The sequence below is a fragment of the Saccostrea cucullata genome, unplaced genomic scaffold (genome assembly GCF_032062105.1).
Source record: "Saccostrea cucullata isolate Sc308-1 unplaced genomic scaffold, CSIRO_AGI_Scuc_v1 ctg2206, whole genome shotgun sequence".
Lineage (NCBI taxonomy): Eukaryota > Metazoa > Mollusca > Bivalvia > Ostreida > Ostreidae > Saccostrea > Saccostrea cuccullata.
The window spans coordinates 53,258-125,346 of NW_026918046.1; the positions used below are offsets into that span (position 1 = coordinate 53,258).

A 72,089-nucleotide genomic window follows, 5' to 3' on the forward strand; every position below is an offset into this window, starting at 1 on the left:
GGAAAGAACAAAAATTTCTGAAGTATGATGAGCTATAAAAAATGAAGCATTCTTGCAAATTTGACGAAATATTATTCGTTATTAACAAAGTACTGGTCATGAAAAGAACATTATATTCGAATGCATAATTATGAAGGATTGACGTTTATGCTGGATCTGCGCATGTAAGCGGGAAAAGTTTCGCGAGAATGATCAGGTGGTGGAATCTCTATCCAGAGTTGTCGTTCTCGCTTCTCTCCCACATACACATCTGTCAACGCTTGTTATATAAGATTCTTGAAAAAAAAATTATAAATGATTAAAAGTTGTATTAAAAATAGTTTTTAATTATATTTCTTATCGGAAAACATTATTCATTAAACTTTATTACCTCTTAAAAGGATTTTTCAATGAAATATTATTTTTTAATTCGCAAAATAGTTCAATAAAATCTTTGAAAATAACTCGGTCTGAGGGATTATAGATTTAAAATAAAGGATGAATAATCATCTTTATCCATAATTACAATATTTAATTATCATTTAAATTTCGAATCATCGCCGTTTTAAATTTGTACAAGAATTTTGTACAACGAGCGTTGACAGAGGTGTTGTGAGCGTAGCGGAAGATAACTCTGGATAGAGAATGCCGTAGAAACTATGTTTAACATGCTTAATGAGTTGGGTTATGGGTTACTACTTAAGATGCTACATGTGTTTTTCGAAAAGGCTAGTTTTTTAAATCGCTCTCGGAAAGACGTGATGCATTTTTCCAAGCATTTTACAGGCTTAATGCATTATGTACACTATTATCTACTAATCCCATGATCATATATACATACAAATGATTAATAGTGATAAAAGTTAGGGTTTTCCCCACTCCATTGTAGAAGTCCGTTTGTTTACAGCTTGTTATATACATGCGTATAAATTCATATTTTTGATAAAGACAATTTGTTAGTTTCTTAGATGTACTTATGATTTAGGTATTGTTTAAATATTATAATTGATGTACTGGGAATTTGTAATTGAAAATTAATTGTTTTATTTGATCTTCAGAAAGAGCACTGCTGCACGTGTTTGTAATTTCTCAAACTTGACATCTCTCTCTCCATCCCACGGTATCGATGCTATTAGCTCATAATTGTTATCAGGTTTATGGTCAGATCTTAGACTGGTGTTTCTTTGAATTTGTTATGCTTACTCAAATTGTTTCCTGTGTTATAAATTAATGTCATTGAGCTTTCCCCAAACTTTACTACTGTCTTTTAACTTGTTTCATTGGTTCATTTATGAAATGTGGGAGGAGTTGTCAAAGATGAGACGTGCCTGAGTTTGTTTGTAATTCACTCTCACTTTAGGAATTTTTGTGTAAAAATGTAAATTTTGATTTTGTACTTTTGGACTTGAATAAATTCTAAACTTTAACCAGGAATTATCATTTCAAAACAATATAATTATTACATGGTGGAGAATCTAAAATTTCATTAGTGACTTTGGACTAAACTTTGGATCTATTGTATTCACTTTTACTAGGTATTAAGACTACATAAACTGACAAAAATGTATAGACCAGAAAATTATTTGTCTCCAGCACCAACAGATTTAAACATGGATGATTGGGAGGAAACACCAATCTTTCGGCCACGTCTGAATCAAACCTATGGGAGATGTAACACACAAATTCCCCTGCCAATTTCGGACAAAGTTTTTATACGCAAGTTTTCGGGATTTGCCAGTGAGAATGGCCAAAACTTTCTATCTGAATTTGAATCCTTTTGTATTTTTCAAAACCTGAGGGATGACAGCCGAAGGATTGCTGCCTTTCATCTACACCTAAAAGGCCCTGCCCTAATTTGGTTTAATTCTTTGGATGATACATCAAAGGGCACATGGACATCTGTCAGACACGCTTTCGTATGTCAGTACGCCAAAACTGATATGCTGGATCCAAATATGGTTGCGGAGAGTGCCATATTTGAAAGTCTTTCTCTCAGTCCCACACAGCCCATTGAGGACTTTCATAGCAAAATTCTAGAAAAAGGGACTAAACTACAAAAACCAGAGAGAGACCTTATAACCAAATTTGTCAATGAACTACCACAACAGTTAGCGTTCTTTGTACGGACCGCATCCGTCACAAATTTTACGGATGCTTTACAACAAGCCAAACTTGGTGAGGCGTATGGATACAGGACGAGCCCCCCTAACACTGTAGCTGCAGTCCGTATCGAGGAGAAGCCTAGCCGTGGTCGAGATGAACAGCTCTTCCAGATGATGAAGTCCATTACTGACAGGCTGGACAGACTGGAGGCTCCGAGTCGCGACCGTCCAAGAGGGATGCAGAATTACAATCAAGACCGCGCGAATGTCCGTACGTGCCACAGTTGTTCGGGTGAAGGACACATTCAACGAGTGTGCAATTGGAACGGTAATGGTGGAAAGAACCCAATGCGAAATGTCAATTATGCCACCAAAAAGGACATATCGCGACCGACTGTCAACAGCACAAGTCTGCATCGCCCAAGAATCGCGCCCCTGATGCAAAAAACGGACAACGCCCGGGATAAATGCGGCATCTGTCTTGGGCTCTGAAAATCAAACGAGAAATGGTGCCGGGAAATGTGACGTTTTTCAGCAAGGAAAACTTATATATTTGCCAGTATATCTGGGTTCCGTCTCGGTCTCTGCATTGCTGGATTCGGGTAGTACAGTCAACATAATTTCTTCAAAATTCTATCAGAGTTTAGGCTCGAAAACAAAAAGTGATCTCATGCCTTCTAAAAATCCTGAAGTGCAATTAGCAAATGGTCAACATGTTAAAATTTTAGGTACTGCTAGAATCCAGATGCAGTTGTCCGACAGGGAATCCCATGTGTTTATTCCAGTATTTGTGATTCAGGAATTGTCTCACCCAATTATTCTTGGCACCCAGTTTTTAATGTCATTAGGAGTTGTGTTAGATTTTCGATCAATGTCTGTATGTATGGATTTTAATTCACAAATTAAGGTAAGGAATGCATCTTATGTTACTTTACCTCCACATTCAAGTATGATTGTCAAAGCAAAGGTGCCAAATCATGTTCATATTGGTTTAACAGGTGTATGTTTACCAAATGATGTTATGATGGATAGAGGTTTGATTGTAGCTAAATCAATTGCTTCTGTAGACATAGGGCATACGGTGCCAGTCAAAATGTTGAATGTTTCAGACAAACATGTAAATATTGGTAGAAACAATGTCATTGCTTATTTTGAGCCATTGCATGATCATGTTATCTCAAAAATGAATGAAAATGATGATTTACATATGTGTGCAAATGTTTCTGTAAATAGTAGTGGTAGGGAAAATGATGTAGGTGGCGAGTCGTTGGAAAATTTCATGACAAATTTTACCCTTAATACTGAATTAGACACTCACGAGATGACAGCATTGCAAAATGCACTATGGGCCAACAAAGACTGTTTTGTTACGAGTGACAATCCCGATATTGGTGTCACTAATGTTGTGCAACATACCATTCATCTAAAGCCAGGCGCAATTTCAAAACACCACAAACCATACAGACTTCCGCCTGAAAAACGGGAAGTGTTGCGGCATCAGTTAGATGAACTGTTACGTCAAGGCATTATTGTACCTGTGGACGAGAAGGAAGACCTGCCAATTACGAGTCCTATTGTGTTGATTTCTAAGCGAAATAAACCCGCCGAAAAACCGGACAACATTACAAAGGAGTACAGCATGACCTCGTATCGTTTTTGTTGTGATTTCCGATATCTTAATTCACAGAGTCAAGATTTCAGATACAACATTCCGAACTTACAAGAACTTACGGAATCCTTTTCTGAGCGAACTCCGCACTACATCAGCAGTATAGATTTGAGTTCAGGATTTTTTCAAATGTGTATATCCCCTGAATCGACAAAATACACTGCATTTAATACTTGTTTCGGAACTTACAAATTCAAGCGCTTGCCCATGGGTTTGAAAACCAGCCCAAACTCCTTTCAAATGTTGATGGACAAAGTTTTTAGCGGCATGACATTCCGTTCAGTTTTGTGTTACATTGATGATGCAATAGTTGCTTCGTCTACATTCGAGGAACATATCAAAGATCTTGAAGAAGTTTTTGCTCGCCTTAGAAATGCAGGACTTAAGATCAATCCCAAAAAGTGTGCATTTGCTCAATCTTCATGCACATTTCTGGGGCATGTGATATCCAAACATGGAATAAGTCCCCCATCTGATAAACTACAAGCTATTGAAACATTACCAGCACCAAAGAATGCTAATGAATTGCGACGTGCTCTTGGACTTTTTAACTGGTTTCGGAAGTTTATACCAAATTATTCCGCAGTGGCTAACCCCCTGAATAAACTCCTCAAATCCAACGCAAGATACATTTGGACGGACGAACAAGAATCAGCGTTTCAGGAATTAAAACGTCTTTTACTACAGAGCCCCGTGCTGGCTTTTCCGCGCTTTGACCTTGAATTTAGACTTGCAGTAGATACGTCTAGCAAAGGAATTGGATACATGTTATACCAAAAACACCCTGATGGAACCCCTCGTGTGGTAAGATTTGGGTCTAAAGGTCTAACAAAGTGGCAGAGTTCATATGGACCAACTAAATTAGAACTACTTGGAATGGTTACCGCTATTCTTGACTGTTCGACATATTTAAGTGGGAAACGTTTTACTGTGGAGTGTGACCATCAGGCCTTAAAACCGCTGTTTCAAAAACAACTTCGTCCACTCTATGCAAATGAGTTGATCGCTCCCTCATTTGCATGGGGTCAATTGACGGTCAGTTGACCGTCAACTGAGCTATAGTATTTTTTCATATGGGTAGCTATATGAACGATGGTTAGCTCTTTTACAACGTTATGATTTCTCAATAGAATATAAACCTGCAGCTCAGATGGTAGTTCCTGATGCATTATCGAGAAATCCTGAATTTCCAACAATTTTGGATGCAAGCCCGGACGAGGACGATCCATTTTTCCCCTATGTAAATGACCCACCAACATCAATCACTTTACCAAATGGACAGTCCCTGAAAACGCTATTAGCGCAAGATCACATGCGTTGCAATTTTGTGAATATTGAAAATGTTTATGACGCTGATACTGAGGACAACATCGATATACCTCGCTATAATGCAAAAATGCCTCTTCTTGCCAATGACACACGTGACTTGCCTAAATTCTCTCGCACGCAAATTGACAAAACAAATTTGGATGAGGAACGGTCTAGACAGACAAACACTCAGCCAACAGAAACCAGTGATTCAATTACTACCCACTGTGAGAAATTTAGTGTTAATGAGCAAAACAAATCTGATAAACACCCTGACCAACATTCTCCTCCTCAAGAGGTCACTTCGGGCCACGCTAGTTGTAGTGAATCAGAATTAGACATACCAGTACAGCCACGTCCAGACATAATTAAAGAAATTGGCGTGACCCACGATTACATCACTCAATCACAAAGAAATGATGCCTCTCTATTGCCACTTATCTTGTATCTCACAAGTGACCAATTACCATCATCCCAGAAGGCAGCCCGTGAAATAATGCTGAAGCATACCGACTTTGCAATATTTGATGGCATTCTATATCATTCAAAGATAATAAAATCCAAGAGATCGAAGACTTTGAATCCATACCAGATGGTATTATCGCAGGATCTCGTATTAAAAGTGCTAGAGGTTTACCATGATTCACCAATGGGCGGACATGGAGGAATTCAAGACACATTGGATAAAATCAAAGAAAACTTTTACTGTCCGAAACTAGCAACACTTGTTTATGATTATGTAAAATCTTGCGATTTCTGTCAAAAACGAAAGATGACGCAAAATACAACAAAGTCAAAGATCACCGCATATCAAATGCCTTCATCACCCTTTGAAGTCTGGGAGATTGATTTATATGGACGTTTACCGCCAACACCGGACGGTGATAGTTACATTTTCACAGCTGTTGATATGTTTTCAAAATATTTGTTTGCAATCCCTATTAGAAACAAAGATGCTTTAACAGTATCTAATGCGCTTTTTCAATTATTTACATTATTTGGTGTGTGTAATACCCTTATTAGTGACCAGGGCAGTGAATTTGTGGCAGAAGTTACCAGAGAACTGTGTAAAAGTCTTCACATCACGCAGGAATTCACGCCCAGTTTTGTACATCATTGTCTCGGAGCATGTGAACGGACACATTCTACCTTAGCCGAGAAATTGACGCCATATATTTCAAACGACAGGAAATCCTGGAAGAAATTCCTACCGGCCGTCGTCTTTGCGATGAACACGTCTGTAAATACAACTTTAGGATTTTCACCATATGAGATTTTATATGGCCAACGACCGAAATTTCCTCTTACAAACGTTATACTGAACTTTGAAACTTTACACAAAGGTATACAATCATATATGAAGGAACACGCTGAAAAACTCGTTGTTATTCGGAGCATTGCAAAAGACAATGCGCAGATGAAAGCAGTCAAAATGAAAGAGTTAGCCAATGCAAATGCAAAAGACATAGACATTGAAGAGGGAGATTACGTATACCTTCAAGCGGACTTATCTGGAGAGGGACAGAAGTTTCAGAATCGATTTAATGGTCCTTATGTTGTTGAACATTTACCGAGTGCGCATATGGTAGTATTAAGAGATCCAACTGTGAACAAAGTTCTGAACCCCGTGCATCGGGATAGGATTAAAATTGCGTATGTACGTGAGCCCACTCCAGAAAATTACTTTACAGTTACAAAGTGTATTACATGCACCCAAGACCTACAAATCCACGGAAACACAAACTGACCAACACCATAACGTAACGCAAAAGTCGGAGATAATTCGACGAAAACCAGCTAGATTCCGTGACAGTGATCATGTGGATCCGAATGACTTACCAACCTTTTCTGTTTCTAGTGACACAGATGGATTCCACAAAATTAAACGGGTATTAGGAAAACGACATTCCAAATATTTAGTACAAATTGTGGGTGAACCAGCCGAAAATGCAATTTGGGTTCCATTGTCGGCTTTAAATGCTAAAGCCAAACGTGCTATCGACACGCGACCACCACCTAACTTATGACGTCTTTATACAATGTATTAAAATGATTATGAACACTTGAAAAAAAAATGTAAAAACAGAAAATCATTGAAAAAAAAATGCATGTTACATTTGTGTATACTGTTGATATATTTTATTTTTTTTGTTTGCATAATATGTTTGTTTGATACTTTTGATCTGTATTAATTTACAGTGTTTCATATGTATGTTTATGTAATTACGGATGTTTTATTCCACAAGTATTACAGCTTATACATATTGTTGAAAACGGTAGAAATTGAGAAGGTAGGAATTACTAGTATGCGATATTTGTGGCATACATCGTGTGATATGAAAATTTTGTGTTGGTTTGATATTGTAATTGCTTTTCTAACCAAGGATGTTTTATTCCGACAGGGTTATACCTTATGCAATTCTACATAGTATTAGTATGCAGTATTTGTGGCATACATCGTGTAACAAAAATTTTGTGTTGGTTTGATATATTAATTGCTTTTTCTAACCAAGGATGTTTTATTCCGTCAGGGTTATACCTTATGCAATTACGTAATTGAATATTGTTTTATCTTTATTTGAAAGTGGTATGATTTATTCTAACCGAGGATGTGTTATTCCATACAGGTTATACTTTGAACAACCATATTCGAGAATTTGTTGTTTACATTTTTTTTTACTATGCATTGCAGCGCAAGTTATGAGTTCTTATGATGCACTCTGATTTGAATATTATGTTTGTATGAATGTGAGAATGTTTGATGGTACCAAGGTATACATGCTTCGAAAACATTTTATTCACTTCTGATTTCATTACTAGAATGTATTTTTCTTCTTGTACATGTATTATATTTTCTTCATTATCATTTTGTATAACATTTCTTTTGTGTGCGTATTTTATGATTGTCTTTATCGTTTAATGTTTAAAATTGTATGCCAATTTTTTTTAGGGGGCGGATGTTATATACATGCGTATAAATTCATATTTTTGATAAAGACAATTTGTTAGTTTCTTAGATGTACTTATGATTTAGGTATTGTTTAAATATTATAATTGATGTACTGGGAATTTGTAATTGAAAATTAATTGTTTTATTTGATCTTCAGAAAGAGCATTGCTGCACGTGTTTGTAATTTCTCAAACTTGACATCTCTCTCTCCATCCCACGGTATCGATGCTATTAGCTCATAATTGTTATCAGGTTTATGTAGACTGGTGTTTCTTTGAATTTGTTATGCTTACTCAAAGTCTTTCCTGTGTTATAAATTAATGTCATTGAGCTTTCCCCAAACTTTACTACTGTCTTTTAACTTGTTTCATTGGTTCATTTATGAAATGTGAGAGGAGTTGTCAAAGATGAGACGTGCCTGAGTTTGTTTGTAATTCACTCTCACTTTAGGAATTTTTGTGTAAAAATGTAAATTTTGATTTTGTACTTTTGGACTTGAATAAATTCTAAACTTTAACCGGGAATTATCATTTCAAAACAATATAATTATTACATTATTGTGTTTGAATACTTCGATGTCAAATTGCATTTTTAAATCAATAAAATACTTGTCTTGATACAATTTCATATTTTTAAAAAATATCTTTATAGTATAGAAATAAAAATAACAAAACGTGAATGCTTTGTCCTAGAAGTCATAAAGGAGGAAAACGAGATTGACCCAGAATTCCGTTGCGGATATATGGTATGCGGAAAAAGTCTTAGTATGATTCTTATCAGCTCGTTAATACATATAAATATAGAGCAAATGTATATGGCATACAAAGATATAAACATTATTCGGAATTCGTATACATTATCATATGAAAATCTCATAATAACTCAGTGCAAAGACGACTACAGTGTTGCACTTTTTAATATATATGACGAAAGTGTTATGTCTTTACACTAATGTATGTAAAATTATAGACACCAAGTCACTTTTTGAGCATTTTGGACATGATGCAATACATTCTGAGCTAGGTTTTTTGTATCGTTACTGTAAACTGAAGCTAAAATTTGCAACCTTTTAACATTTTAATGGAAATGCTAGCAATAAAAGTTTAAAGCTATACAAATAAAAATGTACTTTTTTGCCAATAACTTTTCAAAGTTATTTTGAAATTTATCCTGATTTCTTACTGATAGATGCAGTTAAATTTTTTACTGGCATAAATTACAATGGGATATTCTGACGTAAAATACAGCGCTTCATTTGAATGTTTTTAATATTAATTTATGTTAACTCTAAATGTTATTTCATGTATAAATCATATTTTTATTTCATGCAGTGATAACAAATTCTAACCCATTTCTATTGACTCTGTGAAATTTTCTTCATATTATGTTTATACATCAAATTCATTTCTAAAATAGTTGAATCGCTTTACATTGCATTCTATTATCCATTTGAATCTAAAATTATTGTTGTTGATTTTTTTCAGCGTTGGTAATAGAAAACATGTGGTACACCTTGAAAAAAAATGTTGTATGAAAAATAAATTTGAAGAATTATTTATTATGTTTGAATAATTTGATGTCAAATTGCATAATCAATAAAATTATTGTCTTGATACAATTTCATAGTTTTTTAAAAATATCTTTATAGGAATGAAATAAAAATAACAAAACCTGAATGCTTTGACCTAGAAGTCATAAAGGAGGAAACGAGACTGACCCAGAATTTCGTTGCGGATATATTATGGTATGCAGAAAAAGTCTTAGTATGATTCTTATCAGCTCGTTAATACATATTAATATATAGCAACTGTATATGGCATACAAAGATAGAAACATTATTCGGAATACATATACATTATCATATGAGAATCTTATAATAACTCAGTGCAATGACGACTGCAGAGTTGCACCTTATAATATGAAAGTAACTAATAAATGTAAAGTTATAGTCACTTTTTAAGTATTTTGAACATGATGCAATGCATTCCGAGTAAGGTTTATTGTATCATCAATGTAAACTAGAGCTGAACTTTGCAACCTTCTTACATTTTTTTTTGAAATGCTAGCAATAAAAGTTTTAAGCAATACAAATATAAAAAAAAGGTACATGTCCCATTTTATTTTTTTTATTTTTATTTTTGAAATACAATTCATTTCATGCAGAACATTTATAATCTTTGTGACAGAATGATGTATTTTTACATATATGAAAGAGAGAGAGAATCACACACACACACACACACACACAGAGAGAGAGAGAGAGAGAGAGAGAGAGAGAGAGAGAGAGAGAGAGAGAGAGAGAGAGAGAGAGAGAGAGAGAGAGAGAGAGAGAGAGAGAGAGAGAGAGAGAGAGAGAGAGAGAGAGAGAGAGAGAGAGAGAGAGAGAGAGAGAGAGAGAGAGAGAGAGAGAGAGAGAGAGAAGTTGGTTCCACCTGTTCCACGGAGTGTCAAATTTACTTTTTCACCATTTTTATGTGATATATATACGAGGGTTGTTCGAAAAGTTCGTGGACGGGTTCGGTACTGACCGCTGTATTTGTATGTTTGAAGTGAAACTTTGTATACTTTTATTCTACCATGTTTCTAGAAAAAAAAACACTTTTCAGTTTTTTTGTCCATTAAATCAAAATATCATAGCCGTTCTAATTTCTTAAGCAGGGGGTCGCGGAGCATCCTCGTTTTCTGCGTATTTGAATATTTTAAGTCGATTTTGTCATTACAGATTTTTTTTTTAATTTTGCGCTCGAAAATCTATGATATTTAATATAAGATCAAAATAATAGGCAATCGTCATATTTGAGAAGTTTCAGTTATTTTGAGCAAGTGGTTGTCAAATTATCGATTTATAATGAAGGGGAATGGTCTCAATTCACGGTTAAAAACGGCGTCAGAAGTGGACGTCACAGAACAGTGCACTGTGATAAAATTTTATGTGGTAACATATAAAACTACTTTTGAGACAAAACAATAGCTAGAAGAAGTGAGGATAGATAAAAAAAATATCATGATCAATGGTGTGCAAGTGGTATAAACGATTTAAAGACTAAGCTTGACGATGTGATACTTGGGATGACGAAAAGTCAGAAAGACCTACAACTATTGATTCTGAATTGACGGCGTCAATGTTATATCTTGACAACTTTAGATAGAAGATTAGCAGTTAGGGATAAAGAGGTAAAATTGAAATACGTCTTTGGCACATGAAATAATCACAAAATCTCTTGGATTTGAAAAGGTTTGAACTCGTTTGGTGCCGAAATTACTTTGATGAAAAAAAAATCGGCGGATCATCGCATCGAAAGAGTTTCTAAGAAGATGCAAGATTATTCATAAAACATAGTGACGTAACGACGTCAAAAAATACGCCACAGTTGCTCCGCGGGCATTGACAATGTATCAGAAAAATTGATTTAACTTTAATTAAAGTAAGTAAAACTTACTGAAATTTTGCATATTATCTCAAAATATATCATCATTTAATGTAATACACAAATTTTTTCGAATTGCAACATATCTTTGGAGAAAATTACATCGTCCACGAATTTTTCGAACAACCCTCGTATTTTTGTGTTTGGTAAAATTGATTCAAGTGTGATATCGCTGAGTGCATATTTAGAGGTTTTTCGTTGCATCTAGAAGTATAAACATAATATTTTAGCCATAAAATTATGATATTCGCTATTTCATAATTTTTCCTTTAATGCCTAAAATAAATATTTGTTTTGTTATGGGCAACTGGAGGTTTCTCTGCTGGAGATGATATTCAAAATTTTCAAGGAGTGATTGTACAAGGTCACATTCCCATAGGATATGTTCAATTCTCTTTACTTCTCTTTGACAAAAATTACACTGCTCAGAATTTACCTTTCTGATTTTTAATAAAAAAAAGAATTAATTGCCAATATTTTATTTAGAATTCTGTACTGAAACCACTGGAGTTTACAGTTTTTTGTAATTTTAAATGATAATTTAGGGATTATTGTAAAGGAATGTGTTAAGTATTCAGAAGTACTATTTTCACACTCAAAAGATTTGTTTTTGTCTTGCAAAGTGCATTTAAAAAAAATCATGGTTAAAGCGAGATAATGTAAAATATTGTTTTACGTTTACTGAAACCACTTCCTAATTTTCAAGAATATCAGGAGGATCTTTTACTTTATAAACTGATATCAAATATTTATTTAGTAATGTTCATCATGTTTGAACATAGATACACTTTGTTTGATTACTACTTTTATATCACAAATTTTATCAAAATAAAGTTAAGCAAAGAAGTAAATGAACTCATGAATAAATTTATATATTCATGAATTAATTGATAAAACAGGAAATATTGTATCATAAATAACATAATAAATGGAGAACTATGGATAAGAAATCCCAGAATATTAAGAAAAATGATATTATATATTTAGTATAATTTAAAAAAAATTATAATAAATGTGTGTAGGTTTGGTAACTCTTTTCTCATGTTCTCCTTCTTTAATTTTCAGTGAAACGCAAAACAAAGAATGCCAATATCAAGTGTGATTGAAAAATTTGCAATAAAGAGAACTTCCAAATCAAGGGTAGGAAAGTGATAGCATCTACTATAGTATTTTTTCAAGTTATTCTACTTGCATTCTTCTGAAATGTGATGAAGATAATTTATAATATATACATAAGAAAGTTTGCTTTTTTTCCTTGTGTGAACCTGCTAATTATGAATTTAATTTCAGAAATGCATAGAAACAAAACAAAACAATTTTAGTGAAACGCTATTTGGCATTTTTTAAGGTTAATTTAATTGGCAGTCGAAATTTAACAGAGAATATGTGAAATACCATACTAAAGAAAATTTCTTACTTATGTATTCTTTATACTGTAACTAAAATACAACGGGATATTTTTGCTTTCTACATTTTGACATGATTTCATATATAACATATTAAACTTTACAGAAGGACATTGAAATACTGCTTTTAACTAAAAGTAACTACAGACAGGACTCAGGAGGGAAAATCACTCATCCGGAACAATTCTCCATATTTTGAATCAACCTTACTTATATAAATCTACATTTTTCTGTATAGTATGCATGGTAAGTATGATTCCTATCAGCTCGACAACAAATAAACGTTTCATGATTTATAATAATCAATTTTATATAATGCAAATAAAAGTTCATTTTTCATGATTTCCGAATACATAAATTATACGTGTACATTATCATATGAAGATCTCAAAATAAAACGGGGCAATGGGGAGTGTAGTGTTCACCTTGTAAAATGGCACATATGTTATTTCTTTACACTGATTTATGTAAAATTAGACATTTCTGTGTATTTTGCATCAGATTCCACACATTCTAAAAGTTAAGTTAATTGTATCATAGCTGGTAGTCAATCTTGCAACCTTTTGATGGAAAAACTAGGAATAATTTTTTTAGCTGTACAAATGTAAAACAAAGTACATGTACAATTTTCATTTTGTATGGAACATTTATATTACACAAAAAACCAACACTTTTTCAGATGAGACATTCACATGTTCCTTTGAGCTTCACTTTAATTTCTTCACACTAAACAGAGAGAGAGAGAGTTTTACCATAAAGAGTCTTCCCATGATAAATGTAGTGAGTATAATCGTCTTTGTTTTGTTTTTGTTCAATATTTATTTTTCGATTCAATTCTATTTATATTATAAAACTCAAGATAAGGGGGAAAAATATGTATTATGGGGGATATAATATACAAAATTTAGGAGAACGAATACTATCAGGCAAACAGTATGTATTCAGAAGTACTAATTTCAAACTCATTGTTTTAAAACATTTTTGTCTTTCAAAATGCATCAACAAATATTCATGGTTAAAGGGAGATAATATACATTATTTAACGTTTTACTGAAACCACTGTAAGATCTTCAGAAATATCACGAGAATCTGTTAGTTTATAAACTCAAAAAAATATCTAGTCCTGATTTGCATATACATCCTAAATAATTAAAATTCCTCTTTGATTACTATTTCATTATCTACCAATGAATATCTCCAAATAAAGATAAACAAGAAATGTAAATGAATTCATGTTCATGAATGAACTAACAAAACAGAAAAAATACACTGTATCAATAAAACCTGATGAATGAAGAGCTCCAGATAGGAAATAACCAGAATAAGCTATACAAATGTAAAAAAGTGCATGTGTCATTTTCATTTTATGCTTAACATTTGTACATAGTATTGCGAAACAGAAAAAAAATACTTTTTTTTCAGATGAGACATTCACTTTGTTCCTTTGAGCTTCTTTTACTTCAGACAAAACAGTGAGGGTTTTCCCATCAGGAGTCTGCCCATGATGAAGATAGTGAGTATAATAGTCACTGGTTTGTTTTATTCAATTTTTTTTTCATTGAATTCTTTTTATATTATAAATTTCTAGCATTCCTATTTCAAAAATCTTTCATTTTTTTAATCATAAGATTGACTTCAAAAGGGCAAAGAAAATTAAATGTACAGAAGTTAGAGGAAAACAATACTGTCAGACATATGGTATGTATTAATTAAAACGTGTTATTTCTTAAACTAATAAGCATAAAAGATTTTTCTTGTCTTGCTAAATGAATTTTCGTATCAAAAAGTGGTTAAAGGGAGATAATATATTTATTTAGTTTATATTTACTCAAACCACTATTAAATCGTCGGGAATATCAGGAAGATTTACTAGTTTATAAATTAAAATCAAATGTCCATCTAATGATGGTCAGCATGTTTAAAATTTATATGTGTACATTTCTTAATTATTCACAAAACTTCTTTGATAACTATTTATTTATCTAATCAATCTAAATGAATTCATGAATGAATTAATGAACAGAAAGGTACACTGATAAAAAATTAATATATATAAAAACTCTAGTTAAGAAATCCAAGAATACTAAAATAAATAAATATGATATTTAAAAATCAGATTTATGTGTATAAGTTTGATAACTCTTTTCTAATTTATTCTTCATTTTTTATTTTTTCAGTGAAACTCAAAGCAAAAAATACCTGCATTAAGTGTGATGGAAAACTTTGCAATAAAGGAAACTGTCATATAAAATGCCGGAAAGTAATAACATCAATTTTGCCATGTTCTTCTTGCATTTTGTTAGAGTTTATGTGAAGAGAACATGTGAGAGTTTGCTTTTTAACTTGATGTGAACTGCTAATAGGAATTTAATTTCAGATATGCATATCTAAAAACAAACGATTTTATCTTAAGGTTAATTTAATTAACAATTGAATTTAAACAGACAATAGGGGAAATATCATACCAAAGAAATACTCTGTCTAATGTTCTTATACTGTACGCAGCTTATATACAACGGGATATATTTGCAACAAAATGAATGGAGAAAATAAATAAATATATCAACATTTCATGTTCTTATTTTCAAGACTTTTAAAAATTATTCAAACATTCCTCTTGTAGAATCAGATTAGGAAAAAGCATTTGAGGTCCTCGCTAAAGTTGTTTAGATGTTCATTCTTAAAGAAAGTTTTTTAAACTATTAAAAAATTATGTTTTGATAAGGATTTTATATTGTTTTTTTTCCAACATAGTGTACCTGCCAGACATCGTTTATTAATAAAACAACTTCGTTGTATCTTAATGTCGAGGTGAAGGAACAGCAAGTGTTTTCGTCTTCTCGTGCAGAAGTTTTTGAATAAAATATGTTTCATAAAAAATGAAAATGTCATTAACATTTACTTAAAATGGGAATTTTGGAAGATAAGTACAAAATGTAGAAAATTTGTCTTAAATTTCACTGATCATCGTTGTTCATATTAATTGCCCACTAAATATATACACTTGTGTAATTAAGAAAATGTTTATTTAATTTTAAGTGATGATATTCAATACATGCATTAATATTTTCTATATGTTACAACAATATGATTACATACATGATTAATGTTTATAAGTATCGCTAATTTTATTGCATTTGCACGTACATGTACATGCGCAAAGATTTTATAGAACAATTTATTGAAAATATATTTTATATTCAATAAAATATATACTATGTACAAATTGTATAAAAAAGAACATTGGGATTTTCTGTTTAGAATAGACACTAATTCAGAACATAATGCATCCTTACTGTTTCTGAAAATAAGGTACACATGTTATATACATACAGAATAATAAAAATATATATAAGGAATATGGATTTCTTATGATGGAAAATTAGTTAAAATTCTGAGTAAATTTCTTTTACAAGGCCAGTATGAGACCAAATACCATTAAACACACAAATCCAACCACAGCAAACAATCCCATCGTTAGTTTTCTATTCTTTGCTTTCAGGACATTGAGGCCATTGTGCACTGACGACAGATTGCCCTGTAAGACATTGTTACGACTCTGTGTCAGCTGAAGTTCTCCCTCCAAGACATTGTTTTGAGACTTTTGCTGTTGTAGTTTTCCTTTGCACTCCTCCATCGCGAGGAGAAGTTGACCTGAATAAAAGAAGGCAGATATATAAAGAACATGCTAGCGTTCTGAGTTTTTTGAAATGAAATCCCCTTGTATAAAAAAAAGTTATATACACTTATGCAACAAAAGTTATACCATATTGTTTACCTATGCAGAGTTTTTTTATATTGAGAACATGAGCATAATGTTTGTTGTGTTTAGCAATTAAGTAAAAAAAAAACCTATGATATAGCTCTTTCAAAATGATACGCATACATTTGTATGTGAATTAAAACGGCCATATAATTTAGTCCTCAATTTTGTAGAAAATTACCAAATTGATTAGATGTACAGTGTATATATATAGCATGCCCTAACAATTTACAATATACGTGTAACTTGATAACATGACAAGGCAATAAACATTAATTTAAACACAAAATTTTAGGTCGGTAATAAAATGGGATATAGCAGAAAAATTTTGCTCTAAGAAAAACCTACTGTATTAAAGCGATTTTTGCCATAATTACGATTATCAAATAAAAACCCTCACTGAGAATTAGATTTAACATTTTAGGTACCTGGTGTTTTACGGGAGGAGTCACAAACTTCATTACCTTCAAGTACTGGTAACAAACAGCCGAGTTCTTGTACTGTAGGACGACGTCCTGTGAAATATTGAAGGCACACATAAACCCAAAGACTAGAAGTCTGTAAAGCTATGTTGTAGCATAAAATCAACAAAATAATAAGGACTTTCCTAAATGTTTTAGGACAAGATATCCTCTACATTTATAACTTCCATTTTACTACATACACAGTTAATTAGTATTTATTTTACACAAAATTCTTATTTTCTTTTTTACATTAAATGTAAATTTAGAATCGACTTTTTATTGCATAAAACGTTTTTAAATTGATAAATTGAATGGCAATAAAATTCCACATGACCTTAAAAGAAACATGACGATGATCTTTTGATTTCTTTAATTCGTAAAAAGCATTTAATAAAGCGTGAGTCAGGACCATCACAAATGCAAAACATGCCCTCGCAAAGAGCATATCTATAAATCAAGACAGCATTTGATATCGATCCCGATGCTAATTACGTCACTTCTGTTTCATACAAGGACAAACTAACACTACTAAAAGCATTTCAGTTACCCACCTAGCTCCTTCATAATGTGTTTGTACATGAGTCTAACATCAGTCTGGGGATCATGTTGAAAAATGTTCATGTAATGCAATACATCTTCTTCATGAATATCATCCCATCCTACAAAACGTGTCAAAACAGAAGTTATCCATACGGTTGCATATATAAATTCAAAATTTAATATATTCATAGGAAACATATAATTTATTGAATTGCATTAATAGTTAAAAAAAACACGCCCCCTGATGAAACTGCAGCTCTACTGATTTGTACGTAAAACAATGGACGATAAGAAAACTTTGACTTGAAACTACGACAACAACAATAAATAAAATACCGTTTCTTTGTTTAGTCTCTTTTGAGGCAAGTTTAAAAGTTTTTAAAATTGTAATCGGACTTAACCTGGAAATAAAGTAGCCCTTTGAAAGGATTGTACAGAAATATCTATTTGAATATTCATGGCAACGCCGTATGTTAAAAAGTAATATACATAAGTATCGTGTATTTTATTTTAATTTATTCCTGTAGAAGAAATTACTGCTTCATTGATTGTTTGTTTGTTTGTTGTTCAACGTCCCTCCCGAGAATTTTTCACTCGTATGAAGACGCCACAACTTGACGGCAGTGGGCTATACCTATACCTATATACTCGGCACTCAGGGCCATTTAGAGTAATAGATATTTTTCATTCTATCGCCTACTGCGACACGACTCATTTAAAGGTCCGTTCTTCCAGCTGGATTTGAAACCGTTACGCAAGGGTCAACTCTGTGCCCCGCGACTCCAGAGCAGAAGATGTACTTGATTTACACAATAAGTACATGTATGTTGTTACAGATTAGTATATATGTGAAAGTCTTAATTGCAGAATGCTCTTTAGTCCGAGGTCTTAAAATCTTGGCCTGAATTTTCCCCCAAACATTTCACTGAAAGAGCTATAAAAATGAGGCACCGTTTTAAAATTTTTGCGGTATATTCTGATATCAAAAAAGAAATGTCAAAAAATAATTCTTGATATCAAAAATTCGAATTCTTGATATAAAAAAATTATTTTCTGATATCAGAAATTCGAATTTTTGATATCAAAAACGCTTGTTTTGTTTCTGATATCAAAATATATATTTTCTGATAAAAGAAAGTGATTTTTTGATATCAAAAAATAGCTTTAAAATATTAAAACGGCGCCCCATATTTTTTGGATATCAAAAAATCAAATTCTTGATATCAAAATTCGAATTTTTGAGATTAAAAAATTTTGTTTATTTTCTAATATCAAAAAATATATTTTCTGATATTAGAAAATGATTTTTTGATATGAGAAAATGATATTTTGATATCAAAAAATCGAATTTTTTAAAATCACAAAATGATTTTTTGATAATCAGAAAATACCTTAAAAATATTGAAACAGTGCCCCATAATAAAACTGAATATTACTGTTTGAATAACCTCATGGACTCACGGCGGGTGTGGCCGGTCGATCAACAGGGGATACTTACTCCTCCTAGGCTCCTGGTCCCACCTCTGGAACTTCCGGGGTCCGTGTTTAATGTCCTCTTAACATATTTGTTACTATTTATGGAATTTTTAGATGAATCGCTGCTCGTTATCTTCACCTTTTACGTTGATTCATACTACTGTACTAAACATGCAGCATACATGATTGTACATGCCTTTATACTATAGTTATAAGTGATACATTTTGATTTCTGACCTGCCAGGTCATGTATGAATGCGTTGAATTCAGGTTCTGTCCACAAGAGTGTTCCACTGCTGTCATGATCAATACCCAGTGATGGTGGATGAGGGAATCCATCGATGTGTTTATCAAAGTCATACACATGCTGTGCATCAACTGGACGCGATCCTTTAAGATACAAGTAATTTTTTCTCTTTATAAAGAATTCACATATTTGAAGAAAATAAAATACGTAGGTACTTATTCTTTGCGTAACACGATTCTTAAAGTTGTTTGTAATTAAGATAATTTGCACAGACATATTGATTGCTCAATTAAAATATTCGGTTATTACATTTCCATTGTACTAATTTCATTTGCTATATACAATTTACTAGTATTTGAATTCTAAATTTTACGTACATGTTGTATTTAAATTCAATGTGGATCGTCTGTACGTTTTGGCCATCAGATTGATACTTTTTCTCGAGTTTAAATATACATTAAGAGGGTAATGTGTAATTAGGTAAAGGATTTATTTTTTTTTGTATACAAATAGCTGATGTTTTTGAAATGTATAAAAAAATAGAAGAAGTATCACAAATAATGCCTGTTTTATGAATGATTATTTCTTTAAGATTCTGGTATAATGTAGCCGAACCATCTCCATCATCAGTAGGATGTTGATGCATCTTAACTGAAAAAGGATTAGACTTCTATTTCATCTGATGTGATTTATTTTTATTCTTAAACGATGTTATTTCAATAATCATCGCACCTTCTCGTGTCTTTCCGACAGGCGGAAACACAACTTCGAGGTTGTTTACGGAAGGATCCGATGCGATTGATCATTATACTCAATTGTAGCATTCTTACATGTAGTTCCAGTTGTATTTTAGTCTTAAAATGAACACAACGTATATAATTATATTATCAGTAAGATCATCGCTTTTTGTATACAGCTGTGTTTGCATAAATCTTGTAGATTTGAATTCAAAAGAGATTCATAAATATATATTTGACGTCTTATGGCGCTGTTGTTCTTTTGATTCATCAGAATATTTTTTGAAAAAACTTAGATCATTCACTGCAGATTTGTGATTTATTCTTGCATCCCCATCCCAATCTTATTATTTTTCTGTAAATAATCATATTTTACTATTATTAGTATGTTGACAGTTAATCACTGTGAATTAATTATTGTAGCAGGCAGTTTTCCCCCGCACACTTTTTTCCAAACAGTGCTTTTTAGTATTTTAAGGAGGAACAGGACCTTTAGCTAAAAAAAATTCCTGTCAAAAAAACGATCCTATCATGGGATTTATTGATTAATTTAAAAGATATCGCCCTCAAATACCGCCCTGTTTAGAGTTTGTATGGAGTTTAGATACTTCATGTTTACGGGCCATAACAGAGTCCATAATGCAAATTTTTACGCACAAACGATAAATATGATAGATAACACTATATACTCAAATATTTCAGAATATTTATAGTGTTTAAATTATCTGAAAGCAATTGTTTTAATTTTATATAGTATTTGGGTGGGATTATTTCTGCATTTTTCAAGGCAGGTTCAACGTCAAAAACCTCATTTGGAAAAAATTCTGTCAATAAATATTTCCAAATTTATGATTGAATGCCAGTCCTTCATCGTAATTTTTTACTGCATAAATATCACAGGGTGAAGCTTACCTCAATATTCCTACAGGACATCGTTGAATTATAGACGTAAGCATGATAAAAACGCTTCTACGACACGTTTGTATTTTCCGAGTGCGGGAAATCAATTGTGACGTCACACGAAAATATAAAAATTCAAAATTATCTAAATAGATAGAATCTCTGCTACTAAACACGAAAAAATATTAATTAAAAAAAAATCTGCTTTAGAAATTTATCATAATACATTGACTGTGACCTGTTTATTATGAAATAAGACTGATCATGACGGGTGTGTGTACTTGATCTCGCTGCACTGAAAATTCAAACACTACGTCTATGACGTCACTGACGTCAGACTGTCAGAAACAAATGTGTGGATTGGGCAACTTCACAATATCTAAATGATGACAAGACCTTTAAAAAGTTTATTAATAATAATTTCTAGAATTAAATGTTTAAAAAAACAATTTTGGAATTAAGAATAAAATTATATATCAAAATTGTATATCATCACCGATTATGACGTAATGTGTCTTTTTAGTCAAGTGACATGTGCCCTGTCTCCCCTTAAATGCTCATTGCGATGCATTCAAATCAGGGGAATGAAATAAAGAATTAATTATATTCGGTTTTGAAGGAAGTTGGAAACACTTACCCTCGACAAGGAATTTTTAAAATCGGATCAAGAATGTGTTGCAGTTCTTTTGTTAAAAGTAGCAGATTATAATAGCATATAAAGATTTATGAGCATGTCTACGAGAAAACCATGCAAGAGGTTATGGGAGCAAGGTTCTCTGATCAACTTCATGTTTTGTGTGTAAATTTCCTCTATAATTTGAAATATTTTGCCACAAATTTTTTTTCAGTGTGGTCTCACTTAAGGGGTAGAATCGACACTGTTACTAAAAATAGAATTCTTGGTCCTTACGCAGGGTGAAAACAGGAATTTTATAGGATTTTATATTTAAAAGTTCAGCATTTTACTTGATTATGATATAAATTATCCATAAATGGTTGAAAGTAACAAGATATACTTGTTTCGGAAATTTTTTCATAATCACAAACTGTGCCCTCGTTTAAGTGCAAAAAGGTCACAAATCTGGCATATTTCCAGATTTTTGAAAACTGGTAAAAATATTAACTTTTCAAAAACCCATAACTCAGAAAGTAACGCTTAGAATCAACTCAATCTCATACCAATTATTAGACAACATGTCTGTCTACATTATATAAAAAATCTGTCTTTGGACTCTCAAATTTTACTTAAAGTTGGACATTTTTTGTGAATTTTCAAATTTTTTCTCATCCCTGAACTTCAGCAAGGAGTTATTTGCTGATTTAAATATTTTCAAGAATTCAAATTTTGCTGTTGAAAAATACCAGTATATTGAAAATTTTTGTTTTCAATCAATAATTATTTTTTAAGGGGTTAAATGGGGTTAAATTGGGGGGGGGGGGGGTAGCAGAATTGTATTATTTTACATTTTCTTTGAGCAGGGTGATATTCACATACTGTTTAGTACCTGTTTGTCAATCAGTAGACCAAGTTTGTTCTTTCTTATCTTAAAAAAAACTTGCTTGATAAATAATAAACAAAGTACACTGGTATCTACTAATATGTAGATGACCCCTTTTAATTTGGAGTTCACAAGGTCAAAGGTCAAGGGTTATAATTCTCGATATACCAGTATGTAGATTTTAATCATTCAAAATCGTGAGGACCCATTGTTTGACAGACATAAAATTTAGTACATTGGTTTCTTGAGAAGTAGAGGACCCCTTTAGATTTTGAGGTCACAATGTTAAAGGTCAAGGGTCAAGGGTCAAACTGAACAAAAAGGAATATCAGAGCTATTTTCTTGACAGATATATTGTAATGGCAACAACCTCAAAATGAATGAACACAAAGTTTTAAAAATCAACAAATTAGGACATTAGTTATTTTATAATTTTTAATTTCATTGCATATTAAAATTTGAATATTACTCAATAACTAAGTACATTCAACAACAAATAAATAACAATGCTTGACTGCTTCCTGATATGTTATATTCACTTCCAAAATTAAAATGACCTTGAAATTTTGTATGCTTGAAAAAAAATCTACTTGCTTAAGTATACATCATGGTTCTAAATTAAGGTAAGATTTAAAAGAAAAAATCACGGTTTCCCCAAATCATATTCTGAATTATTTGCCATAACTGTATACAGGAAATTTATAACAGTTTTATATTTGGTAAAACTAAAGCACTGCTGACCTTGAACTTTGATCTTTTCTAAGATAACAAACCCTTAAAATTTACTCTGTATTTCTGTGTATTCCTGCAAGTGAACCCTGATACATATTAAATATTATTTGGGTTGATCTTGAGGTCTCAATCTTTCAAAATCTATAAGGTGTGTCCAAACTATTTTGTTCAGTATGACCCCATTTTCTTCCTATGTATCATTCAATAACTTCTGGAGAAAATTTAACAAGCACTGAAATTTCCACTTCTGGACTGTCTCCAAATACACAAGAGTAGTACTCAAATCAGGTACCTGTGAAAAAACACAGTTTTCAAATTAAATTGAAATAAAACATACAAGACATATTCTAAGATTTTTAAAATAAATGTCATGTTTATGATAATGATACATTTAAATTAATCTTATTTCTGGATTCTGTAAACAAAACTACATTGGAAACCCTATGTAGTAATTCTTTATAGCTCCACAGCTGAAAATCCCATTGTAAAGCCCAGCCCTAAACAGGGAAATGAATTTGAATAATCTGAAATTGCACGAGAAATATAAGAATGAAAGGAAATATTCTTTACAAAGTATAATTTCCTAGACTTATATTTATAATATTTAATTAGTTACCGGTATGTTTTAAACACAAACTTGTCAAGGAACACATGGTGACCTTTAATTTGAAAAGTACAAGTATTTGACAACTCTTTTTTCCTCTAATCATATATGAAAAGCCGAAAATCATAACTGTAGCCTGATCTTCATAACATTTCATAAATATCTGAAAAAAAATATTTTGTCTAATGAGATTCTTTATGATCAAGCAGCCCACATATAAGGCAATAATGGTGATTTAATTGACAGTGAAGACCCGCCTATCCAATTCTTAATGTACCCTACTGGTAAACAGTCTTTGAAAACCCTGGACCTATTCAACTTTTCATTCCCTCTTCATCACCCCACAAAGGCTACTTATGCTATTTATAATTATTTTGCAATATTGTTGAATTCATACAGATATTTTTATTGCTACTACATGTACAGGTACCAACTTTGAACATGTTGAAATTTCTCTTGACTGGTTTGCTAGGTATATATTCAGGTCCAGTACAATCACTAGATTTAGCTACGTAGGTATTTTTTATAGAAATAAATTACTTTGGTAGCTAAATAAAGCTACTTCAGGTAGGTAAATAAAGCTAACAAAGTAGGTAATTCAAGCTAGTAGACGCATTTAGCTATATCTAGTGATTGTACCAGACCTGATAGTGTCTTGTAAAAAATCTTCTCTTGTCCATAACCAAGTCCCCATCAAAATTGTTTATTTATTTATTTTTTACCTATCAATAAGCCTTTTTATAAGGTACATAGTATTATAAACCAAGATCCACCTACCTGTTTCTTTTTCAAATTCAAACATTGTTGATTCGGTATCATCATATCACTACATCCGTCTTGCTACCAAATGCTGTCAGAATCATATTTCTTCAAAATCAGAGCCATAATCCGAAGACTCGTTGACAATTCACGCACATGAATCTTTTTATGGGGACGTACAAAACGGTAACAAAACGTCTCAGGATGCCATAATGTTTACACGTGGTTCGATCCCGTACTTCGATCCCGATGGTTTTCATAATGCTTTATGCATTTTATACATAGGCCACTAGTATATACGTAACAAATTACATTCACAGGAGGGACAATTTTATTCAAATCACACATAATTGATGCCTAAAACGATTAGATGACAGAAATCTGTTTATAAACTTCGTAAACATAATCATTATCTACCTTCTCTACAGAAGAGCGCAACAGGGGAGATAATTCTAACAAAATCTAAATAAATAGTAAAATACGTTTTTTTTCACAGGAAAAGCAGGGAAAAAATTATTTATAGCTTTTATAAAATTAAAAATGATTTTCATTGTTTATATTTGTAAATATTTTACACAAAATTCATTAAAATTACGGTTAAAAGTAAAACTTATAAAATCATGAATTTTTCCATCATTTGAATTTGAGGTAATTTCATTACGATATAACTTTTTTGTCCTTGAGAGTCCAAAGGTGGATTTTACATATTGTTTGGATAATATCCTAGAGATTCTTAAATGCACAAAATTCTGAAAAAAGAAGCGTCACTTTCTAAGAAATGTATCCTTGAATATTAACAAAAAATGAACCATTATCATTTCTTGGCACCATGCCAATATTTGTGCCCTCGTGACAGCCTTCTACATAGGGGTTTTACAAAAAAAATGATTCCAACTTAATTTTACGACTTAATTCTATGAGAAAACATAGCCCTTTTATTTATATATTGTTTTTTTTCTTTTTTACTTTTAACTATTGAAATTGTCATTTTTACACCAACTTTTTTGCATTTTCCCTTGAATATTGACCAAAATAAATTATTGGCTGTTACTAAAAATAGAAACAACCGATGCAAAAATAAACAACATATTTTTTACTCTTATTGGGTGTCCTTTAAGTTAATAATAAAAATTAGTTTGTTCTTGAGAGTGCCTATCAGAGCATTTTTCTATATATCTGCATGGTTTTCTCGTAGACAGGCTCTTATAAAATATTATGAATGGTTTCTTTGAAGCTGAGTTAAACACAAATTCAGAAAAGTAAGGACAAGGTCAAAGGACAATTCAAGATGAAAAAATGTTTATTCAGTTATCAGGACAAACAGACAGACAGATAGACGGACGGAGAGACAAAAACTATGTACCCCCAAACCTTTGATTACGGGGGCATAAAAAGTGAGGTCAAGGTAAAAGGAAAGGTCAAGGTTAAAAAAAACTGTTGATGCAGTTGCAGAACTCTCCTCAATAACTATCAGCATTTGAACTACATGCATATCTTGGATAGTTTTTTTTTTAAACTGAGCATTGAACAGAGCTAAGCGCAAAGATTCCGGTGATCTTAGGCTATTTACACGGTATGTATCTTTTTTGGATCATCCTTTGAAGCAACAAACTTTTAAAAAATCTTAAAAGGGAATACATGTATGCATAACGCTACAGTAAATAATATTTGATTCTTTGTTTTATAAATTTTTTTAAAAGAGAACCTAAAAAAAACCCCGTTGTATTCTTTTGAGATCTTGCAAATCCATTCAATTTTAAGGCTACAGGAGTTTTGATACTGGGGATGATGGTGATCAAAGCATGGCCTTAAGGCCGGTTTACACTATGCATCTTGACACATGCATCTAAACTCATGCTTCAATTTTGAATCATGCATCTTCTTATTTACACTATGTGTCTTGATGCATGCATCTTTAGAATACTTTGTAAAGATGAAGTTTATCTTCTTAAAAAAAATAACAGTACCTTCAAATTTCATTTCCATATTTATTTTAGCTGAACAAATTATTCTTAATTTCCTTTTTATGACAATTCTTGGAAGATATAATTCATATTGACTCCAAAACAAAAATTCCTTTATATTAAAATAATCAAACAAGTTTTTCTAATTGTAGTTTTAATCAGTATTTTCTGTTTTTGTGTATCTTGGGAAGCTATTTTTGAAACTAAATGAAAAAAATAAGGTTTATGATTCAATATCAACTCTGACCTTTCTTTTCATTGGTCAGTTCCATGCATCTTGAAGCACGGAATAGAACAAGTTCTATTCCATCGTTCAAGATGCAACACCCATTTAATTTGACACAAGGGGCTTTTACACTGTGAATCTTGACACATGCATCCAAGATGCATGCTTCAAGATGCATAGTGTAAACCGGCCTTTAGATCTCTTCGTGTGTGTGTGTGTATGAATCTATGTGTGAAAGTAAAGGGGGGCATCACCCTGGAACCCCCTTTCAAAAATTTCTGGACTCGCCCAAGTCCCCAAGTGCAAATTTGGTGCACTCTAATGTTACATGTAATTTGTTGGCACAATTTGTGAGCAATGAGCATAAAATTAGCCCCCGGATAACTGTGCCCATGAACATGCTTTTATGGACCGCATGTATATGTGTGCCCCCTCGGCACAATGTTTGGCATTAAATTTTTTTTTTTTACTATCATCTGTTCTCTTGCAAAATGGCCATACTGCAACATATAATTAAATGTGTGAAAAATAATTCAAACGAAAACATATTCAAGTAACACAGAAGTCTCTAATCGGTTCTTACATGTCTATTAGGAAATAAACATAGTTTTGATTTGTCATGCTTGGGTCGACAAAATGCATGTAGGTGTCTCTTTTTTTAATTAACGTATCGCCAAACTCCGCCCATCGCGATATGGGAGATAACTCCTATGATGCTCCGACATCATCAACATAGCGTGTAACTCAGTATAAGTCGACGCCGGTTGACTTGTCCGAAGTTCCTGATGATTTTGCCGCAAAATATTTGCCATACGAACTCACTTTGAGACAAAACAAAGGGCAAATGCTTTTATAAAAGCTTTCATATATTTCATTCACTTAAAATATTAAAAAATGATTCCGTATTATCCCTTTCTGGGAAAGTTTATCGAAGCATGATGAAGTCTGAGTTCCCTCATACTGTAAACATCCATGTCGACGAAGACAGAAGCACATTGCGACTGCAAATGTGGGTGCATGTAAATGATAAATTAAGACAACGACCTTTCATTCAATTTGTAATCTAATAATTTTATTAAATCAGCAATAATATACAAAACCCATACGACATTGTCAAGACATGCTTTTAGTTCCCATCTATAAGGGGATAATCCTTTGATTCTGAAGGGGGTGTCTGGCTGATAAAGGAATTGAATGCTGAATCAGTTTTGGAAATAAATATTTCCTCAAATGGAAGAAAATAAATAATATGCCCACACCACCACCACAATAATCTTGGGTTGTCGACGGCGCCCCCCCCCCCTTTTTTTTGGCTTGTTAGACATTTTCAGTGAAGCGGCCAATAAATAATATGCCATTGGAAATAAATAATCCGTCCTTCACCGACATGACAATAAATAATCTGACTCTGTCTCTGAAAAAAATTAAATGCAAGCCCCTCTCCCCTTCCCGAATCAAATGGTCATTCCATAAATCTCTCGGACGCCGATAATATCAACTCTGGAAAAAACTTTCTTCTTTACCTTTAAGTTCTGGTGGAAAATGTGCATACTTTTAAGCAATAATAGAGAGTAGTGCATGAAGATTTTGAATAATTTTGGTCAGATATATATTATGTATACAAATCTAACATACAAAGTTCGTGTTTTTCTGGGACAACCCTCATATAACAAAGTCGGACTAATTCGTTACAGATATTGGTTATAATACCGGTAATGACAATGTATGTCTTTATATAAAAAATGAAGTTATTAAATAATTTCGATATGTTGCCAATACATGATGGTGTTCTTAATAAATTTAAAAATGCTAGTAATAAGTGGGAGGGGGGTGGTAATTAAAAAATAATTTTTAGCGATAAATAGAATCATTTTTAATATGTAGATTAATTCGAATTTATTTTTTTTAAAAAGTGAAAAATAAAAGTTTATAAACTTAATCCTGCATATGCAATAATAACTGGTAATAAAAACCGTTAACTTTCAGACACAAGTCAACACGATAAATGTAAAATTAAAAACTCAAAAAGCGTATCTAGTTCTCTTTTAAAATGTGTATGTATTTTGACAATTATTTTGAGGGCAAAACATGCACATACGTAGAAGTGTTATGAACTGATTAAGCATACATGTATTACGAATTTTTACGAATATTCGTTTTTTTTTATTTCTAACGCAAAGACAGTCTGTCAAATGAATCTCTATACCATGTATACTGTGCATGGATTTATACCGGTTTTTGTGTATCAAACTAAGAAAGTATACATGTATAAACATAACAAACAAGTAAACGAGTTTTATTTCATTTCCTGACCAAAATATTTAGAGGTCCCAAAACGTGTAAACTCAGTCCCGAAATGTGTTGTCAGGTCTCGAAACGTCGGCGTCCCAAAGCATGGCGGTCCCGAAACATCCATAATTCCCTTTCGGGATATCTGTCATCGGTATTGCACGTTCCCCAACTGCATATTTTAACCATCATAGACTTATTTGTTCAATTTGTTTATTGTCGACCACTCAACCCACTGAGAGTGTTTGTCGGAGCATGTGGCGGAGCAAGTTTTTACTGAACGCGCAGAATAAACGAAATTATTTCATTGGTTGAAAATTTGTTGTGATTGACAGCTGGCGATACGTTAATTCTAACCCTACTATGGATTACCTGTACCGAAATCTCTTCAGAAATTTGTGTGTCTATCCTTTTTTTACATTGAGTAAAGACACTAAACCTGTGAAATTTAATTTATACTAAATTTCAGCCTCTATGATTAAGAATGGGATATTAAAAATCTTTTCACATTACTCGTGGGACTTTCCGGGAGAAACAGTTGTTATTATATTCATCTATCGTAATACAAGTACTAATATTTCCAATGATTTGCAGAACAGATTTTTAAAAAATGCATACAATTACTAACATAATATATACAATTTTGAATAAGATTAGTAGCTTGAATTAAGACTACACTCTTCAGGGCAGCAGCCAAAACTTTTTAACTTATTCAATATGCGTAGCTTTTTTCTATATTTAGACATTACGCTTCATGTACATGTGTCGCGGTTAAACCCCCCTTCAAAAACGATGATACGTGGATGTGGCAGATATTTGTCATATTTATTTAGTGGAGAAAGTTTAACAACAACAACAAACAGAAAAGGCAATCTGAATGATAATTTTTAAAGTTGTCATTTACATAGTGACATAGTCAAGTGACCTTTTACCTTTTACATAGTCACGTGACCTTTTTTAAGCCGATATGATAAAATTGAAAATGGAGGATATATAAACATTAACATCCAAGTAAGCAAAACTTATTTATGATGATCACGCATATACATGTAGAAGGACACTTCGTGTCATAATAAGATTAAGGCTTCATACAATTTGTAAATTCTTTTTCTTCACTTCCTTCTGGGTCTGGTTGACCTATTTTTCGACTTAAGGGAGAATGAGCTAGGGGACGACGGTAGCACTGGTCTAGGGACCACGGTTTTCAATACATATTTTTTAAAGAAAAGAGAAATGGCTAAGCCCTCAGGTTGGTTAAAGAAATTATAGTAGTATACATGTATTTAAGGTAGTTCTATACTCGGCGCTAAATGGGCTCAATCTTAAAAAATCTGCTTTTATAAGTTAAATATACATCCCAGCAATGGATAGACACAAGAAAAATTATATGTCAACATGTTCACTTTTCTGCTATTGCCTATCGGAGTACATGCCCCGAAATGTAAAATACTGAAATTTACCTATCCTACATTTTGTTGTATTTAAATGAATTAAAATCTAAATATTCAACTTTAATAAACAAAATAGAGTAAAAACTTGTTAGTAAACCATATATAATCATTGTTTTGCATGAATTATTATAATTATTTGCACTTTGCTAGGCTAACGTATCAAAATGAAATATGAGAAAATGTGCTTCACAGGTCAATCTCGGTCATTTTAGAAAAAATTATGGACTCAAACTTCAAAAATTTGCATTCTTTTTACTAAATAACATTTAAGAAAAAGAATAAGCTAAAAAAAATTATATGTTGACGCATTACTTTTCCTGGTATGAGCTCTACACTAAAGGGACCCCCATAATTTCATTCATCCAAAAGTAATATATTGCCACATTTTCCTGTAGTTCTGTTAAAGTTTGAGTGTATACTTGTATTAACAAGGTTGAACATATTTAAAACAATGATAATACACACCCAATACCCATTGTCCCAAAAATTTATCTTATAATACTCTAAAACATTAAAACACCACTTGTCCGTAAATTGGAGACAATGAAAATGGGCGTGATTGACTGATTCTCACTAAGCTGGAAACTTTTGTTACAGAAAGTAAGTATGCTGCGAGTGAATCAACTTTTTTCATATAATGATCATTTTTCTAGCCTAAAGATAATTTTGCATTGTGATTGTTGGGTAAGCCGGTTTCAGGGGGGGGGGTATGCGTCTTATGAAATAATTATTATTCAAGGTGAATTTATAATTTGTGATGGATAAAATTAATTAAATTTGTCTAAGTCAAATCGTATTAATTATTTTTCTTGCGAATTATCACTATTAGCTTTAACTTGGCCACCGACAATAGTCGCCTCGACTTTCATGTACTGATGTAGCATGTTCGTAGTCCGTGTTATCGGCGCGGCATATTACACATGTATCATTCACAGAAATGTTGTTTTATTACCTAATTTTTTCTGTGTCAACCGAAAGTTGTTCCAAGTCTTTTCTTTTTTATTAATTTATCCTTAAACTGTAGAATCACTCAATGTTTGTACGTTTGTTGACAAGAGCGACTTCGAGCAAAATCGTTACCGGATATTTAAAACGCTGATTAAAAGTCAAACCAATATAGTTCAAAAATCACATCTCGGAAAAAATAAGTGTGTTTCCGGTTTTACTATTCGTAAATGACGTAGTGCGAGTATAGACCTACTTTAAAAAAACAGAATGTTACCAAACTTATTGTGCACTGCTTTGATTGCGCATTTGTATTCAGGCGCGGATCCAGATATTTTTTCCCGGGAGGGGGGGTCCACCTCGGTCAGAAAAAAAATCAAATCCCAGAACTTTCCTGAAAAACAAAAAAAAAAAAAAAAAACAACAACTAAATTCGCCCAAACTTCAAAAACCTATTTCGTAGGAGGGGAGGGGTAGTCTATGACTTTTTTTTTTTTAGAAATCTTGTGCACAATCCCATTCCTAAATGAGAGAGAGAGAGAGAGAGAGAGAGAGAGAGAGAGAGAGAGAGAGAGAATCAATACTTTGCATGAATTTAGCTTACATGTTAGTGTAGCACTATTCTAATGTAAAATTATAGAGCAAAATCACAACTTTTCAAATAGATAACTAAATTATAAACATTTATACTGAAGCCAAAAAAAAGGAAAAAACTGAAAATGAATTGAAGGATATAACATGCTTAAATTAATTTTCTTTTAAAATTTATATTTACCTTCATTGACATACTTTTCTGTTCTGGGTATAACTTCTATTAAAAATGGCATAATTTAAAACATGTCGAACCACAAGAAAACTCAAAATATTCCATGACTCAAGATAATCAAATAAAATGTGATTTAAATAAACTTTGTTACAGACAAGTATACAAGTTAACCAATTTCAAGACACTCAAAGTTAATTTATATGGAAAATATACTGTAGAATGTATACTACCTTAATATCGACAAAAATCTTTTTTTGAGATGATGCCTTTTCTTAACATGCGCAATCGCAACCTCGGGAAAATGGCAGCCATTTTGGTAGTCTCGTTTTCCCCAGACTCTCGCTCTCGAGACTTTGCCCGAGCGAGAGTCTGGTCTGCTTCCTATTTAATTTTTGTAACCAGGAGAGGTCGCTAAACTGCTAACAAGATGGCGACTCCCATGAAAATACATGTGAGAATTTACTTTTTAAACAAAGATATGTGCGTTTTTTGTTCCTTGTAAAGCAGACAAAGGTATTTTATTATAAAACCAGATAAAAGTAAAGGCGCAGCCTCTGACTTTTTAAAGAATACATATCTTAGCATCGAAGAGAATGTATCAGCCAATGAAAATCCATACCGATTTCTCGGTAAGCCTCGATTTGAAATTACAAAAATTAACAAGAAACATATATTGACGCAAGCGTCAAAAATCGGCCGCAAATCAATTAATTGTTCCTTTTATGAAGCATCTAAAGACTGAAATGGTGATGTAGATCTGTTTTTAAACACCCAATTTTATGTTAACGCCCCCAAAATCTACCTGATTCAAGATCAATAATTCACCGCCTGTGAATCATTAAAAAAACAATAGCTTCTGATTTGATTGACAGGTAAGCTACCTGTGCCTCCTGATAATCTGAGTTTGCATGTTTTAAAAACAATTACCTGGTCACGCGTCAAACGCTTTCATGTACCCGCATAGTATACACGCGAGTTAGAAAACTCCAATATGCTTGAATTTTATTTCAAAAAATAATTGAAAGTAGATTATTAAACAAAATAAACTATTTCTTTTCTATCTTCACTGCTGTTTGTTACTTGTAAGTGTAATATCGTCCACTTATCTGTTGAAAAAAGACCGCGTCCACAGAAATCGGCTCTATATATTTGCCGTAATTGGAAGGCCGACGATTTAAATTATTTTTTAAGAAATGGAATGTAAGAAAAATATTCAGCACTAATAAACGGCATAGCATAGGTTTTAAAAGATGTTTTATTTTGTACTATGGCTACAATCCACACGATGTTGTACAGAACTTGATGTCAGAATTAATGCTCGAATTTCCTCTAGCGTCTGTATATAATAGTGATCGATTCTGAAAAGAAATCTTTCTAACAATAAAATTTTGTTAACACACGGAGAATCAAAAATATGGAATATTTTGGACAACATTGCTGGCCAGAAAAAAACATACAGATCGCGGTAAATGCATGTTCACATGCACGACGGATAGGTGGATTAATAATTTTTTTATTTCAATATTCAGACTTTTATCTTCAAGTGATTTCTTTTATTGAAGATTAAAAAAAATAAATATTATTGATTTGACGTTTTTACTCGTGATTTTTTCTTTTTATCAATTATGTAAGGAAAAATTTTTATAAAACGATATACATGTATCTTATTATTTTTTTTCCTTCAAAACATTACCATAATTACGATAAATGCTTTTAGTTTACAAATAAATTTCATATTAAAATAATTATTTTAAGTTGTTTCACTCAAAACCAGACACAAAACACGTAATGTTGACCCTGATTACCAAACACAGACTTCCTGTGTAATGCTACGTATACACAGATTTTTGACATCTTGGGTATTGGGGGTCTCCAGGTAAATAACACCACGTTACTTCGACCACTCCCCCTCCTCAGGTAACCGTACGGTAAAAAAATTGGGTCTTTAAAATAGCTTATATTTATCTGTTAATATATATCCACAGGGGCCTGTAACATACTGTTTTTGATTTTACGTAATCACTATATATATACAAAAAAGGATAGTGATTACGTAAAATCAAAAACAGTATGTTACAGGCCCCTGTGTATATATATCCTCGTGACATTAAACGCTTGTGCACAACATTGCATGATTTTCTTAATTATATAATGCATGTTCAGTATTACATGTATATATAAGCAAAGTACCCCTGGTCCTCTGCGTCAACAAACCGTGGGCTGTATAATTAGGAGGCATTTACATTAAAAGTTTAAAACTGAAGTTTAATGTAATCTACAACTAGATATGCAGTGTAGTTTTAATTTGATAAAAACGCAACAAATATGAGGGGCTCCCTGCTCTCTCTTAGAGGAAAAAACTAAACTCCCTCTAGATCCGCCAATACATTTCTTCTCTTTCAGTTTCTTTGAGTTGTAGCGGGAAAACTCTTGGCACATTGTAAAACGTGCATTATCCTCGTCTGCTAAGGGCAAAATCTCGTAATATTCTGTAGCCTGCTAGGTCTTTTGATGAATTTATATTTACCCATATTTTTGAAAATTTTATATATGTACATGTGAACACGTCATTTTAAAATAAATACGTACGACAAATCATGTTTAAATAGAGAAAGTAAAATTGTGCAAAATACATAACGCGGTCTTTGCTTTAGACTAGGCCCAACACATGTCCTATTTTTCTCCGCACCTCAAACATGTCTAAGTTTCTCAATCAGGATTGGATGAAATATTTACCTCATTCTTTATAAAAAAAATAATTTTATGTTTATTGTGTGTTCTTGTTAAACATTTAGACGCTCTTTTTAATATACTATTTTATTAATGTTAAATATTTTTATTTAAATTGTTTTAAGTCCGCAGAAACGCACAGCGACTTCAAACTTTCATATCATATAACCGACCGCCTCCTGGCGGCCGGTAAATAGGAATCAGACCAGACTCTCGCTCGGGCAAAGTCTCGAGAGCGAGAGTCTGGGGAAAACGAGACTACCATTTTGGAGAAAATAGACTAGGTCACCTACACGTTTGTTGCAGTACACACAAAGTAACTCGTACACTGATTGGGTTTTTTAGCGGCTCATACGGATCCGGGCCACAATTAAAGGGTGAAGGTCAAATGGTTAAAACGTAGCACATGTAGGAAATTCATATGCCTCCCTTTCAATGATAAAAATAAAAATAGTTCACATGTTTTAGATACTTTTGGGGTATAGAATAAAAGTATAGTGTCTAAAGTTTACAATGATATGCAGCAAGGTGCATTTCAAGCAAAAATTATGCCTAGAAATATGAATTGAAAAGAGCATTCATTTGGTTTGTTTACACTTTTTTTGCCAAGCGAGAGCTATTCTGAGGTCATGACGTCAGAAGTTTATTAATAACCAGGGAATTCCACATTGAACACCCCTATTTCTGGATGTGAATATTTATCTGACACATTGCTCTATCATGTGGTCAAAGATATTTTGGAAATGAAGATTTTTAAAAAAGTTACAAAGAAAATAAAACACATGTTTTTACTATATAAGTCTATATGTAAGCTAATTGTGGTCCGGGTCCTTATGATACACAAACCGAGTCGTACACAAAAAGTCAACTCGTACACAAATCAGAAGTCAACTCCTTTTTTACACTTAATTTGTTTATTGCCTATATGTTTCTAGTTTACATGGAATTAAAAATAGTTTTGATCTCTTTAAAAGCAAATAGAGGTGGATAGATAGATGATATCTATATTGTGTGATTTGATATTGGCTTTATCCAACGAGTTGAAATGGTGTATATATTCGCGAGGCTTGCCGAGCGAATATACACCATTTCAACGAGCTGGATAAAGCCAATAGCAAATCACACAATATAGATGTTCTATTTATCTTATGCGACTTTCATTTTAACAAAACTTTGAGACTTCCCCTGCGGAACTACACGAATGATTACTAATTCAAATTGATGACGTACAACTTGATGACGTAGCACCGAACGTTGACATCCCTCGAAAGAAAGTAGATCTTGTTCAAAATTTAGAATTTTTGCTATCTGCGTCTTTGAAAACATTATGTGACAATTGCTGGAGCTTTAAATTACATCAAACGGACTTCTGATTGAAAGTTGTAAGGACCATTGGATCATGAAAATGAACTCGTTTGGACAATGGCAGTACAAAACGTGATAGGCAAGGCTAGGGGCCTACTGGTAGATTCATTGTTGATCCATGGTAAGTTACACCTACGTTACTAGGTAGGCATACGTAGTATAATATAAGAAAGCATTATTGAAGATGTTAAAGGAATCTTATAACAACAACTTAACTGCTAGGCTTTACTTTGTCCGAAAACGATTTAAAAAGGGGGGGGGGGTAACATCTGTCTTCAACAGACTAGCCAATACAGGTTCCTTGATAAAATAAGACACTTCTTTGACATATACGAGTCTTTTTCTGGCTTTTAACGATATTATCGCTCTTTATCATTCATTTTATTAGGGCAATAATAGAGATCACAAATAAAAGTTTCAAATAAAATTTTGAAGCGAGGGATCGTGTCAAAACCGGAAGTGCTATTGATAAAGCATCTACCCGTTGATAAAGCATAAGTTTATCCAACGACCTGTATCACCCACACGTATGAGATAAATGGAATGTTGAAAAAAATGAAAGATAGTGCAATTTATGTAAAAATAATCAAAAAAGGAAACGAAATTCATTACTTACTGGAATGTAACGTTATGCAATATTAGAAAATATTTTTGGTGCAGAAATACGATATGTATCCAACTGTTATAAAATATTGTAATTTGCACAAGTACGTATCTAGCATTCTTAAGAAAATTTTGTATTATATTCATCACAAAAATTTTGACACTATCCTCCTGTAATTTCTTCGAATCCATAATTACTGTGAATATATATATATTTACCTCTTGTACCATACATATGGTTTTGAGAGAATGCATGAAAGAAAATATCTCTTTTCTTCAATCCTTAAACTTCACCATGGTGCGAGAGACGTGTTTATCCTGCAACAAAACTGTACATTTTTAAAAACTTTTTTAATTTGATAAGTTTAATGGAAATTGTATGCAATGATACGATATACCATATATACACTGAACCAAACTTCTAAGTGTTCACCTAACATTTTTGAAGTTTTAAAGAACAAATGCAAACAATAAATAATTCCTTTAATTCTTGGTTAATGATACATATTTAAGTTCGATGTTGCGTAAATTTCATGTAAGTATTTCGTCAGAATTTTAAATGTGTTCAAAGGGATTCAGTTCCGGGAATTTGACAGTGTATCGTCACACAGATGCCTTTTGGTCAATATTCTTGGGTGTTTAGCACATAAGTGCGCCGCTTTAAGGATAATTCAGAGTGCTTGAGGTGATATAAGACTGCCACGAGCACCGATTTCTTATCATTTCCGTACGATTGAAATAGTGTGTTTCCATGTTTCTAAGTTTTTTTCAGAACACTTTAACACTCTTTTAACCTGGTATGGCACGAAATTTTCTCCTCAGAAGAAGATCAAGGTCACTTCCGGTGTGTTAAATATTGTCAAAAACTTTCAAATTGTGATAAATTGGTGATTGAAAAATGAGCACAGCCTATAGAAGAATGTGTTTAAATGGGTTTTGATACTGTTTCATAATTTTTAAAAGTAATAACAAGAACAATTAAGCACTGAAATAAAAGTGAGTAAAACGTGGTACAAAGATGGTCCATATATCAACATTCCAACGGCTCTCCCTTCTATCTCAATAGTCATTTTGCCAATGTTTTGTGTTTTTTAGTGAAACCAGTTTTAAAAATTTGATAATGACCTCAAAAACATGCTTATTACACAAAACACGTGCCGCAAATTACAGATTTATTGTTTTTAAGCTTCGTCATGGAACATTGGTTTACATCGATGATATTGAATTTTTTTTTCTACAATTGCTGAGAAGACTCATTTATTGTAATAATTTGAAAATAGCATACCATTCTATTAAGTAGTTTGTAAATAAATACATTTATTAAAGTGAACACTTAGAAGTTTTGTTAAGTGTATTTCTAACGTTCTAAAGTATATCATATTTATATTCACATATTAATTGCATGAAAGAAGACTATTTTTTAAAACGTAAAATTTACGTACCACAATTTGTTATGGTGATGTTTAAAAAAAATTCAATAAAATTAATTATTTCGTTTAACAGCAAAATGAATTTTTAATTTATAATATAATTAAATCAACAGAAAAAAATGGACTTCTCATTCATGTATCAAATAAATGTGTATTTATATAACAAAAATATGACTTCTGATTTGTGTACGAGTTAACTTTTTGTTTACGGCATTCTCTATCCAGAGTTGTCTTCCGCTACAACACCTGTGTCAACGCTCGTTGTGCAAGATTCTTGTACAAATCCTTTTATCGAAGATTCGAAATTTAAATAATAATTAATAATTATTGTAATTATCGAAACAGATGATATTTCATCATTTATTTATAAATCTTTAATCCATCAAAACCACTTATTTTCAAAGTTGCACCCAGGGACTACGCAAATTTTGGCTTGTTTTTTCCGAAATTTTTCCGAGACTTTGGCCTCAGTCGCACCTATACAGCCAATCTCCAGGCCCGAGCGAGTAGGATAAAACACCCAGTATTCTGTAATTCAATCTATGCCCTAAAGAAAATTCACCAATTGACATGGGGTCATTCACCTTCCCTCTGAAATACACACCTTCTTCTAAGGACTAATGGTTTTCAACTAAATTTCCTCTGCAACTGACCACGTGTCTTAGGCGAATTTGTTACTCAAAACTGGTTTTATTTTTGAACCAGTTTTGTAAACTGTTCATTTGTTCCACAAACTGGTTTTAAACTTGTTTAAACCCAAAACTGGCTTTTTTATTTAATTTGTTTTTGCTGTAGCTGAAACCAGTTCGTGAAACCAAACAATTAAACAGAGCGGGAAAGAGCGGGAAGTATTCCAGCATGGCGGTGATGAAAGATGCTGACTATTTAAAGAAAATAAAGTTTTAAATGATAATTTTCTCATGAACAAGAAACCCTTGACTTTATTACCACGTTCTGGTGTTTTATATACTCAACAAAAAAAGAAACGCATATTGCTTTAGTCGGCAAAGAAATTTTTCAAATGTACATGGAACAACTATCTTTTATATCATTGGATACCTGTGACCTATTTAAAGGACAGCATTGGGTTTTAAAACCCAAGTGTTGAATTATCTCCCCTGATTAAACGTGTTTATAAAAGTAGTGTTTTTCATGATTTCTTCTTAATAGGACGTCTATTTTCGTTGATATTTTGGATTTAGAGAAACTATTAACACTCCTATTAAACCCATATTTAAGATTTGATTGAAGTATTGATACTGCAATGTCACGCCGAAACAAAGATGAACACAACCAGGCTAACGATGCACCTAAACGGGGCTACGCAACAGGAAGTTGTAACTGCATTTTGAATACATCAATGGGCTTTGCAACCGTTAAGCTAACGCCGGAAGACCAAGAATTGGCCGTCTGCAGGTAACCATACCCAAGCAGGACCGTCTGACCCCCCCCCCCCCCTTCAGCACCTCAGGCGATTCAGAACTTGCTGTAAAGACTGCTGCAACGATTGCTGGATGAAAAAATCGGCATAAAAGTGCATTTGTTTGCAAGAGACTGAGAGGAGCTGGTATTCGTGCACGACATCCGTACATTGGAAATCCACCAGCGCTAAGTCGTCGCAAAAGACATATGGATTAGTTAAAACGGTATTCCAAAAGAATTTGGAGGCGTCGACAATGACATAAACTTCACTTTTCTACTTGCAACACATGATGTGTTAAATTTTTATCAAAACACTCTAAAATCATTTTTACAAAAATAAGGATTAAATTGAAAACTTCGATTATCATGTTTAATCTGAATATGCGTTTCTTTTTTTGTTGAGTATATAAGGCTGCAGAGAATAGATAAAAGCTGCAAATTGTAATGGTGTTTTTTCATACTATGATTATTATAATGATGAATACAAAATGTTATTTTATATAAATTTTCCCTTTCAGAAATAAGTTTTGAATCATTTGGGAAAAAAATTAAATGCACAATAAAATATAAATACTGCATTTTTAGTCAGATAAAAAGGAACAAATAAACTAATTCTCTTCTTTCAAAAAAAAACTTTTTTTGGATTTTTTATTCGCCAGCAGCATCATTTCCACGTTAATATTAATTAATATAAATGTAATACATGTATCTTTTAGATGCCATCTTGTATAAACTGTGTATTTGTTGTATCAATGTAAACTAGAATGAATCTTATAACCAGTTTGAAAACTAGATTTAAACCTTAAACCAAAATCTGAACCAGTTTTTGTGCACAAACGAAGTTTCGGGGGTATATAGTTTTTGTCGTGTCCGTCCGTCTGTCTAGCTGTCTCTTTGTCTGTTTGTTAGCAAACACTTTGACCTTGCCCATAACTTTTTATTTAGTGGAGCTGTGACATTCATATATCACATGTGTATTTCTTGTGAAAAGATCTTTCTTTGGTTATCACCTTGGTGATTGAACTTTTACTTTGGCCATATATTTTAAACAGTAGATACAGGACATTTATACTTGACATATGTATTTTTTGAGGAAAGATCTTTCATTGGATACCAACAACCTGGACCTTTTGACCCTGACCTTGAAGATTTCTGTTCTTATGAATAAACTTTAACCTTTGTTATAACTTTTGAACAGAAAGTGCTAGGGCTTTCATACTTCACATATGTAATTCTTGTGAAAAGACGCTTCATTGGATACCAAGAACCTTGACCCTTTGGCCTTGACCTTGGAGTTTGACCTACTTTAAAAAATACAACCTTGACCATATTTTTTTAAGGGTAAGAACTAAGGCTTTTATACTTCATAAATTTAATTTTTGTGACAGGGCCTTTCATTCGATATCAAGAACTTTGACCCTTTAACCTTGACCTTGGAGTTTGACCCACTTTTACACAAAAATTCCAAACTTTTACTTTGGCCCTAATTTTTGAATGGTAGATACTAGGAATTTCATATTTCAAATATCGATTCTTTTTGGAAAGACCTTTCATTTTAAACCAAGAATTTTTACTTTTGACCTAGACCTTGGAGAAAAAACTTTACCCTTGGTCATAACTTTTGAATGGTAAAGGCTAGGGCTTTCGTACTTCAAATATGTAATCTTTGTATGAAGATCTTTCATTGCATATCAACAACTTTGATCTTTGACTTTGACCTTGGAGTTTGACCTACTTTTTTCAAGGGTTAACATTGACCATAAGTTTTGAACAGTAGGGGCTAGAGCTTTCATATTTCACATATCTAATCCCTGTGACAAGACCTTTCATTGGATATCAAGAACTTTTTCCCTTTAACCTTGACCTTGGAGTTTGACCTTCTTTCAACAAACTTTAACCTTGGCCATAACTTTTGAACGGTGAGGGCCAGCGCTTTCATACTTCCCATACGTAATCTTTGAGACAAAGCCTTTCTTTAGAAATCAACAACCTTGACCATTTGACCTTGACCCCGGAGTTTGTCCTACCTGTAAAAATGTTAACCGTGCTCATAACCCTTAAACAGGCGGTGCTAGTGTTTTATATTTCATATTTGTACATATTTAAATCTAATGCTATTGTTGTTGATGAAAATCAATGCTTGGAATTTTCAAAAAAATGGTGAAATTTTGAGCAGAGGGATATTTTACCTTCAGTCTAAAAACTCATAAAAATTTAGATATATACGTTCATTAAAATAATCATAATAATAATGCACGAAAAGGCAAATTCTCTTTTCAAGGGAACATGTATATGAATCGATAATTTGTTTGATAAATGGACTGATACAATTGAAACAAATGAAGTCATTTATAAAATTTAAGAAGCACTAGTGCATTTCCTTAGCTTTAATCTACTGATTATGTATTTCGATTCCAATTGCACTCTTTATACCCCTGCTTGAAAAGCGGGAGGGTATATAGTAATCGTTGTGTCTGTCCGTCCGTCCGTCTGTCTGTTCATCCGTCCGTCTGTCTGTTACGCTTTGGGGTACCCATCTCTTATCCACAACTCCTCTCTTACCACTGAATGAAATTTGATGAAACATTCACAGAATCTTTATTATATAATGCCATTGTGCACCGCCTATTTTATTTACTTTTTGATCTGACACATATTTTGGTTTCCCACAAGAAAGCATGGACAATTCCATTATATTCATATGGGAGGCGGGGGGGGGGTATCATTTAGTGAGCTCGCTCACAGTACTTCTAGTTTATTTTTATTCTTGATTGTAAACTTACAAATTATAATTATGTACAATAAAGAAAATATTAACTTTGTGAGCATGCGCGAATCTAGAGGAGGGGGGTCAGGACCCCCTTGGAATTGACAAGGTTAAAAAATGTATTACTTAATCAAGAGAAAAAAGTTACCATGGACCCCCTTAAAAAAGCTTACCCCCTGGTAAATGCGTATATATGTGAAATGGGTATAGAAAGAGAAATATTAGAAGCAATAGTTGTCATAGATTACCTCCTGCTTTACTTTAATACTTTAAGCGTAACATTCCTCTGTTTGGATAGATATTCCCAACCCCACTCCCACCCACAAAAATCCTTTGGTGACAAATAGTTGTATTATCAATTCAAAAACTATCAGACGCAAAATTTGACTTCTATCATCTTTTGGCGATAATTTTTTAAAGTTATTTTTAAAAAAACTAACCTAAAACTAGAAGTATTCTGAGTACTGAGCTCACTAAATGATACCCTGCCTCCCATACAGTTATAATCGAAAAGTCAATGTTTTGCTCTGGGAAACCCGAAATTAGAGTCCGATCAAAAAGTAAAGTAAGAAGTAAATAATGGCACTATGTAACAGAGGTTTCGTGTAAATCTCATTAAATTTCATTCAATGGTAAAAGAGAAGTTGTGGATATCGGAATCCCATGACATTTTCGTGTGAAATCTCTGTTCTTTAAACTGATATATGTAAAATTATAGACATTTTTTGTGCTTTTTGCATCCGATTATACAAATTCTGAAAGTTAAATTAATTGTTTCACAACTGGTATTGAATCTTGCAACATTTAAATGGAAAAACTAGCAATAAAAATTTTAGCTATACAAATCTAAAACAAAGTACAAATATAATTTTTATTTCATGTGGAACATTTGTATTACGAATAGTAAAAAAAAATTACAGATAAGACATACACACTTTCCTTTGAGCTTCATACAAAACAGAGAGGGCTTATCCTATGAAGAGTCTTCCCATGATGAATATAGTGGGTACAATAGTCTCTGTTTTGTTTTTGTTCAATATCTGTTTTTCCATTGAATTCTTTCTATATTATATAACTTAAGATATTTGATATATTTGTTTTTATTTGTGTAATTTTAATTAAAAAACCTTAAGCTTGTCTTACTTAATTTTTTTTTAATCATTTACTTTTTTTAAAGGGGGGTGGGTGGGGCAGAATATACAAAAAACCAATACTGTCAGGTTTACAGTATGTATTAGAATGTACTATTTTCAAACTCATCAGTTTAAAACATTTTTGTCTTGCAAAAAGCATAAACAAAATGTGTGGTTAAAGGGAGATGATATACATTTTTTAACGTTTTACTGAAACACTAAAAATATCTCGAGAATCTATAAGTTTATAAACTCAAAAAATTATCTTGTCATTGTTTGCATATAAATTTCTACATAATTTAAATTCTTCTTTATTTATTACTTAACTACATGTATCTACCAATGAATATATCAAAATAAAGGTTAAAAAAAGATGTAAATGAATTTATGTTCATGAATGAACTGATTAAACAGAAGATACTTTGTATAATAAAACATGATAAGTGAAGAGCTCTAGATAAGAAATCCCAGAATAAGTAAATGTAAAAAAGAAGTGCATGTGCCATTTTCATTTTAGTTGTTACATTTGTATTACGAAAAAAATAGCATTTTTTAGATGAGTTTTTGAACTTCACTTTCTTCATAAACACAGAGAGAGGTTTCCTGTAAATAGTCTGTCCACGAGGAATATAGTGAGTATAATAGTCTCTGGTTTGTCTCTGTTTTATATTTGCTTTATCAATGAATTCTTTTAATATTATAAAACTCTACATAATTGATATACATGTGTATTTTCATTTCATAAATCTTGTCTTGTCTCATTTTTTAATCATGAGATTAACTTTAAAAAAGGTGTGGGGATAGAATGCACAAAAGGTAGAGGAAGACAGTACTATCAGGCATTCAGTATGTATTCAAAAGTATTATTTTCAAACTCACTAGTTTAAAACATTTTTGTCTTGCAAAATGCATCAACAAAATATTCATGGTTAAAGGGAGATAATATACATTTTTTAAACGTTTTACTGAAAACACTATAAAATCTTCGGAAATATCAGGAGAATCTGCTAGTTTATAAACTAAAAAAAAAGCATGTGCCATTTTCATTTTCTGCTTAACATTTGTACATTTGTATTGCGAAAACTAAAAAACTAAAAAAATACTTTTTTTAGATGAAACATTCACACTTTCCTTTGAACTTCTTTTTCTTCATACAAAACAGGGAGGGTTTTCCCATCAGGAGTCTGTCCATGATGAATATAGTGAGTATAATAGTCATTGGTTTGTTTTATTTGTTTTTTTCTCATTGAATTCTTTTTATATTATGAAACTCTAGATATTTGAAAGACATTTGGGAACAAGTATCTGTCTAGCATTTATTTAAAAAATCTTGATAAATGAAGAGCTCTAGATAGGTAATAACCAGAATAATCTCTACAAAATATTTTTAAAAATGCATGTGTCACTTTCATTTTAAGCCTAACATTTGTACACTGTATTGCGAAAATAGAAAAAATACATTTTTTTTTCAGATGAAACATTTATACTTTCCTTTGAGCTTCTTTTTCTTCATATAAAACAGAGAGACTTTTCTCATCATCTGTACATGATGAATATAGTGAGTATAATAGTAATTGGTTAGTCTAATTTGATATTTCTTTTTTTCATTGAATTCTTTTTATATAATAAAAACTCTGAATATTTGAAATACATTTAGGTAGTAGTATCTGTCTAGCATTTATTTAAAAAATCTTTCATTTTTTTCTTAATTCATAAGATTTACTATAAAAGGGCGAAGAAAACTGAATGTACAGAAGTTAGAGGAAACCAGTACTGTCAGATATATGGTATTTATTAATTAAAAAATGTTTTTTAAACTAAAAAGTATAAAAGATTTTTTTTCTTGCAAAATAAATTTTCGTATCAAAAGTAGTTAAAGGGAGATAATATATATAATTCGTTTACGTTTACTTAAACTACTATTAAGTAGTATAATATCACGAAGATCTACTAGTTTATTCTATTAAAATCAGATGACCATCTAATTAGGGTCAACATGTTTAAAATGTATATAATTATGTACATTTTTACATAATTCACAAACCTTTTTTGATAACTATTTAATTATCTAATCAATCTAAATGAATTCATGAACAAATTAATGGAAAGAAAAGGTACATCATATCATAAATTACATGCTAAATAGAAAAACTCTAGAAAAAAAAATCCAAGAATATTAAAATAAATACATAAAATATTTAAAATTCATATTTATGAGTGTCAGTTTGAACACTCTTTTCTTATTTTTTCTTCATCTTTGATTTTTTTTTAGTGAAACTCAAAGCAAAGAATACCAGCATCAAGTGTGATGGAAAACTTTGCAATAAAGAAAATTTCGATGGTATCGTATCGTAACGGTCACGTGACTAGCCTATGTATAAGATTGCTTTTTTTATTTAGTTTGTTGTTACTGCTGCTGCTGTTGTTGTTTTGTAAAATAAATGTGATAACTATCTACAGAAAAGACTTAACATCAACCTAGGTGAGAATGAAAATGACAAGAAAAAAATTGTCCGATTTTAAAAATCCCTTTTCTAGGGGAGGGGTTTACAATGTCCTTCAGAACGCGAATATAATTCATTTCATTTCTTCATGATTTGGCTATATTACGGAGGTGTTGGAAGCAAATTGAAAGTGGGTAGTTGGGGGGGGGGGTTATTGAGAGTGGTCGGCTAAACCATTAAAAAAAAGGCAAGCTCCAATTTTCAATGCCTATATTATGTCTATATTTGCAAAAAACATTTTGAATCCCTTATTATTAATTTCATTTACATTTGAAAATTTCATCAAGTCTTCGACTGTTTAAATTTTTTTAGCGAAATTCATTGTTGTATAGTTATTTTGAGAAGCAGAAAAGAAGATATTTTCATACGCCATATTTCCGCCAAAAATTTAGTCCCTGCTAGACTCCAAACTTAGTTTACCATTTCTATTTGAAGTTGTACAATTGTGAGGAGGAAAGAAAAAATACAATCTTTTTAAGCTAGTCCAATCCTCAAGTTTATAAAATTAGCAGTTAAATGATCAAAAATACTCATAAAAGTATATCTAAATCCACTAAGTTATGTAAATTTACCCACAATATTTCTTTAAAGTTAAAGATTAAAGTTAATGATATTATATAGGGAAAATTGTCAAATCTCCAATATTTTTGCAGAAAAAGCGAATTGGAATATCAGCAATGAATTTTCTAATTGCAAATTGATCAACAAATATATTTTAGGTTAAAAATGATAGTTATCCAGGCATTTAGAGAAATTGTCATGATTTTTATACTTATTGGTTTTTTTTTTTTCTTCTATTTCTGTCATGTATTCTATAATACATAGTGTAAAAGGCTTTTGCTATCATTGTAAGACACCACAAATCACATCTTATTTCATATAGAAGGATATGGAGATAACGAACAGTATTCAGTCTCAAAGTCCATAAAACAATACAAAATAAGAGCAGAGCAAACACGGACCCCCGAAACATCAGAAGTGGGATCAGGTGCCATGGGGGAATGAGCATCCCCTGCCGACCGGTCACATATCATGCTAATAAGCATTGGTAACTAAGGTTGGATTCAAGAAAATCTCATTTCTCTAAAAATGTATTATTTTTTTTTCCTTTTGTAGAGTGCAAATGTCAACTTTTATAAGACCTTTTCTAAGACTTCCGAAAAAAACTTGAATCTTATAAAGATGAATAAAATGAAAATTGTTGCATGTAAAAATTATTTTCAAGCTTCATTTTGATGCATTTCAAATTAAATATTCATTTTTGGAGTTATGGTTGAGGATCGGATATCCTTAATTTCTTTCATTAGCGATGATCTAACTGATTATGTGGTTTTACAAATTCCTTTCAATAATAAAATGCTTTCTTGGATTGTTAGTACGGGAATTAACGACGCAGTTGTTGAGATAAAAACAAAAGCCCGGCCTTTTATGCAATTTTTTTTCTGCAATAGCTGTTACGTTAATTTCCATATTATTAAATAAGCAAAGGAAGCATTTTATTGATTATATTACATCTGTATGAAAAAAAAAATAAAAGTATAATTTCAAATATATCAAATACTGTATTATAGATGAATATGTCATTATATGCATAACTGATGGAAAAGCCAAGGTTCAAGAAATCTATACAGATGGCTTGCTCAATGTCCTTTATGCACTGATTATTAATGGCAATGGTCTTTAAAAAAAATAAAGGAAAAATATTCAGTAGATGGAAATATTTTGAGATTAAACTGACAACTGGAACTTTTACAGTTCAGATCCATGAACATCCTACTGATGATGGAGAAGGTTCGGCTACATTATACCAAAACCTTAAAGAAATAATCATTCATAAAACAGGTATTATTTAAATACACAATTGTTTTTTACTCTTTTTCTATATACATTTCAAACACATCAGCTATTTGTATTTGTTTTACAATAAAAAAGAGATATCCATGTACCTCATTTATTGCACATTACTCATAGATAACATTTAAACTCCAGAACGAGTATCAATGTAATGGCCAAAGAGAGAGAGGGAGCTGAGGTTGCCAAAACAGAAATGCCGAAGTATATTCTCGACTACTCCCTTTTAAACAAGATTTTAATATCTTAAATGTTTTAAAGTTCTAAACAGTATTATGATATTTAGGATCAAAAGAAACAGACAATCCAAAATGAATTTAAATATCCAAAAAACTAAATTCCAAATACTAATATAGAATGAATAAAATTAATAGAATGGAAATTTAATAACCGAACATTTTAATTGAGTAGTAAATATGTCTATACAAATAATCTTATCTTAATTAATAACGATTTCTAGAATCATAATACGAAAAGAATATGTACCTACCTATTTAATTTTTTGAAATAAGTGAATTAAGGAGTCAATATCTAGTTTGTTTTTTGGGTATGTCAGGGCATCAACGATGATTGGAAACGTTGGGGAAAATTATGCATAACCATAATAAAGGGCAAATCGTTGGTGTTCCTGGCAACCCCTACAAACTAAACAGTGATTCCTTATATTTCCATTTCATTGTAAAATAAAATTGTGTATTTCAAAAATGTTGTTTAAAAGATTTGAATTACATGGGGCCTCCCATGTCAGTTTCAATAGTCGCCGCCCACTGACGTCAGCCACCAAGATAGCCGCACGAGATTTACATACGTATGAGGCCTCGTCTTCGATAGTCAAGGTTTTCAGATACGCCACTCTCCTCATGAACCCTTGGTATACAGTGCAGTCAAAATAAAAAGGACTTTTTTACGGTGTGCACAGATTGCGTCATCGACAGAAAAAAGCGTATCATTCACAGCTTTAATATAGACTATTAATCACATATTTTGAAGATATTGGATGACACTATATTAAGCTATTCATAGAGTGATAACGGATCGTTGTTTACTTGCGTTTTTCATTCCAGATATTAAAAAATCAAGATACATGTACATGTATATCCCGAACGCAGATATCGACATTGAGAAAAACAAATGCTGATTGGTCGAGCGGTGTCGATCGACCCCAATCACAACTTGAGAAAAAATTAACGATTTTTTTAACATCGTATGTCAAGGGTTTTTAAAGAAAGTATCATATCAGACACCCTAGGCTAGCGAAGATGATGAGACCACCTTAGCTCCTGACCTTTTGCTTGGCAAAATTTACATTCCCGTAGGAGTATCAAGAAATCACTCACCTAACTTTTAAAAAGTTATCACAGAGAAAAAAAGGGAGAAAAAAATATTACTTTATTTTTACATTTCTAACGTCTTCGTCCGAGATAAAATTACAATGAACTTTATTTCCTCATCAATGCACTGGTTCATCGAAAGGCGCGGTTAAACAAAATCACGTGCAGGGCGGGAAAAATAGAGACAAGAAGCGGTGCTTGTAGCTCGTGGATTGGCGGAGTCTATAGCATGTAAATATAAGGAATAACTGTCTTATTTTTCAATTTCATGAAGATGATCAATCGATTGGCTTGCGTGATAATTTTATGCATAAACGAATTCGGCGTTTAAAAAATTATCACGCAAGCCAATCGATTGATCACATCATAAAATCGAAAAATAAGACAGTTATTCCTTAAATTAAAAGTTAAACTTGTATCTTAAAGGATCGCGTCCAGTTGATGCACAGCATGTGTATGACTTGGACAAACACATCGATGAATTCCCTCATCCACCACCATGGGACATAAATCATGACAGCACTGGAACACTATTATGGACAGAACCTGAACTCTCCACATTCATACATGGTCTGGCAGGTCAGTTAAAACTAATAAAATCATGAACATGCGTACTATATTACAGTAATATCAATCAATATAGAAGGTGAAGTTAACGAACGTACAGCGATTAAAAAAAATCCATAAACAGTAAAAAGAGGGAATAAAACACAGACCCTGGAAATTCCGCAGGTGGGAGCATTTGCCCTAGGAGGAATAAGCATCCTCTGTTGACTAGTCACTTCCGTCTTGAGTCAAGAAAGGTTATTTAGAGAACCGGTTGAAATGGTGGGGAAAAAATCTTTCCAAGATTTCAAAACACCGGACTTTAGAGCTTTCTCCATTTAGGGGTATCTATATTTTCACATACTAGCTGAAAGCACATGACATTAATCAAATCTATTGTCTGCTGTAGAGTCGCGGAGTACGTAGTTGATCCTTAAGCGTCGCTGATTCGAATCCCACTTAAGGCCATGGAGACCTATCCTTTGAATGAGACCGAATAAACACAGGTCTCAGATCGAAGTAGGTATTAGAACAAAAAAGATCCCTCACTCTAAATGGGCCTGAGAGCCAAGTGAAGGTATAAATTTGCAGCCCTCCGCCGGGAAATTGTGGTGTCTCCATAATGAAAAATTCTCGAGAGGGACGTAAAACAACAAACAATAATTCTAATATTAAATAATATTAAAACGCATTCTGATTGCACACACAAGTACTCTGAAGTTGACATAAAAAGATGCTTCAGTTTCTGATTGACAATATCTTTGTGGTTTTTGGAGACCAGGTCTTCCAACAATCTATTGGAAATCCTATGGGTACCAATTGCGCTGTTATTAGCAGACCTATTTTTGTATTCATATGAAGCAGAATTTATGCAAAATTTTATGCGTGAAAAGAAAAAAAAAACACCTACTGTGGCCTTCAACTCCACATTTAGATATATCGACGACGTATTGTCATTTAACAAAGGGTAATTTCCATTCCTATGTCGATGCGATATATCCTGGTAAGCTTGAGATAAAAGATACCAAAGAGTCTGACACATCTGTTTCATACTTGAATATTTTACTTGAAAAAGGCGTTAATAGTAATTTAACAACCAAACTCTTTGATAAACGTGGTGACTTGAACTTTCCTATCGTCAATTTCCCTTCCTTATGCAGCAATGTACCTTCGTCACCTGCATACGGAGTTTGTCTATTTGTTGATTCGATACGCAAGGGCATGCTCTATGTAGGAACAATTTCTAAAACGAGGTCAATTATTGACAAAAAAGTTGATGAAACAAGAATATCAGCAGTCTCGTTAAAAGTTATCATTTTTTAAGTTCTATAGCCGATACAATGACCTTGTCAGCAAATACATACAATTTATCATTGAGTCAAATGCTGACTGTCATTTTTCATACTAATTGTTCTAGTCCATTTTTATAACTGAATGGACGACGGATTTTTCCGTTATTACCCGATATTGACAAGGAGCACACGGCAGGAGTAACCGGTTGGCAGGGGATGATTACTCTTTCATGACACCTAATCCAACTTCTGATGTTTTGGAGGTCCGTGTTTGCTCTGCTCCTATTTTACTGTTCGTTTGTATCTTTATATCCTCCATATATATTGCTTTCAAACCCACGGTGTCACGGTGAATACTTTAAATAAATATAATATTTATATTAAATTTTTGCCTCAAAAAGAGACTAAAACGTTCTTTTATTTATTATTCCCCTACCGATGAAACTGGGAGGGAACTACATGTTTCCTCTGCGTCCGTCTGTCTGTCCCTCTGTCTGACTGTTTGTCTGTCCATCTTTGAATCTATCTCAAGTCATAGAATAATATTAAATTATTTTGTGTCTTTAATGTTGGACAAATACGGCCGTTTTAACTTTTTTTGTTTTACGCACTTTTTACAAAAAGCTTAAAGATATTGAGCTGATTTTAAGTTTGTGAATTACAGATCAAGTTTGAATTCTGTTCCGCTTCAATGAATTGAGGGTCTTTTAAAAATTTTATTGGAAACCAGGATCACACTTACCGATAGGGGACTAATATTGCTAATGCAATACTCTCAGAATGCTCGTTGTTTTTGTCGTAGGTTAAGGTTAAAATTCTACTTCTATCTTCTTCTCTTCCGTTGTTATACCTACAAATCAGAAGAGCTACAGTTCCGTCAAGGACTTTTGTTTTTAAATATAACTGCAATTTTATTATTCAAATTAGATTTTCCCCATAAATATAATAATAATAATAATATAAGTAATTATAGATAACTTCTGTTGTGATACGTTTTGTAGGATGGGATGATATCCATGAAGAAGATGTTTCGCATTACATGAACGTTTTTAAGCATTATCCTCAGACTGATGTTAGACTCATGTACAAACATATTATTAAGGAAATAGGTGGGTAACTGAAATGTTTTATAAAAAGAAGTTTTAGGAAAAAATATAATTTTTATGCTTATTTAACGATTTTCTTCAATAAATGCTTTTATGTAATAAAAATTAAGTTATATATGTAGGTGTAGAGAATTTGATTGCCCCCTTTTAAAATATCAAAAACTAAACAGCCTACATAATAAAATGTTGATTATATGTTAGAACATAGCTTTACAGACTTCTAGTCTTTGGTTTATGTATGCCTTCAATATTTCGCAGGACGTCGTCCTACAGTACAAGAACTCGGCTGTTTGTTACCAGTTCTTGAAGGTAATGAAGTTTGTGACTCCTCCCGTAAAACTCCAGGTACATAAAATGTTAAAATTATTCCCAATGTTTGCTTTTTTGTTCGTAAGATTTGTCAAAAATCGTTCTCATACACTTTTCTAAGTATTTCTTAGAAAAAAAGTTTCTGCAATATTATTACCCACTTTAAGTTTGCTTGCATTAATTTTTACTTACTTCTTACGTCATCACGTAAAATTGCATGGGTGTATTAATTAGAGGAAGAGGAGATTTATAAGAATGTGTACTTAGGAAACAACTAATTAATTGATTCCTTAGACATTTTTGACATCCTAGAATTCATTGTTTTAATTCTTTTTCGCAGTTTTCTACAAATTTTATGATTAAGTTATAAAACCGTTCTAATTTGTCTATTATTTTGAAGAAGTTGTATTACGGGATCTTTAGTAAATAATTTCACTCAGATCATATACAAAATAAACTGCTGAACACGACACGCATTATACTCGTGTTTTCAGTATAACGGAAGATACATAGATAAACATGATAGTATAATCTCTTGTCTGTTGCCCTAAAGAACAGTTTCATACTTATATGTTTATGATCTCAGAAAAAGCCCAAATGATTTTATTCATGGTTATTTAAATTCAAACGCTCAGAATGCTAGAATGCACTTTATATATCTGCCTTCTTTTATTCAGGTCAACTTCTTCTTGCAATGGAGGAATGCAAAAGCAAGTTACAACAGCAAAAGTCTATAAACAATGTCTTGAAGAGAGAACTTCAGCTGATGCAGAGCCGTAACAATGTCTTACAGAGCAACCTGTCGTCAGTGCACAATGGCATGAAGGCCTTGGAAGCAAAGAACAGAAAACTAATGATGGGATTGTTTGTTATGGTTGGATTTGTGTGTTTAATGGTATTTGGTCTCATACTGGCCTTGTAAAAGAAATTCACTTGGAATTTTAACCAGGTTTTCTTCATAAGAAATCCTCATTCCTTATATTTATTTTAATTTTTTTATCTATATTATACCTTATTTTTAGAAACAGTAAGGATGTTTAACGTTCTGAATTAGTGACTATTCTAAACAAGAAAAACTCAATGTTCTATTTTCTACATATTGTGCATAATGTATATTTTATTAAAATATATATTCATTAAGTTGTTCAATAAATCTTCGCACATTTACTTGCACATTCCATAAAACTGGCCATACTAATAAAAACATTAATCATGTATGTATTCATATTTTTGTAACATATAGAAAATATTAATAAATGTATTGAATATCATAACTAAAAATGAAATAAATATTTTCTTAATTACACCAGTGTACATATTTAGTGAGCAATTAATATAAAGAAAGATGATCAGTAAAATTAAAGACAAATTAATTAATATTCTACATTTCATACTTATCTTTTAAAATTCCCATTCTAAGTTAATGATATTTTTATTTTTACGAAACAGACTTTATTCAAAAACTTCTGAATGAGGAGAAGAAAACACTTGCTGTTCCTTCCGAAATTTAGATACAGAAAACTAATGATGAGATTGTTTGTTATGGTTGGATTTGTGTGTTTAATGGTATTTGGTCTCATACTGGCCTTGTAAAAGAAATTCATTTGGAATTTTAACCAGGTTTTCTTCATAAGAAATCCTCATTCCTTATATTCATTTTAAATTTTTTATCTATATTATACCTTATTTTTAGAAACAGTAAGGATGTTTAACGTTCTGAATTAGTGACTATTCTAAACAAGAAAAACTCAATGTTCTATTTTCTACATATTGTGCATAATGTATATTTTATTAAAATATATATTCATTAAGTTGTTCAATAAATCTTCGCACATTTACTTGCACATTCCATAAAATTGGCCATACTAATAAAAACATTAATCATGTATGTATTCATATTGTTGTAACATACAGAAAATATTAATAAATGTATTGAATATCATAACTAAAAATGAAATAAATATTTTCTTAATTACACCAGTGTACATATTTAGTAAGCAATTAATATAAAGAAAGATGATCAGTAAAATTAAAGACAAATAAATTAAAATTCTACATTTCATACTTATCTTTTAAAATTCCCATTTTAAGTTAATGATATTTTTATTTTTACGAAACAGACTTTATTCAAAAACTTCTGAATGAGGAGAAGAAAACACTTGCTGTTCCTTCCGAAATTTAGATACAAAGAGACTCTTTATTAATAAACAATTGTTACTTTCATTCATTTAATGTTTATCTTTTACGAATACTATTTATTACTAATGTATGCTTATACAACCTGTTCTTCATTTGTTTTTACTGTTATATAGAGTAACGTTATTAAAGGAGAAATCTGGCAGGTACACTATGTTAAAAAAAATATGAAAATCCTTATCAAAACATTATTTTTCAATAGTTTTAAGGGGTCCCGAACCCTCTGCTATAAATTTCCCTGTAAAAAAAATTAGAATTCGTAATACTGAAAACAGAGAATAGAAAGAGTAACGATTTATTATCACAACATTAAATTTAAAATTTAAATTTAAAATATGAGGTACCGGTCACGGTAGCCTAGTGATAGAGCGTTCGCTTCGTGATCGGGAGGCCCGGGTTCGATTCTCGATCGCGGCGCCGCGTCATACCTAAGACGTAAACATAGGTAGTGACTGTTCCTTCGCCAAGCGCTCGGCACTAGAAGTGAAAGTCACGGGTCTTTCGGATATGACCTTAAAAACGTAGGTCCCGTGTCACGGTAGGCGTTGGCACGATAAAGAACCCTCACTGCTCCATGGCCCTGAGTGCCGAGTATAGGTCTAAATTTGAAGCACTTCACCGGCATCGGTGACGTCTCCATATGAGTGAAAAATTCTCAAGAGGGACGTTAAACAATATACAATCAATAAAATATGAGGTGCATATGAAAATGATAATTAGTATCATACCTATTAAAATCATGTTAGAAAACATCATGAAGCGATGCTTCCGAAGTCAGAAAATCACAATGTTGTATATGATTGTAAGAAAAAAAAAACATCTTTGAGGAGGAGTTATATTTCTTTTAAATATTTCTTCATGTGTAACAATGTCATACAAACAAAAATGCTGTATTAAGTACTTGAAACATTAAACAAATTTTAAAATGGTCATTAAGAAGATACAACTTATTCATTTTATAAGGGTTTTTTTGGATTTAAATGTTCTATTGTAAAATATAATTAAACAATTACAAAGAAATTGGCAAAAGAAATAGAAAGTAATGTTTCCATCGTTTGTTAGATTTCATGCAGTTGACTCCTCAGAGGTCTCAATTAGGAAACTTTGATTTAGAAAACTGTGAGTAGTATTCATATTTTGTACTTTGAAAATTATCTGTCTTATCAGAGGGTCGGTATCCCTTAAGAACTTATTTTTAAAAAAAATAACAGCTTAACAAAAGCGAGGACCTCAAATGCTTTTTCCTAGACCCGATTCTACAAGAGGAATTTTTGAATAAATTTAAAATGTCTTGAAAATGAAAACAAGATATATTTATTTATTTTCTCCATTCGTTTTGTTGCAAATATATCCCGTTGTATATAAGCTACATACAGTATAATTACAAAAGTAAGAGTTTTTCTTTAGTATGATATTTCCCCTATTGTCTGTTTAATTTCAATTGTTAATCAAATTAACCTTAAGATAAAATCGTTTGTTTTTTGATATGCATATATCTCAAAATAAATTCATATTAGTACTTCACAATGCAACAAGATAAAAAGCAAACTCTCACATGTTCTCTTCACATAAACTCTTTAAAAAATGCCAGAAGAACATGATAAATGGATGTAATAAATGGATGTTATTACTTTTCAGCATTTTATATGGAAATTTCCTTTATTGCAAAGTTTTCCATCACACTTGATGCTGGTATTCTTTGCTTTGAGTTTCACTAAAAAAACAACAAAGATGAAGAATAAAAATTAGAAAAGAGTTATCAAACTTATACACATAAATATGATTTTTAAATATCATATTTTTTATTTTAATGTTTTTGGATTTCTTATCATTGATTTATTCATGAATTTATTTAGATTGATTAGAAAAATAAATAGTTATCAAAAAAGTTTTGTGAATAATTAAACATGATGACCATGATTAGATGGACATTTGATTTTAATTTATAAACTAGTAGATCTTTGTGATATTCCTATTTAATAGTGGTTTGAGCAAATGAAACGAAATATATATATTATCTCCCTTTAACCACTTTTTGATACGAAAATTCATTTTGCAAGACAAAAAATCGTTTATGCTTATTAGTTTTGAAAAATAACAATTTTTAATTAATACATACAATATGTCTGACAGTATTGTTTTCCTCTAACTTCTGTACATTCAATTTTCTTCGCCCTTTCGTAGTAAATCTTATGAATAAAAAAATGAAAGATTTTTGAAATAGAAATGCTAGAAATTTATAATATAAAAAAAAATCAATGAAAAAAAAAATTGAATAAAACAAATCAATGGCTATTATACTCACTCTATTCTTCATGGACAGACTCTGGATGGGAAAACCATCTCTGGTTTGTATGAAGACAAAGAAGCTCAAAGGAACAAAGTGAATGTCTCATCTGGGAAAAAAATGTAATTTTATAATATTTTTTATTTATACTTTCCGTCATTTTATATGGAAGTTTCCTTTATTGCAAAGTTTTCCATCACACTTGATGCTGGTATTCATTGCTTTGAGTTTCAATAAAAAAAATCTAAAGTGAAGAAACAGATTAGAAAAGAGTTATCAAACTTTTATACATAGATATGATTTTTAAAAATTATATTTATTTTTTTTTAATATTATTGGATTTCTTATCATTGTATCATTCTTGAATTCATTTAGATTGATTACAGAAATAGTTATCAAAGAAGTTTTGTGAATAATTAAACATGCTGCCCATGATTAGATGGACATTTGATTTTAATTTATAAACTAGTAGAACTTTGTGATATTCCTGACTAACTTATAGAGGTTTGAGTAAATGAAACTATGTATGTATATATATATATATATTCAAAAAATTATTTTTCCTTGGTATAGGGATAAAATAAAATCCAAATTCAAATGATAAACTCAAACTTTTATCTAAAGCGCTTTCGCCCCATGCGGGCTCATCAGTAGATTTGAAATTGTAAACAAGTTACATTATGACGTCATTCTCGTGACGTTATGTAGGCAACGTTAAACATAATGACTGTGACGTAATAGTAATCACAGTTAAATGAAGCGCACAGATAAAGTTTTACTGTTCATCTGATCAAAGTTAAGCGCCTATTATAAATGTACAATAATGGAGACATTTTATATAAAATGTACATAATAAAATAATTTGATATAAATTCCTTTTAACAGTTCAATTTTGGTTTAAACAGATTTATAAAATATTGTTCTTTGGCTTTCCGTAATTGTTCATTTTCCTCGTTTATTTTGTAAAAAGGAAATATATAAAAATGTCCTTTGCCACAAGAATCAAAGTGTTCACTACATGGCGTGTTTCGTATGGTCGGATCCTTAATCTGTTGTTTGTGCACGCGAACACGGTCGGCTAATTTGGTTCCGGTTTGTCCTATATAATTTTCCTCACATGTAGGACACGTCATACAGTATATAAGGTTTTTAGATTTACACGTCATAGAAGATTTAACGTCAAACTTCATTCCATTTTTAAAAATAATGGTTTGTCCGGTTTTTAAAACTTGACAGGTTCCGCATCGTGGATCCTCGCACTTAGAAACCATCGGTTTCTCGGGGTTCGATGTAAATTTGGCAGTGGTAAGAATCTTTTTCAAATTGGGAGGTTGACGCCTGCTGTGTAGTATATCCTGTGGTTTAATAAGGTCCCTTAATGTTTCTGATTGTTGAATAATAGGGAAAAATTGTTTGGCAGTTTTAAAGATGTTGTGATTTCTTGGGTTGTGGGTTAGAACAAAAGGGATCTTTTCGTTGTTCTCCTCTTCGTGATGTCTAATAGTACGTAATTCGTTAATGGGTATTTCCTTTGCCTTTTGTATAGCAGCCTCAATTAATTTTGATGGATATTTTTGTCTAGAAAGAAAAATTCTTAGTTCACACAGTCTTGTATTTCTGCGATCCTCATCAATAACAATAGTACAAATTCGCCTGGCCATATTGAATGGGATGTTTCGTTTAGTATGGGAGGGATGGCATGAGTTGAAAATCAAATATTGATGGGAGTCTGTGCTCTTGTAATAGAGATCCGTTATGATTTTTCTTCCCTCTTTTATAATAAGAATGTTTAAAAATGGCAATTTGTTTTCACTGATTTCCATTGTAAAATGCATACTTTCATGGAGCCGATTTAGAATGCTGTTAAACTGTTGTAGATCTTGTAGAGATTTTGTCCAAAAAATAAAACAGTCATCTAAATAACGTTTCCAGTTTCTTTCAATGTATGTACCAAAATCCTCTCCAAAAAATGTTTTGCATTCCGAAAAAAGTTTTTCCTCCAGAAAACCTAGAACGAGAGTTGCGTAGGTAGGGGCGACTTTCGTCCCCATTGCTGTCCCTTTTGTTTGTAGATAGTACTTGTCATCAAAAAAGAAATGACTATTTTGCAAAACTATTTTAAGTCCTTCGAGGATAAATTCTTTTGAAAATCTCGGCTGGATTACATCTGGGTGCTTGTCAATCCAAAAGGAGATGGCTTCTAGTCCTAAATTGTGGGGAATATTTGTATATAAACTAGTAACATCAAAACTCACTAATTTCGTATTTTCTTCAACACTTTCTGGAATATGGTTGAGAAAATCCATGTCGTCCCGAATAAAACTGGGTACTAATTTGCAGAAAGGTTTTAGTATAATATCTAGCAAATTGCTAAGTCTCTGTGTTGGACAAGAAGGACCAGCTACAATAGGGCGTAGTTTTAAGTCTGTTGGACGTGGCAATTTAATATAAGGTTCACTCATTTCCTGTATTCCGTTTTGAATTTGTTTAGATTTATGAATTTTCGGTAATCCGTAAAAGTTACTAGTTTTTACTTCAAAATTGAGAAGAAAATCTATCTCCTTTTTGGTTAAATTATCGGAAAATTTTGAAGTATATTTTTTCATTGTAGACATCGTCTTCTTGTCTTCATTCGAAGGTAGTTCCTTGTAAAAGTTTATATCATCTAGTTGTTCTAGGACCATATCTTTGTAGTGTTCTTTGTCCATAATAATAATAGTTCCTCCTTTGTCAGCCTCTTTTATGATAATAGTATCGTCACCAGTAATATTTTTCAGTGCTGTTCTCTCAATTTTTGAGATGTTATCTCGCACACGGATATCGCTGTGATTGTTGTATGCAGATTTTTTCAAACAATTAATGTAATCGTCCAAGTGTTTGTCCCTGTTTGATTTTGGTTTAAAATTACTTTTGTTTCGAACTAAGGATTCGTCATTGTAATCCGAATTCTGGAAGAATTCCCGGAGTCTTAGCTTCCGACAAAATTCTTCTGTGTCTTTGATTACATCTACGTCGTCTTTTTTAGGCGTAGGAGTAAATTTTAGGCCCCTTTTGAGTAGTTCTATTTCATCCGTAGAAAAATTCCTTTGAGATAGATTTATAATTTTGGGGTCGACTTTAGATGTTTTCTCTACAGGTATTGGAAGAGGAATTTTTTCATGCGATGTTTGCGAAAGTGGCCCTTCCCTAAAAAAGAATTACTCCCTTCATATTGCTGGTTCATATTTCTGTTATTAGAAATGTTGTTGCTCATTTTGTTTTGCTGTTTGTTGTTCCAAGGCGCTTTAGATAAAAGTTTGAGTTTATCATTTGAATTTGGATTTTATTATATATATATATATATATATATATATATATATATATATATATATATATATATATATATATATATATATATATATATATATATATACATATATATATGTATATAGTCTCCCTTTAATCACTTTTTGATACGAAAATTCATTTTGCAAGACAAAAAACCATTTATACATATTAGTTTTGAAAAATAACACTTTTTGATTAATACATACAATATGTCTGACAGTATTGTTTTCCTCTAACTTCTGTACATTCAATTTTCTTCGCCCTTTCGTAGTAAATCTTATGATTAAAAAATGAAAGATGTTTGAAATAGAAATGCTAGAAATTTGTAATGTAATAAGAATTCAATGATTGATTGATTGATTGATTGATTGTTTAACGTCCCTCTCCAGAATATTTCACTGATATGGAGACGTCACATTGCCGGTGAAGGGCTGAAAATTTAGGCCTATGCTCGGCACTTACGGCCTTTGAGCAGGGAGGGATCTTTATCGTGCCACACCTGCTGTGACACGGGGCCTCGTTTTATACGGTCTCATCCGAAGGACCGCCCCATTTAGTCGCCTTTTACGACAAGCAAGGGGTTACTGAGGACCTATACTAACCCGGATCCCCACGGGGAAGAATTCAATGAAAAAAAAATTGAATAAAACAAATCAATGGCTATTATACTCACTCTATTCTTCATGGACAGACTCCGCATGGGAAAACCATCTCTGGTTTGTATGAAGACAAAGAAGCTCAAAGGAACAAAGTGAATGTCTCATCTAAAAAAAATGTTTTAAACTAATGAATTTGAAAATGATACATCTTAATACATTACTGTATGCCTGTTAGTATTGCTGCTTCTTCTTGATTTTGTTCGTTCTACCCTTACCCTTTTTTAATAAGTAAATGTAATGATTAATGAGATTTATGAAATAAATATATACACATTTATATCAAATATCTAGAGTTACAATATAAAAAAAATCAAGGATAAAACAAATAATGAACAAATAGAAAACAAATATACTCACCATATCATGGACAGACTCTCTGTGAAAACTCTCTGTGTTTTGTATGAAAAAAGTGCAGCTCAACTGAATGTCTCATCTGAAAAAAAAAAAGATTTTCGTAATACGAATGTTTCACATAAAATTAAAATTGTTCATGTACTTCTTTTTACATTTATACAGCTGAAATTTTATTGCTAGTGTTTTTTTTTCATTAAAAAGTTACAAAATTCAGTTCCAGTTGTGATACAACTAACTTAACTTTTATTAACCTTCAGAATCTGTTTATAGACCCTTTTCCCATGATATATTTTGCCTAGGATTTATTCTCATTAGCTGCCATATTGTAGGGCAACATTCTCAGATCCTTTCATTATTCATCCAAGTTAATTTGATGTACTGGTTACAGAGGTAAAGATGACCATTTTGCGTTTAACTGAAAATTAAAGAAGAAAAACATGAGAAAAGAGTTTTTAAACTTACACACATGAATATTTTTGAAAAATTGTAATAAATATATTTATATTATTCATCTTAATATTCTGGGATTTCTTACCCATAGTTCTTCATTTATCATGTTATTTATGAAACAATATTTTCTGTTTCATCAATTTATTTATGAATACATGTATAACAATTTATTCATGGGTTCAGTTACTTTTTGCTTATCTTTATTTTGATAAAATTTGATAAAATTGGTTAAATAATTAAGGAGTAATCAAAGAGAGTTTATTTATGTACAAATGTATATAAATATTAAACATGCTGAACATAACTAAAAAAATATTTGATTTCAATTCATAAACATAAAGATCAAAAGATCCCCCCGTTATTCTTGAAAATTAGGAAGTGGTTTCAATAAACATAAAAAACATATTATACATTATCTCCCGTTTACAATGATTTTTAATGCATTTTGCAAGACAAAAAATCTTTTAAACTAATGAGTTTGAAAATAGTTCTTTTGAATACTTAACACATTCCTCTACAGCATTTTTTTTTCTTCTAATTTTGTACATTCCATTCTCCCCCCCCTTTTTTTTTTTTACAAAAATAAACACATTTAAAAAAATTGAAATAGAAATACACATGTATATCAAGCATCTAGATTTTAAACCACAAAAGGATTATATTTTGAACAAGACAAATCAAAACAAAAACGATGAAAGTCACTTTAACCATCAAGATAAGATTCTTTATGGTAAAACGCTCTCGGTTTTATATGAAGAAAGTGAAGCTCAAAATAACATCCGAATGTCTCTGTCAGAAATTAAAATGCTTTTTTATTTTATTTATAATAAAAAGGGACATGTACTTCTTTTGATATTTGTATAGCTTGAAACTTTTATTGCTAGCATTTCCATTAAAATGTTAAAAGGTTTTAAAATTAGCTCCAGATTACAGTTATGATACAATAAACCTTACTCAGAATGTATTGCATCATGTTCAAAATACTCAAAAAGAGACTATAACTTTACATACATTAGTTTAAAGAAATAACAACTTTGCCATATCATAAGGTGCAACACTACAGAGCTGATAAGAATCATACTAAGAATTTTTTCCGCATAGCATATATCCACAATGGATTTCTGGATGAGTCTCATTTCCTCTTTTAGGACTTCTAGGTCAAAGCATTCAAGTTTTGTTATTGTTATATCCTTCCTATAAAGATATAAAAAAAAGTATGAAATTGTATCCAGACAATTATTTATTCAATTATGCAATTTGAAATCGAGTATTCAAACACAATAAACCACTTTTCTAATTTGTTTTTGTACACATCAGTCTGTTCAAGGTGTGATGATTCTCAATTTTAAATTTACTACATTTTCTTTTATTCCCAACATTGAAAAAAATCAACAACGATAGTTTTAGATTCAAATGGATAATAAAATGAAATGTAAAGTGGTTCTACTATTTCAGAAATGAATTTGATGTATAACCATAATATAAAGAAAATTTCACCGAGTCAATTGGAAGGGCGATAATTTGTTATCACTGCATGAAATAAAAAAATGATTTATACATAAAAACAATATTTTGAGTCAACATATAAATTCATTTTAGAAAACATTCAAACGAAGCCCTGCTTTTTAAGTCAAAATATCCCATTGTTATCTATGCCTGTAAAAAAAAAATTGCATCTATCAGTAAGAACTTTGTTTAGGTTAATTTTTTTTAATAACTTTGAAAAATTATTGGCAAAAGATGATAGAATTTAGTTTTATTTGGTTTACTGAATGTACATTCAGGTATTTACTGACACAACAACTAGTGCGAAGGTGCAATTCTCTGATGACATTTTCATGTATTTGCATGTAACTATTAATCTGAGAATTGAAAATTGTGAAAAAAGTTTGCTTCCCTCCACAATGCAAGAAAAAATATTTTTTTTTTAAGATTAAGTACTGTAAATGCAGTTTAAATTGAATATCTTAGAAAGCAACAAATGTCAATGTTCTCTTCTATAGACTTGTCAGTCGGAAAAACAAAACGACTTAGAAGTTGCCTCATACGCAGAAAGAATTTTAGACATGGTGACAGTACTTGACGTGGTCGGAATAAAATACAAACTACACAGGTACTCTGGCCATCTGGGAAAAGTCTTTATCTTTTGAACATGTCACACAAAATATTATTCTTTTGTGACACAGGGAAAATATAAAATATAAAAGAATCAATATCAGAAAGTTCAAAATGCAATTTGGTATTCATGTCCGTTATTGAAGCAAATCCAGCAATATTTTATTTTCAGAAAGTGTATCACAAATTCATATCGAGTTAAGTATGCTGTGAAAAGCGCTTTAAAATTCTCGGCTTATTTAGATCACTAGTGGAACTTTTGACAACCCATTTCTTCAGGACTATCGGGAAGAATTTACCTTAGTTAATCACAGTAACATGTAATTGATAAAAAATTCTAAAGCAAATATATTGATCAATCTTTATATCATCTGATATTTTTAACATCACATTATTTATACCATAAATAACATTTCGTAATATATTAATATTATATATTGTATTTACAGGTAACATTGTACTTGATTATTACTCATTGCTTTGGTACTGACAAACACATATCCTCATCTAAACAAACATGGTTTTGTCGTCTTTTGACGGTACATAGTGCCGTCCTGTAAACATTGCACTCAAAAAATACGCATGCATGAACATCCTCTTAGACTTACACATGTTAAACAAATAAAGGGTAATACCTTAGTCCATAGTTAACTTCACGTTATTTCAATTTTCAGGTAGTATGAATTTTAATTATTTTAAAGATACCTGTATATATCTATGAATCATCTTTGAAAATAAGCATTTTGACCCTTGAAATGTTCAAAGTCTCTATGAAAATGCGTGCACATTATTGACAAAAGAGATATATCTGTATAGTCACTTTCCACCTTTTATTTGCTTCTTTGTTTTTATTTTTATTTTTTTTTTGTTCTTCAATTTTCATCGCGACTTCCCTCAAAGTTTTGATGTTGGTTCTTCTTCGCTCTTGATTTCAACTGAAAATTTAATAGGCATATTCATATATATAGATCTACATGCATATTTATTATTATATTTCTTTATGATAAAAGCATGATTTCTTATTTGAAAACTCTTCTTTAACAATACATTTCAAGCAATTACAGGGCACCTTTTTTCCTTGTAAAAGGACTAAAAAATAGCTTTGTTCTGGATTAGGCACAAGTTCTGTAAACTTATTACGCCCTCTCATGTAAATTACACATTTAAATTGTCACAGTTAAACAGTTGTTCTTGTTAAACAAATGAATTATAAATAGAGGGAAAATATTTATGCAAATAATTAACTTCAAACAATTTTAATTTTCAAATATTAATTCAAGCAGCTGAAAGAGTTAAACTGTATAGACATTATCTTTTGTTCTGAAATTTTTTCTCCTTTTTCTTTTTAAGGGAATTACTGTTCTTACAACGAACAGTTTCTAATAAACTACTCATAAAAATGTTCAATAACTGGGTTTTTTTTATTTTAAAGAAAGTGGAATCTTTATGTAATTTTTGCACGTGCATAGACTGCTTAACCTATGCAAAATCTATTATTTGCTTTTAGATTACTTTGTATTCTATATAATTGTCACTTAATGCATATAACAAGTCGCGCCTCAGAAAAAAACAAAGTAGCATGCTCCTTTTTTAGATGAGAAAAGAGTGTATTCTTTAGTGCATACATTTCTTTGATATCAATGCATTTCCGAAAAGAGTTACCAAGTCTGTGTTTAAAAATGCAACTGTGAAAAACGTTTGATGCATTTAAAGAATTTGACAATGGATACAATTGGGAATTTCTAGTCATATGGTGAACTGAGTATTCAAAAATGATATCAGTATTAAAAAGATATGTAAGTAATGTGAGCGATGTAGTGAGACGCATTCCTTTATCAGTATATCAAGAGGACGAAAACCAATATTTATTCTTAATTATTTCTAACATCACAGAAAAAATAACTCTCTTTACAAATTTTTCATGAAGATTTACAAATTTTAGTACACTATACACGTATCTACATTTTGATGTATGCCATCCTTTTGTTTCGTTTAATTTTATTTTAACATTAGTACTAATTGCCCTGAGAACAAATACTTTCACATTTGTTATTCCATTCCAATTGTACTTCAACTTCTTTATACAGAAACCAGAAAAAGACATTTATTAAATGATTATTTTTCACCCTGATTTAAAGCAGGAGAAAAAAAAATAATTATTCAATTATTGATAAAGTCAACATCAAGCATTAGATTTTAAAAATTAATCATCTGTTGTGTGCAGGAAGGACATTTAGAAAGAAGATTTTTACAAACAATATTGCTAATAGACACGTTTTAATCAGTTGCTCAAATGCTTCATCAGTAACTGTATTTAATAAGGGTAGAAAATGAAAATAGGAAGCCCTCAACCTCAAATAAAAATATAAAAATTTTATTGACTAGAATAAATTTGAACAGATGAATGCATAAACATGGTTATTAGTAGACTCTCTTATACAAGTTACCAAATGCAAGTCATTTGGTATTGGGACTTATTTTTAATGAATGAAAAAAATTAAATACGGTTTAAATCTGAGAAGTATTTAGCGTACAAAAACATCTAATATCTTGTATCTCAGGTACAAAGTAAGAAAGAGAATATAAGGAAAATCTTTTAAGTAAATAGTGTGTGTAACTGGGTCATTATAACTCAGAAGCTCTCTAACATGCATTTTTATATGTTGTACAGCTATAAACCCTACTATACATTCAATTCTGTCTTCAAAGGAGGGGCAGATGATAAAAAAACATATTTCTTTTTGTGGTACTCTTACATGAAAAAAAGAACAGAAACATTTACAGAAAAGTTGCTTAAGAAAAAAATTCTTTTTACTTCATGCATATCAATAAAACTCAGCTTTCCTGCATTGAACAAAATTCATTTCTTACACATGAATTAAGGGTATATCTCGTTACCGTGAAGCTATTTAAAGGATTGATATGTTTTTCACCCTTTCATCTTCAACGATAATTTATGTAATTTTTTTCCAAAAATGTCCTAAAATTCAAAATAAACGAAAGACACGTGTACGAGAGTTGTCCGTAAAGTTCTTGGACAAGCTTTAGCATTAAATAAAAGTTGAGTCATTGATATTTATTGTTAGCATATTTCTAATCGTTTACTTAATGTGAATTGTAAAATGTAAAAATCTTATTCAATTTCAAATGTTCAATAATGATTTTGTCTTCATAATTAGACTTGGAATGGAGACCCGGAGCACTGCAAAATTTTATTTAAAAATTATCTATCACTTTATAAATTTCAATTGTATTTTATAAAATTCTGCGGAAATCTGGATGACTTTTACATTATAAGGTTGGCAGAAATTATCACGTCAAACCTGCAAATTATGAACGTTCAAAGTTGTAAAATGGCTGAGCAATCAAAGTTAAGAACATATTAAGACAGTTGGAATTATTAAAAAAGGGACATTTTCGGAATAGGTGGGAGTGAGCAGTGATAAAATTCTGCGTAGACATCGGATAAACACCTGCAGAGACCAATACATTTTGTAAACAATCTGGAAAACATAGTAAAAGAAGCCGTACATTAGTATTTAAGCGGCATATAATATTTTTGGACGGAAGGAACAGTTTACAGGATGATATGCGTGAAGGAAAACCATCATTCCGAGATTGCAGTGCTGTAAAAAGTAAATTTAGTAACGTGACTTTACCATACTTCCGTTAATAAAACTGTTTTTACGCGGTTGTATGATTACAGGATATGAGACAAGTGTTGTTAAATATTATTATACGTATGAAACCTTAGCATTTCGTGCATTTTTATGACTGGTTAAAGCGATATAAGAAATGTATTGAGTTAAACGGTGACTCTATTAAGAAAAGTTACATGTACTCGTATTATGCTTTTGACGTGGGATAAGGTCATGGATTTTCATTTAAGTGCTCTCGGTATGAGTGTGTTTTTTTTAATCTGATAAAAATATATAACTATCTGTGCTTTGTATTTGTTGAAAACTTGAATATATATAAAATGAAACACCAATTAAATGAAAATAATAATTTCATATATATTATCAATGTTTGTCAGTAATTATCAATGTTGTCCACGGACTTTACGGATAGCGCCCGTGCAATACACAAATAAAAAATAAATAGCAATTTGAGGAGATTATTATTTTCAAGGGACACAAACAGATAGAATAGAACAGAAAGAATAAATTAATTATTGAAAAACAAAATAAAAACAAATCGGAGATAAAAGCATCGACTTTATACAAGTTAGACTAAGTCTTTAAAAAAATAAAATAAAGTATCTGTATTTTTAATGCAAAGATTTGCATATTAATATATTTTAAAGGTGATATTTGATTTAAGGTATGATTCTTCTCTGGTTTCTAACTAGATGAAATATTCTAAGTATACATGTATTTGTTAATATCTCATATATTTAGATTTAAAAGATTTAAAAGGTCATATTTTTCTTTTCTCATCAGAATTGCACAAATTTAAATAGATACGGTAAACTGAGTTTGAAATCTAGCAGGTACTATATTTTTGGCGGAATGGTATCTTTTTTCTGATTCTCACAATTATTGTAGAACAATGAATTTAGTTAAAAATTTTAAACAATCAAAGACTCCAAGAACTTTTCAAATGTAAGTTAAATTTATAAGAGACTAAAGTTTTGAAATATATTAATAAATATGATTTTCCAAACAATCTACAATTATGTAAGCTTTGAAAACTTCCGATCTAAGTATAGATATGAGCCAAAAATCGATAAAAAGTGCTTTTTCTCTCTAATTAAACGGTCAAAACTTTTTTGTTTTTGTATCATTTTGTCTTCTTTATCAAATGCAAAAAAAAAATATTCAAATATACACATACAAAAATAACAAATATAACCCGAAAATTTAAGAGAAAATAGAGAAAATTCTGATTACACAAAATCCATTTTTGTTTAACAATTTGTATCAATTTGGTATTATCATCTTATAGACTCTATATGGTAATATATTTTTATGCAAAAAGAAAAACATTAAATCATTGTATCGCATGATTGGATGCAGTAATTTTTTATTTTTATGTCCAGGGAAAAGGTAATGACCTGATCTTGACGCTAATATAAAACGGTCAAAACTCATCTAACTCATACCACCACTTGGTGATGTTGTCTTTTTGATTCTGTAAAAATTTCATTAATTTTTGAATACAATAAATACAGCTTTGTGCGAGAAGAATCCTACCTTAACAGCAATATTCGCTAGCATTATACAGCAGATAGTGTACTTATGTAAACAGCCACAGAATTTTAAGAAAAGCAACATATAAATATTTTACTTTATTTTCATTTTTAAGATATTTTACTTTACCTATAAACAACAATCACATGTTTTAACCATTAAAACATTAAGTATATATTTGTAAAGAATTTCGATCATAAAATAAAACAGAATATGACACTTGATGATCTGTAGAGATACTGCCAACTCGGCGCTAAGTAGGTCATTATATTGAAGAGTACACATCTTATTATGTATCCAAGGGACCAGATGTTTAAATTGAGGAATTATTATATGAGACTCAATTTGTGACTTAAAGTAAGTGATTTTATTATTGTAGATATATATATATATATATATATATTTATTTTCTTATTCAAGATGTCTGTTTGAGATTCAGAGTTTTTAAAAATATATCAAAATCTATTCAGGAAACAACGATGAACGTTTAACTGACAAATACGAGATGTATGGTGATTAATAGTAAATATTTTCCTTCATCTTATTTTTTTTAGATAAAACAACAAAGTTTACAGTAATATCATCAGTTGTACTCGGTAATATCATTTTCAACACAAATAATGCCAGATAATTTTTATTTGTTTTAAGGCAACGCAACGCACTAATACATTTAATACCAATGGAATATGCTCACGCCACATGAACATTTGAATAGCTTGTTAAGCATTTATTTAATTATTATTTAATTATTTAGTGTAGAGTTTCCTAATAGAGATGGGCAGTCCCTCTTACAACAAAATTTAGCAAATTTTTGAAAAGAAGAAGGTATGGTTTCCATACAAATTTTGCTCTGTGATTTTCTAAAAAATGAAACTGGTGTAAAAGTTGAAAACTCATGCTTTTTAAATGATTGAAGTTCAATGCAGAAAAATCATACAAGTCATTTTTCTCACATGTGTTTTTAAATGCTAATTATGATGTCATAAACATGTGCATTTTCCCGTATTTTCTTAAAAAGTTGCAGAAGACACAAATTTTTAATGGAATTTTCTTTCAGATAGCATTGTTCACAGGCATCGCCCACAAAGATCTTGAGATGTGTGATTTGTCATTGAATTTTGCACAAAATATCAAACAATTAATGTGGGCGACGGCTGTGGACACTGTTTTCTAAAGGAAAATCACCATTGAAATGTGCCATTTTGAGGCTTTTTCTGTTGAAAATAGAGAAATGCTTCACATTAATGACGTCATATTTACAGAATGGTAAACATTAATACCATATTCTTTCCTGATTTATCAGAGTCATTTATTTAACTAATATTTAAACCAGTTTCAAAACTTTTTTGATGTCATTACATTTTTAGGGCACAACAAAGCTAACACCATACCTTCTTCTTTCTCTCGTTCACTTTAAAAAGATCCTTTTTTGTTATCAAATCATTGAACATAAAAAATCGATACTCAGTAGTAAAGGACACCGTTAAAAAGTATGTTTTGGTAAAAAGGGGAGGGGATAAAATCATATCTGTGCCACTTTGCTGAACATACCATATGATTTCAATAGGTAATGCTTTGTTAATGCATTAACAATTTCAAATAATAATATTATATGCATGAATTTGATGTTTGAATCGAATATACCACAGGGACAATTCGTGCGGCTTTAGCATGAGTTCCTCACGAACAAAGTGTGTGTCATGTAAAATAAAACTTTCAAAATGTACAACATTGAAAGATAATAAAATTGTTTCTTATATAAATAAAGATACTAGCATATAATGATTGATTGATTGTATACTGTTTAACGTCCCTCTCCAGAATATTTCACTGATATGGAGACGTCACCATTGCCGGTGAAGGGCTGCAAATTTAGGCCTATACTCGGCACTTACGGCCTTTGAGCAGGGAGGGATCTTTATCGTGCCACACCTGCTGTGACACGGGGCCTCGGTTTATACGGTCTCATCCGAAGGACCGCCCCATTTAGTCGCCTTTTACGACAAGCAAGGGGGTACTGAGGACCTATACTAACCCGGATCCCCACGGGACCTAGCATATAATGTATTGAGATACTAATTACAGGGTTGAAATATATCACCTCTGTATTCTGTCGTATTCAGTGAATGCATGTAGATTAGCATGCAATTGATAAATTACTTTTTAGCTCACCTGAGCCGAAGGCTCAAGTGAGCTTTTCTGATCACATTTTGTCCGTCGTCTGTCTGTCTGTCTGTCTGTCCGTTTGTAAACTTTTAACATTTTCGACTTCTTCTTAAGAACCACTGGGCCAATTTTGACCAAACTTGGTTCAAAGCATTCTTGGGTAAAGGGAATTTTAAATTGTTAAAATTAAGGGACATATCCCCTCGCAAGGGGAGATAATCAAGAAAAGACAAAAATAGGGTTGGGTCATTAAAAAATCTTCTTCTCAAGAACCACTGGGCCAGTAAAGCTGAAACTTATGTGGAAGCATCCTGGGGTAGTGTAAATTCTAAATTGTTCAAATCATGACCCCAGGGGTAGGGCGGGGCCACAATGGAGAATCAAAGTTTTACATAGAAATATAAAGGAAAAATCTTTGAAAATCTTCTTCTCAAGAACCACTGGTCCAGAAAAGCTGAAACCTATTTTGAAGCATCCTGGGGTAGTGTAGATTCTAAATTGTTCATATCATGACCCCCGGGGGTAGGGTGGGGCCACAATGGGGAATCAAAGTTTAACATAGAAATATAAGGGAAAAATCTTTGAAAATCTTCCTTTCAAGAACCACTGGGCCAGAAAAGCTGAAACTTATGTGGAAGCATCTTAGGATAGTGTAGATTCTAATTGTGCAAATCATGACCCCCGGGAAATGGGCGGGGCCACATTTGGGAATCAAAGTTTTACATAGAAATATATAGGAAAAATATTTAA

General features: G+C 31.6%; 2 protein-coding genes and 1 long non-coding RNA gene across 3 annotated transcripts in view; 1 reads left to right on the forward strand and 2 right to left on the reverse strand.

Annotated features, from left to right (window-relative positions):
* Nucleotides 1–12,452: 12,452 nt before the first annotated feature.
* LOC134239325 (uncharacterized) lies at nucleotides 12,453–53,976 on the forward strand. Its single transcript, XM_062721526.1, has 12 exons — nucleotides 12,453–12,576; nucleotides 12,949–13,088; nucleotides 13,522–13,622; nucleotides 44,767–44,875; nucleotides 45,127–45,212; nucleotides 45,372–45,441; nucleotides 45,927–45,995; nucleotides 47,914–48,000; nucleotides 49,767–49,919; nucleotides 52,180–52,287; nucleotides 52,543–52,629; nucleotides 53,271–53,976. Exons 2-12 carry the CDS (start codon nucleotides 13,082–13,084, stop codon nucleotides 53,513–53,515), a joined length of 1,122 nt encoding a protein of 373 aa, XP_062577510.1. The 5' UTR covers nucleotides 12,453–12,576; nucleotides 12,949–13,081; the 3' UTR covers nucleotides 53,516–53,976.
* Nucleotides 15,813–19,978, reverse strand: LOC134238976 (uncharacterized). The gene is made up of 5 exons (XM_062721155.1): nucleotides 19,948–19,978; nucleotides 19,323–19,475; nucleotides 17,621–17,728; nucleotides 17,034–17,120; nucleotides 15,813–16,496 (listed from the first exon to the last, which is right to left on the reverse strand). Exons 1-5 carry the CDS (start codon nucleotides 19,976–19,978, stop codon nucleotides 16,252–16,254), a joined length of 624 nt encoding a protein of 207 aa, XP_062577139.1. The 3' UTR covers nucleotides 15,813–16,251.
* A 2,425-nt stretch (nucleotides 53,977–56,401) lies between the features above and the next one.
* Nucleotides 56,402–72,089, reverse strand: part of LOC134239075 (uncharacterized) — a 23,634-nt gene continuing 7,946 nt past the window's right edge. Inside the window, exons 2-11 of the long non-coding RNA XR_009986144.1 lie at nucleotides 64,687–64,916; nucleotides 62,948–63,060; nucleotides 61,668–61,831; nucleotides 61,420–61,495; nucleotides 61,209–61,278; nucleotides 61,077–61,167; nucleotides 60,610–60,679; nucleotides 57,095–57,185; nucleotides 56,909–56,978; nucleotides 56,402–56,503 (exon numbers count right to left, since the gene is read on the reverse strand). This is a non-coding gene — a long non-coding RNA (uncharacterized LOC134239075). The remainder of the gene's footprint in view (nucleotides 56,504–56,908; nucleotides 56,979–57,094; nucleotides 57,186–60,609; nucleotides 60,680–61,076; nucleotides 61,168–61,208; nucleotides 61,279–61,419; nucleotides 61,496–61,667; nucleotides 61,832–62,947; nucleotides 63,061–64,686; nucleotides 64,917–72,089) is intronic.

Bases quoted from the DNA above. Each gene is read 5' to 3' on its own strand.
- LOC134239325 (XM_062721526.1), top strand. The intron at 44,876-45,126 runs GTTTGTTTTATT...TTTTTTTTTCAG, and splicing joins AGTGAGTATAATAGTCATTG to ATGAAACATTTATACTTTCC. The intron at 52,288-52,542 runs GTGGGTAACTGA...AATATTTCGCAG, and splicing joins ACATATTATTAAGGAAATAG to GACGTCGTCCTACAGTACAA.
- LOC134238976 (XM_062721155.1), bottom strand. From the start codon at position 19,978: ATGCATCAACATCCTACTGATGATGGAGATG. The intron at 17,121-17,620 runs GTGGGTAACTGA...AATATTTCACAG, and splicing joins ACACATTATGAAGGAGCTAG to GACGTCGTCCTACAGTACAA. The intron at 16,497-17,033 runs GTACCTAAAATG...TCTTTTATTCAG, and splicing joins CTCCTCCCGTAAAACACCAG to GTCAACTTCTCCTCGCGATG.